The 72,089-nt window shown below is 41.6% G+C and overlaps 1 protein-coding gene across 1 annotated transcript; it reads right to left on the bottom strand.

Annotated features, from left to right (window-relative positions):
• Nucleotides 1-27,362: 27,362 nt before the first annotated feature.
• Nucleotides 27,363-28,445, bottom strand: LOC147883468 (hydrophobic protein RCI2B-like). The gene is made up of 2 exons (XM_087399387.1): nucleotides 28,232-28,445; nucleotides 27,363-27,568 (listed from the first exon to the last, which is right to left on the bottom strand). The coding sequence occupies exons 1-2, from the start codon at nucleotides 28,310-28,312 to the stop codon at nucleotides 27,485-27,487; spliced, it is 165 nt and encodes a 54-aa protein (XP_087255513.1). The 5' UTR covers nucleotides 28,313-28,445; the 3' UTR covers nucleotides 27,363-27,484.
• Nucleotides 28,446-72,089: the final 43,644 nt, after the last annotated feature.

Raw genomic sequence — 72,089 nt, 5'->3', positions numbered from 1 at the left:
ATATACACCTTCTTGCTATTGATATTATCCATTAAAATATTAAAACAAAACAATTAAGCCAACACTTTACACACCCACTTGCATAGAGTAATTTTGATCCTTAGATACATGAGAATTAAAATATCAAACTAAAATAATTAAGCTAAAATATTTCCCATTGAAAGATTAAAATAAAATCACATTGCCACCATTTGGTCATTACAAAAACAAATTATTTGAAAATATATTGAAAAATACCAAAATAAAAATGGAAACATGGACCTCAAAGTGGTCTTGGTGTTAATTATTAAAGTGTTAAACAAACTATAAAAAATATTCATACACATCATAAAAACAAATTGTTTAAAAAATATTCATACACATAGTTGAGAAAGCAAAAAAGACTTCTTTATTTCAAAATAGGATTTACATATAGGAAAGACACTCTAGTTTACATTCTTTCCTTCACATTTCTCAAGCTCCTCTTTCCTTAGACGTTCAACTTCCTCTTTTAATTTTGTGGCACTATAGCCTACATCCAACAAGGCCTGATATATTTTGTCAAATTTCACTTCTTGAGATTGTGTAGTAGTAACCTATGTAGCCATCTCACGAGGTTCACTACTAAGATCTTGACTGACACGCTGCTCTAGACCAGTCTAGGTGCTTCCAAGTATAGGCTCTAGCTACTCTAGACCAGTCTGGTAGCTTTCAAGAATAGGATCATCACTTCCTCATAGTACATCATAGCATGGATGAGTCTATGAGGTGTCAACTGCAATCTCCTCACTAGTTGGTAGTACATCTACTTTGCTTGCTAGTACTGCATCCTTAAGTAGTCCACTTCCCTCTCCCTTCAAAATTACCTCTTTTTGAGGTTTCATGCTTTGTATTTGGACCTCCACTGCTTTCCTTTTCCCTTCCACTGCAACAATTTGTCTTCCTTCCTTGTTGCCTTCTGTTATGACAAATGGAACCTCAATGGTCTTTTGCAATCCCTCATCCATTCTCTTCTTTGTGCGTAGTTCTGGATGTGAACTCTCTGATGTAGAGCTACTAGTTTCAGATTCCATAGATGTAGAGTTACCATCCTCAGTAGTAGAGTCTACGTTTTCTACGACTTCCTCCTCACTTGAGTCATGCTGCACATTTTTTCTTGATTCCACATTTGAGCTCCCTTCCTCTTTATCATAGAATGTGGGCATGCAACTGAAGTAAGTATCAAAGTACTCACTCTGATGGAGGATGTCAATGACAACCACATCAATTCCTTTTTGTAATAGAGTCTCCGTAGCTAACACATTTCATACAATGCTACATTCCAACCTTCCAGCCAATATGCTTCTACCATGCCTTCTATCAGAGAAGGATGCTTTGGATGTCGATAATCAAGAGAAGACGAGGTTATTTTTAATGTTTCTCTCTCTTGGAAAAGATCTGAAGAGTCTTTTGGGAACTTCAAATGATGTACCATCACCCCTATGCATAAATGCAACCATCTAGGTTGCAAGATTTGGATGCCAGTGTCACCGTGATAACTGTGCCCCATCTTGCAATACCATACCATGCAACACATTTCCAATGACACCCATGAATGCAGATTTCAAACTAGCAAACAATGCATCTCATTGTGCATCTGTGATAAACATGACAAATGTTGCTCTTGGTTGTCTTGCCATAGGTCCCTATATCACAGTTCGTATAAGCTGAACAATCCCAAACACTGATAGATCCTGTAGTTCATCAAAGAAAAATACATATGGGTTCTCCCAAGGTTCACTAACCATTGTAGCCATAAATCTTTCACTATCGACTCCCTTGACAATAACTTTTCCTCTGACAAACCAATGTCATAGGAGTGAAAGAGTCGTTAAGGACTTAAAGTTGCATCTTTCTTTTCATGGCATTTGACTTTATATGTGCATACATCATCTCCATGCAAATAGGCATCTTAGCTCGAAGATCCTTTGTTGGTGTTGCATCTTTATCCCATGATTTTATCCATTGTGAGGCTCAGTTATTGTCAACCTTTTTTCCTAGCCCATGTGCTTTTTGCTTGTCCACCTGATACTCTTGATCCACCAACTCTTCATTTGAACTACGCAAAAACATTAATGCTCCGTATGCAGCTTTAGCCTTTACTGCTTGGTTGACTATTTCTTCAAGGCTTCCCTGCTTGTTCTTCTTACCAAAAAAGCATTCTCCATTTAGTAACTTTTGGCAAACCACATTTACTATCTTATCTCAGCAGTGTATCTCAATGGCCTCCACCAAATAATTGACATACTCTTTATAACTTTCTGCTTCTTGTTTAGCTTGTGTTCAAGTGACTCAAAGGATATCATACTAGATTCGAATGCAATATGCATACATCCACAATACATTGAAAGATTGTTTTAAGACAAAATACGATGCACGTGTAATCATTGTATTTATTGACTGCCCTTGTAATATCTATAAGACTTGGTTGAACATCATTTACAACAACTATCAAGCACCTATAAAATTGCACTTGCTTTCCTAAGAACTCCATAGTGGGTGAAGAGGACCCCCAGTGCAAAAGGAGGAGTACTATGGGCGTACAAGTTGGCAGAGTCAAGCAAGCAGCGTGTAATATGAGTGTGTGAAGAGGTCTGCCATTGTGCATCAGATTGGCCTAAAGAGCTGGGAGATGCTTGCTATAGAGAGGCTAATAAGATAGTTGGGCGTTTGGAATTTCCTTGAGCTGCAAAATGTCGTCGTATTTTTGAAAAAGTAAAAATCTTGCAGAAATTTCTTGGACTTGTGGAATTTCTCATGGTGCTCATAATACCTAATTTTGTGTCGACCTGCTTCCATGTTGGTACTTAAATGTTTTAAGTAGCGTGGTGGTTGAAATCTGATGGTTAACAATAACCAGTCTAAAGGGGACTATTTTAGTATAGCAATGTGCAACAAATTTTAGGATAGCACGGTAGTCATGTAGGGATAGCATGGTAGTAGTGCTAGATAAGTGATTGCCACATCATGGTGGTTGGTTGCACATGGATATTAATAGGCACCACCATGGTGGTTTACTTCTATTATTACAAGATTAATGGATTTGTGGATATGTGGATTCGTTATGGGAAACCAACGTGGTAGTTTTTTGGTTAATGATAAATAGTCTAAAGGGTAATGTTTTAGTATAGCACTATGCAACAAATTTTAGGATAGCACAGCAATAGTATAGGGATTGCACGGTAGTAGTACAGGATAAGTGATCGCCAGCGCAGTGGTTGGTTGTACTAGGATATTAACAGTCACCAGTGCGGTGGTTTGCTTCTATTATTACAAGATGAATGGATTTGTGGGATGTGTGGATTTGTAATGGGAAACCAGCGCGGTGGTTGTTGGGATATACTAAAAACAAGCGTGAGATTATCCATTTGGGATTTCCAAAAATAGTTTAATAAAACCAGCATGGTGGTTGTTTGGGATATACTAAAAAGAAGCATAGTCTCAAATGCATTTTCCATTTTCTAGGACAAGTGGAATATTGTTTCCTTACAATGACTTTACATTTTCTTAGTACTATCTCAGTCGTCCTCGTCCACCACTCCAAGACACCCAAGATGTGCTCATGCATGTCTAAATACAATTTGAAGACAATCTTGCCCTTCTTTCATTGTGGCACATGCCATCTGGAACTTAATAGCTCTTACTAGTTGAGAGTACACAAATGTGTGTGGACTCTTATGTAGTAGTTTGTAATTGTAGACTCTCTTGGATGTTTTTTTGTACCATAAAGCTCTGACTACTACATCCCAATTCTCATAGGTTGCTCCCCAATTATCCTTAAATGTTTCCTCAACCCTATGCTTAGGTTTTGTGCACTATAACAGAAAGTATGGGTCATCTTCCTCGTTCTCCCCAGATGTTGCAACAACTGCAAGGTTATCCCCCTCTTCCAGACAGTTAGTGAGGTCATCGAAACTCTCCCCAAAATGTGGTGAATCATTTGTCTCTCCATTGTTTGTCACTCCATCTAAATGTAGAGGGAAAAGTTGAACTCGCTCCCATGTCTTCACAGTTGCAATGTTCTCACAATCGTCATGATCCCCTATGATGCATGTACTACAGAAACAAGAAAGTTTTCTTATTTTAATGAGTTGGTTGTTTGAAAAGCCCCGTACGCTGTGTAGACCACAAACACCTTTAATTTTCTCGTAATCTTGGTGGCTTCTCCTTTGCACTTCATCCACTTTCACTTCATGGAACACTCTGCATACTATAGTAACACTATATTAGAGAATTTGGGAATCTCCCAAGTCCCACTTTCAAATAAGGGGTTAAGATTTGACCATGTGGATAAATCTTAACCACTTATTTGAAAGTGGATCTTGGGATGATTGCCTAATATATTGTTAAGGGAGGAATCCGCTTTCAATTAAGGAGTTAAGATTTGACCATGTGGCCAAATCCTAGCCATGTTGGGAATTCCCAAACTATCTGAAAATTTCCAAATTCTCTAATATAGTGTTTAGTATTCTTAAGGCTTTGTTTACTGTATGTTGAATGTGCATCTGTGTGTAGAGGTTGGTTGTAAGCCATGTTACAACATCATGGGCATCATTGAGTTTTCTTGAGGGCATGCTAATTGGTGTTTAAACAAAGCTTGCTTAATAGCAGCACTGCATCCTTGCCATGGCTAGAACCAAAGAAATTCCACATCATGTCTAGATTGCCGGTCAGAGATTTTAACCTTGAGACGAAGTAGAATCCACGGGCTGATTTAAATTGACAGGTAGTACCATCTGACCACACCCAATGTTGTTTTATATTTTTTGCATGGGGATTTTCCTTTTTCAGCCATTCCCAATGTAGTATAAAAGCATGTTGCACAAATAAGGTGTCATGTTCTCTATCATCTGAAATGTAAAAATGGTATGTGCATTGCATTGACCTGGACTTTTATGAGTCAGCAACAACAAGCAGATTGGCATCAGGTGTGGAAGAATTAACATTTGCTGACCCAACATGCGGGAACAAAAAAATAGTGAGCCCCCTTTTTGCTACTACTAAAAGAAGAAAAAACATAGTCTAATTAAAGTATATAATGAAGCAAAACCACCGCATGGTTTAGGACAGTCATAATTTTGATCACCGGGCTGATTTAGGACATGTTTAGGACAGTCAATGACCCGGCTGGTTTAGGACATGTTTATGACAGTCAACCACTAGGCTGGTTTAGGACACGTTTAGGAAAGTCAACCACTGGGATGGTTTAGGACACATTTAGGACAGTCACAATTTCAACCCCACTGGGATGGTTTAGGACACTATCACAATTTCAACCATCGGGTTGGTTTAGCCTGACGGTCTCAACTTCACATATTAGACAATAACAAGTATATTACTTTTCATTTTTGAATTTAACAATTAGAAAATAACAATATATTTCTTTTCATCTCTGAATTTCACAATTTCAATCACAATTTATGTCAATAACTGCTTGTTGTTTGTCGTGAACCGGCACCGGGTTGGTTTAGGACAATCATATTAAGTCCAAGCCATCCCATTCTAGAAATAGTGGTACATGACCCGAATAGCAAGAAATTAAATTTAACAAAACTAAAGTACTAAGAAAATTAATCATTTCAACCACCGGGCTAGTCAATAACTAATGTTTGTTCAACCACACGGGTTTAGGAAATCAGATAACTGGTGATTGAGCTAAAGCAGCCATGGTTGCATGATGTTCCAACCACCAGGATGTTTAGTAAAATAACAATATATTGCTGTTAATTTTTGCTCAACCACGCCACTAGGCTAGACAACAACTAATGTCTTTTCAACCATGCTGGTTCAGGACAATCACATAACTGATGATTAAGCTGAACCAGCCTACGATTGCATGAGGTTCCAACCATCGGGCTGGTTTAGGACAATCACATTTAGTCCATTCCTGGTTTAAGAAATGAAACAAGTAAACTATCCCAAAGCTTAATTACAAACAACCACCAGGATGGTTTAGGCACCACTGACCTGCATTGTATCTAGCATGTGTATGATGTGCTCCTCAAATAGCTTGCATCCCGTCTGCTTCTTACAAATGTCCTTTCTATTTGGAGAAACTCTCGTATTTTCATGCCAAAACGTCATCAGTGTAGCAATGACTTCCACACTTAGGTTCTCTCTCCTTTTCTTGTGTTTTGTTGAAGCCCACAGACTTCTTGAATCAGGATGATCATTCATTGCTTCTGCTCTACATTCAACCGGCACTGGAGCCACCTTGGTTCTTCTAATTGACAACATCTTTGACATTGTGCGCCCAAGCCATTTCTCCTTTATTTCAAGGGACACCAACATAGCTAATGTCACTCTCTTTGCACCTAGTTGATCTAAGTTGTGCATGGACCTTTCACTTTCTGTAGGCCATTTCTCATGTTAGAGAGCATCACCTCTTGGGTGTGCATCTCCCGAGGTGTTGGTAGGGTTGTTACTCTATGAACTTTAGGGTGTGGCTAAAGCTTGTGAAGACTTGAGACTAGTAATCACTAGAATGGCCTGATGTAGCTGCCTCAAATTCTCCCACCAATCATGACACCACAGCTCGTGTTCTTCAATCTAATGGCAATGATTGAATGTGTGCATCTACAATCGCTTCTTGCTGCTGCTCTACAAGGATTCTTCTTTCTTCTCATTGTTTATCCCTTTGTAGATGTTGCAAAAGTATCTTCCTTTGCCATTTTGATATTGTGCCAGTTCTTTCCTTGACCCGCACTCTGTTCCTTGTGCCTTGACCTAGCTTTTGGCTCTCCTATCTCGTAGCCTCTATTTGCTTCTCTTGCAATCCATGGCAAGCTGCATGTTGCCATTGATGCCATGGCCATAATCAATCCAAAATAGACCCAGAGAACCTAGCTGGTAAGGCGAGCAAAGAATAGAAGACAACCTACCCGAAAGAAGACAATGGCAAACCAAAGTCTGTGCAAGGTCACGTTGAGGTGCGTGTGGATTGTAGGGCATTTGCATGGCGGGGGCAGGTTGCAGGCACTTAATCTTCCAAGATTTGATGAGTGAAAGATGTGAAAATTTGAAATTCATGAGAGTAGCAAAATTTTAGTCATCGGTCTTTGCCTCTATGGCGATACACATCAGTAGAATTGGATATCCCAAACAAGTGTAATGTGGCCTAAAATGCTTCAAAACACAAATAAGCCAAAGGACACACTATTGGGTTTGATGTTGTGTATTATGAAATGCAATCACCTTTGGCATGCTTATGAGCCATATCGCAAGCAAGTGCATGGAAAAAGAAATAATTCAAAATTGTAGATAGTGTTGGATTTATTAAAAAATCTTTCACATGCACAAATTGCACTTTTCCCAACTTCTTCCATTTTAGGGTGAATCTAGATACCAATACTAACAACTATCAATGTTTTAAGACCACCATGAAGTAGTCCCACTAGTTTGGATTCCAAATTTTCAATCCATTTCGGTTTTCAACAAATCAAAAAAAAGTTATGGAGCATGCCCTTGGGTATGCGTCACTTTAGCATAAAATTGGAGGCCCGTTAACCCATCCCTAATGTTCTCATTTAGGTGTGTCCTTGGATTGAGAAGAAACTCATGTAGTGTACTTTTGAATGATTACTTGGTTGCATGTATGTATAAAACAAAATTTTGATGCTTTTGAATAAATTGCTATATCCTATAATCTTCAAGATAAATGCTTCACATGCAACATAGCACTTGTAATGCTTTAACGGTCTTGTTCCATATCCTTATTTCATAATTTTTTGCTCTCATGTTCAAGTTTGGAATATGTACTACAACTTGAAGACAAAGTTTGCCAAATTCCATTGACCAATGCATAAGTTATGGGTCATGCAAGATACCTATATACAAAAAAGTCCCTAAACCTCACCAAAAATGGCTACACGGAAGCAAACAATGACCCCTCTTCAAGAGTGAAATCTTGCATTGGAAATCATTCAAGTGGTTAGATTTAAACACTAACCCTAAACTCTAAAGTGACTAAATTAATATGCTTAGTTAATATTTATTTATTTAAATTAGGATTTAAATATAATATTTATTATAATAAATTAAAATATATTAAAATTAAGATATATTAAGATCCAAAACATATATTATAAATCTTTAAAAACTTTTATATAAATTAATTTAGTATTAAATAGTGATATCTATTTTCAAATATATTAAGATTTCAATATATTAGCATATATTAAGATTTAAAACATTCGCTTGGAAGAAGAAAGAGAGAGTGAGAGAGAGCGCGAGGGGGAGGAGAGCTATATATATATTATATTATATACATATTTAAAATTTATATCTGTATATTTATATTATATATAACAATAATATATATAAACATATACATTATATATATTATATATATATATATATAAGTTATGTGTGTATGTGTGTGTGTGTTTAGATTAAAAAGTCCCATCAATAATTGAGCCATATAATTAATTCCATCAATTGGATAAAAAGTTAAAAAAGAGAAACGTATAAAGAAAAAATGTTTGAGACATCTAAGTTGAAAAATGCAACTAGAGTTTGCAAAAATTTTGATCAAAATTAAGAATTTTTAATAATATTGAGTTTGATAAACATAATATTGAAAAAAGATGTCGAATCCTTAGGCAATCTAGGTTCTGAGGTCCGAGTCCACTTACCTAGCACCATCCAAACAAACTAGGTGTTAGAGCATCATAGTTACGTTTGGGTACATAGGTAATGCCTGTTTTCCCCAGCTTGTTATCGATTTACCTAGGAATATAGGCAACCATCTGGATTCTTAGATAATTTAAAAAACAATTTATCCACAAGTGAAGTTCAAGTCACAAGTGGAGTAAGGAGCGAATGAGTGCATGGGTTAAGAAGGGATTAGGGGAGGTATGGGAAGATTAGTGGGCTTGGTATGTGGGGTGGTTAAAACGAAAATGTAAAGGAAAGATTTCACAAGGATACATAAAAGAATAATTCATAGTTAAGGAAGTATTCATGTGTGTGTGTGTGTGTGTGTGTGTGTTAGATATCAATGCTCCACTCTCGTGTAACTACATGGGAACCAACTAATTGTACTTGTAAGCCCCCCATATGAGGAGAAGACATTTGAGTAGCTCGGTTATTCGGTAGGTCCTGGTTTGAACACCAGATGGGGGCCATGTGTGGCCTGATGGCTGGACAGAGTTGGCGCACTGCCAACTAGGCTACATGCAAGTGCGGGAAGGCATTCCATGACTGACCGCACTGAGGGTAGACGGAGCATTTCCCGAGGTAGCCCACTCTCAGGTTGCGGGGCTCGTTTGGAGCCTCAGATGATCCCGGATGGCTGGGCTGAACGGAAACTATAGGTCAGTTGCTCTATTTTGCGCACCGGTTCTATCGTGTGGTCGGTGGCCTATTTCGAGACCGACCCCCAGTCGACCGTTTTGGGCAGACTGAGTCAGTCACCCAATTGAGCCTAACCGACAACGATTGGTGGCTATATAAGAGTAAGCTCGTGAAGCCCATTTCATCACTGGCTACATCAACCCTGATTCCTTAGCATCCAGCCTCCGTCCTCTACTATTTCCAGCTTGCCATTGAAGCTTCTTTCACAGGAGCGCACAGCTGGGAGGCAGTGCCATCTATTGTATCAGTTCTACAATAATCAAATTTTTGATTCTCCATACTATCTATTTTTCTCTCTTGCATACGAGATCCTGTTATTTGTTGAGTACAGATGTTGTATTGTTTTCTTACATGGTATTAGAGCCTGGACTCTAGCAAGAAGATTTGGTAGTGTGTTTCTATTTGCGAGCAGATTAGGAGAGATGGCCCAGCCCGCAAGACTATGAATCCCACCTTTCGGCGAAAGCGAAAAGTTGGACAGCTCTAACTATCCACTCTGGAAGTTCAAGATGAAGACCATCCTAAGCGCATATGAGCTGTGGGACATTGCTACTGGGGTGGACGTGAGGCCAGTTACGAGACCGGATCCAACCAATGCAGGACATAGTACCAACTACAGATGAGATTCTCACGTGGACAAGAAGAAATGCAGATGTGCTTTGTTCTATTGTCTGTAGTGTAAGTGATTCCATCATGGCATTAATTCAACATGTCACCACAATGGAGGAGGCATGGACGGTCTTGAAAAATCAGTACGAGACCACGAATCAGATGCGGATTCAGAATCTGGAGACTCAACTCGCAAATGAGAAATTGTTTGAGTCTGAAGTGGCAAAGAAGTTCATCACCAGGGTGAAGAATCTGTGCGATCAGATGACTACGATTGGCATCACCATCACCATCACCAACGAGAATCTAGCACAAAGGTGCATACAGATTCTCCCACCAAAGTACGACGGTCTTGTTACGGCGCTGAATACGCAGAACAAAAATCTGCCCCTCAACTTTGAGGATTTCAGTGCAATGCTTCTGGAGGAGGAGATGCGTCAAAAGACGAGGACTAGAGATTATTCGGCTTTCTAGACTAGATCAAAGAAAGGTAAGGGTAAGGACTCTAGTAACCATCTTCTTCTGATGATAAAAAGAGAAAGAAGAAGATCAAGTGCTTCTATTGCAACAAGGTAGGGCACAAGCACAATGAGTGCCGGAAGAAGATTGCAGATGAGAAGAACAAAGTAAAGAAAGAGTCCAGCAACAGCGCGCAGGCCGTACCAATAGAGCTGTTCGTAGCAATTGAGGAGATTTGCATGGAGGTAGTTCATGTACCTACGGATGAACCTTGGATTATTGATAGTGGTGCATCGCGCCACATGACCAATTAGAAGGATTGGTATACCTCTCTACAACTGGTAGGGAATGACATCTTGGTAGTAGTCGACAATGATGCAAAATGTCCAGCAAAAGGAAAAGGTACGATTGCTCTCAAGTCAGATGGAGTTGTAAAACAGTTGTCCGATGTTCTTTATGTGCCAGATATCAAGAGGAACTTGTTGTCCGTTTCTGCGATCACGGATTGGGACCTCAAAGTTCAATTAAAATGGTGCATAGATTCCGGATCTTCAAGGGAAGGTCATTGGTAAAGGTACACGGTGCAACAACATCTACAAACTCTCAGCTTTCAGTGCTCGAGCCGATGTGAAGAACACTAAGCTGTGGCATGAGAGGTTTGGTCATCTAAACCTTAGTTCTTTGAAGGAGATGCATAAAGGTGGAATGATTGCAGACCTACCAGAAATTTCAGATCTGCCCGATGTATGTGAAGCTTGCATGATGGGCAAGCAGCATCGGCATCCCTTTCCTAAAGAGGCCAGTAGGGCAAAGGCTCCTCTAGAGCTCGTTCACACGGACCTCTATGGAAAGATGGAGACAGAAGCTTTGGGTGGTTCCTACTACTTCATGATGCTGATCGACGACTACAGTAGAAGGATATGGATATACTTCTTGAAGACTAAAGACAAGGCTTTTAGTAAGTTCAAGGAATGGCATGTAATGGTCGAGAAAGAAATGGGGAGCAAGGTGAAGAAATTAAGACCAGACAGAGGTCGAGAGTACACATCAACGGAATTCGAAAGTTACTGCAAAAGTCACGGGATCAAGAGGCAGAAACCCCCGCCACATACATCACAGCAAAATGGAGTAGCAGAACGCAAGATGCGCGTCATTTGCAAAATGATGATGAAAGCGAAATATTTGCCAAAGACTTTCTGGGCTAAAGCATGTAACATGGCAGTTTACATTCTGAATCGTAGCTACACGAAGGCTGTGAATGGGATGACTCCATTGTAGGCCTTTTCAGGTAAGAAACCTTCAACTGCACATTTCAGAGTTTTTGGATGTGACTGTTTTGTGCATATCCCTGATGCTAACAGGACCAAATGGGAACCAAAGAGCCGGAAGTGTATTTTCTTGGGCTATAGTGAAGAGGGAAGGGTTACCGTCTCTATAACCCCTTTACCAAGAAGGTAATAGTAAGTTGTAATGTGGTCTTCTCAAAACAGCCGCATCAATTGGAGGAGGATGCTTCCTTCCCAGACAACCAGGACTAGGATATCCATCCAGTACCACCACCAATAGTAGACCAAACTCCCCCAATGGTGCTTGGGAGGATTCAAGATAAAGAAGTTGAAGAAGAGCCTGCAAAACCACAACGGCAATAGCTATTCCCAAAGTGGGTAAAGCAACTTTTGGATGGCAGAGAACCTCTAGCCATTGAGGAGGAACCATCCGAACACTGCCGGTCCAAGAGATTAGAGGAGCAAAGAAGGGCGCAGGAACACTTGGTCAACTACACTTTGATGATAGAGGTGATCCGTGCTGATGAACCCAAGTGTCTTGAAGAGGTATAGGGTGATGATAGGTGGATGGAGGCTATGCAGTTGGAGTATGGCTCCATAATGAAGAACAACACTTGGGACCTTGTGGATCGTCCACCAAAATGCAAGGTAATTGGCACCAAGTGGGTGTACAAGACCAAGTACAAGTCCGACGGCACGTTGGATAAGTACAAGGCTCAGCTCATGGCAAAAGGATTCGCACAGGTACATGGTTTTGATTATCAAGATACTTTTGCTCCCACAGATCGACTAACCACAATTTGCAGTGTTTTGGCTTTAGCTGCCCAGGGAAGTTGGCCCGTGTTTCAGATGGATGTGAAATCTGCCTTTTTGCATGGAGATCCCAAGGAGGAGGTATACGTGGAACAACCACCAGGTTTTGTGATCCCTGGTTCAGAAGGTAAAGTTTGTAAACTAAAGAAGACACTTTACAGGCTAAAACAGGCCCCACGAGCGTGGTACCAGCAAATTGATGCCTACTTTCTGCAAAATGGGTTCCGGAGGAGCCCATTCGATGCAAATTTGTATATCTTCAGAGAAGGAGGTAGGTGTATGGTCGTGGTCCTTTATGTGGATGACCTTGCATAACAGGGATCCATGAAGAGAAGATCTCACAGACAAAACATTTGCTAGAAAGAGAGTTTGAAATGACAGACCTCGGACTGATGCATTTCTGCTTGGGGATTGAAGTTTGGCAAGAGCCAAAACAGATCTTTATTTCACAGCTGAAGTATATTGGAGAGATACTGAAGGCATTTGGCATGGCTGAGTTCAAGACAGTTGGTACCCCTATGGAGGTTGACATGAAGCTCTCAAACGAGGATTCATCACCATTGGTGGACGAAGTGAAGTACAGAAGGCTTGTGGGCAGTTTGATTTACTTGTGAAACACGCGGGGACATCAGCTTTGCGACTGGTGTACTAAGCAGGTTTTCCAATAAGCCCCGGGAGAACCATTGGAGGGCAGGGATGTGGGTGTTGAAATACATCAAAGTTACACTTGATTATGGCATCACTTGGATTTGGAGCTGTGTCATGGGTCAGCAAGAAGCAACCTACAGTTGCTCTTTCTTCTATTGAGGCCGATTACAAATCTGCATGCTTTGCTTCTTGCGAGGTAGTGTGGTTGAGCAGGATTTTGGGGGACATGGGTGCAGTGCAGAACAAGCCTATGTAGTTATCATGTGACAATCAGAGTTGCATGGCAATTGCAAAGAACCCTGTGTTCCACGCTCGCACAAAACACATTGAGATTCAATATCACTTTGTACGCGAGCTCATCATGGATGGAGAGGTCGACTTGGTGTACTGTCCGACTATAGAGAATGCTATGAACATCTTCACAAAGGCTCTTGGAAGAGACTTGCTGGAGAGGTATCTTCATCGACTTGGCATTGGACCGAAAAAGTAAATTCACTTGCGGGTGGACATTGAGGGGAGGTGTTAGATATCAATGCTCCACTCTCGTGTAACTACGCAGGAACTAGCTAACTCTACTTGTAAGCCCCCCATATGAGGAGAAGGCATTTGAGTAGATCGGTTATCTAGTAGGTCCTGGTTGAACACCAGATGGGGTCCATGTGTGGCCTGATGGTTGGACGGAGTTGGCACACTGCCAACTAGGCTACATGCAAGTGCGGGAAGGCATCCCATGACTGACCGCACTGAGGGTAGATGGAGCATTTCCTGGGGTAGCCCACTCTCAGGTTGCAGGGCCCGTTTGGAGCCTCAAATGATCCTGGATGGCTCTGGGCCGAATGGAGGCCGTAGGTTAGTTGCTCTATTTTGTGCACCGGTTCTATCGTGTGGTCGGTGGCCTATTTCGAGACCGACCCCTAGTCGAACGACCGTTTTGGGCAGACTGAGTCGGCACCCAATTAAGCCTAACCGACTACGACTGGTGGCTATATAAGAGCAAGCCCGTGAAGCCCATTTCATCACTAGCTATAGCAAACCTGATTCCTTGGCATTCACCCTCCGTCCTCTACTGTTTCTAGCTTGCCATTGAAGCTTCTTTCATAGGAGTGCACGGCTGGGAGGTAGCGCCATCTATTGTATCAGTTCTATAGTAATCAAAATTTTGATTCTCCATACTATTTGTTTTTCTCTCTTACGTATGAGATCCTGTTATCTGTTGAGCACAGACATTGTATTGTTTTCTTACTCTGTGTGTGTGTGTTCATGTGTAAAGAAATAAGTGTCTATGTGTGTGAGATACATTTACTAATAAAGTTTATTTGGATATCTTGGAGAGGATGGTAGATTGGAGAGCATTCATAGAGCCACATTTGAAACAAGGAGATGAAGCACTTGACAAAATATGAAGAGGGGAGAGGAGAAGAGTGGAGATGAGGAGAGAGGGCATAGCTAGAGAGCACACCACAAATGACTAACTGTACACTAGATTTAGTTGACAAAATAGAATATATACAATCCCATTTAGGGTTAGGGTGAGGGGATCTAACCCTTTCCTTTATAGCACTCTATAAGGTTAGTGCTATGCACATATGATCACGTGATGGTGCTATGCACACATGATGACATGATGTTGAGCGTGAACTCTCAACACCTTCCCTTAAGATCAATATCATGAAGTAGGCCTTCCCTCAAGATGATGATTCTGTGCACTTTGTATACCCATTTGTTTGTTATGGCCTTCTTTCTTGGTGGAAGGTCACATAATTCCCAAGTATTATTCTTATACAAAGCATCCATTTCTTCATTCATAGCAATTTGCCATTCTCCCTTGTCTACTGTGTCTTCAAAGTACACTGGCTCTTTTGTAGCCATGATGGTAGTCATAAGAGCATAGTTGGTGGTTTCCACCTGAATTGCTTTGCCTTTCTGAGCATATGTCAATCTGGCTGGAGGTCTGCTTTCCCTAGTAGTTTGTCTGAGTTGTTGTGGCTCTGCTTGGGGTGTTGCTGGCAATTCTTGCTCTTCTTCATCAACCTATTCTATAGATGACTGTGAATCGATGCTTCTATCACTTGTGTAGGTGAGGTTTTCCATTCTAATTCCTCATCAAATATTACATCTCTGGAGATAATGACTTTGCGGTTGATGGGATCATACAATTTGTATGCTTTGCTTTCTTCGCTATAGCCAACCATGATGCATTTGCATGCCTTTGCATCCAATTTTCTGCAATGATCATCATGTATGTGGGCATATGCTATGCATCCAAATATGCGGAGATGCCCAATGTGTGGCTTGTGTCCAATGAATGCTTCATAAGGAGTCATACCCTATATCGGTTTGGTAGGAAGCCGATTAAGCAAGTAGTTTGCTATAGCTATTGCTTCTGCCTAATACTGATTTGGAAGATGCTTTTCACTAAGCATTGCTCTAGCACTGTCTGCTAAAGGCCCATTCTTCCTTTCAGCTCTTGCATTCTGCTGAGGAGTATTTGCACATGTGAATTGTCTTCGAATGCCGTGATTTTTGCAAAAGTTCATGAATGCTGAAGACATGTATTCACCTCCTTTATCTGATCTCATGACCTTGATCTTTTTGCCTGTCTGGTTTTCTACCATGGCTTTGAATTCTTGAAATCTGGAAAACACTTTAGATTCCTCTTTCAGAAAGTAGACCCAACAATATCTGCTGTAGTCATCGATGAAAGTCAAGTAGTAAAGTGAACCATTGATGCTGCGGGTCTGGGCATAACCCCATACATTTGTATGTATCAAATCAAGAATACCTCGTGCACGAGAGGTACTTCTGACAAAATTGGTTCGCTTTTGTTTGTTGAAGTAGCATGCTTCGCAAACTTTTCCAAGAAACTGTAGCTTCGGAATCCCAATTGCCATATTCTGATTCCTGAGATCTAACAAGTACTTGAAGTTGACATGACCATATCTCTTGTGCCATTTTGCAAATAGTGGCATCTGTTGTGGTTGAGCTGACATGGCATGCTTATCTGGTATTGTAGCTAGCATTCTGTACAAGCGTCCTTCCTTGACACCTTTTGCTACTAGCTGACATCTTTTGGATTTGTCTCTGATAGTGCATTCATCACCATCAAAGGTGACTTTGTAATTGTGTTCCATCATTTGACCTACTGACAGAAGGTTCCTGCTGAGCTTCAGAACATAGAGCACATCTTTCACTAATCCTTTTGTACTAGTGAAATTGTTCATAGCGATAACACCTGTCCCTTCGGTGTATTGTTTGGTGTGTAGATGACATTTTTCTGTCCTTCTAGTGGCTTCATTTCTATGAACCATTGTTGATGATTTGTCATGTGAGATGATGCACCGCGGTCAATGTACCAAGGATCCTATTCCACTTGGTCGACTTGATAGCTAAAATCCTCTTTGGGATTGAAATCAGTGTCTAGGTACACTGTCTAGGTACACTGTATCAATTTGATGCATTTCCTCACTTGTAAGAAACATATTTCCATGTTCATTTGCAAAATGATTGTGACTGGAATGTCCACCACAATGATTTCCTCTGCCTCAAGAATTCCCTCGATTACTACTTAATTGACCGCCTTGGTCGTACTGCTTCTTGCGGCAATCTCTTTTATAGTGTCCAAACATGTGACAGTAGTTTCACTAAATGTTTGACACATTGGTGGATGCATTCCCTCGTCCCTTGAATCTTCCTCGATTGGAATGATTTCCTCTTTGCTGATTTTGATGTTGCTGAGGATGATGCTAATGCTGATGTTGATGTTGATGATGACTTTGATTTTGTTGCTGATGATGACCACTTTTCTGATATGATCTACCTTTGCCTTTGCCTCTACCTCTGCTTCTGTCTGAAGTTGTAAATGCTTGATCATTAGAATGATCTTTACGTGCTTGAATGGCTTGAGTCCTGAGTTCTTCACCAAGTAGAACTGACTGAAGTCCTTCCAGTGTTGGAATTTGCCGTTGGATGGCAATCCTCTAGACTAGATTCTCGTATCCCTCTTCTAGTCCATTCAGAATGACTTGAACCATTTCTATGGGGTCCATAGTCTCTCCTGCTGCTGCAAGTTGATTGTTGTGATCTTTTATGTGGAGTACATAAGCATGACCCGTTCATTGCTCTTGCGAAAACTCTGGTTCATTTGGTTTCTCAGGGTGAGAATCCTAGATGTGTTCTTGGACTCGTAGAGAGCTGCGAACATATCCCATGCTTCTTTCGATGTCTTGACTGTGTTGAGCTATCCTAGCATGACATCTTGCACATTCTGCTTGATCAGGTGATAGGCATACTTGTCTTTCTTATCCCATTCTGCTTGAGCTCGTGCAATGGTAGGATTTGCTACTAGTGCAGAAACTGTTTGTGTAGTTGTAGATGCCATTGTAGATCCTGTTGCTAGGTAACTTGCACCAAAATGTGTGCATGATGTGACAAGCGCATAGAGCACAAAAAAACGAGTGACTTTTCTTTTTGGAGCGCCCTCAAATTCTTCCTGGATCAAGAGATATGACGATCTAGGTGGAGGGGCAAAAGGAGTGCAAATGTGCTCAATGATGATGTGTCACTATGAGTCACATGCAGTGATGATGTGGCACTGTGCCTAGCAAGAGGTGTGCCTATGAAGCCTTGTGCTAAGGTGGCAGGAGTGGTCACATGAAGTGACTGTGGAGCACTTTGTGTGCTTGCAGAGGTCAGTGCTGATTGGACAGCTGAGGTGGCACAGATGATGATGTCAGCAAGGTGATGTGGCAATGATGACGTGACACTGATGATGTGGTTGATGATGTGTCATTGATGATGTGGTTGATGATGTGGCTAGATGATGTGTCACTGATGACATGGCATTGTAAATGTGTTAGTGATAACATGTTAGATAAGGATGATGTGGCACTTGTTGATGTGGCAGTGGATAAGCTACCACATGGCAGTCTCTTAATCACACCTTGATTAGGGAACGATGGTTAAACCTTACCTGGGTTGGCTTGACCAACCTTATCCAACCCTTTTGAGGTGAGGTTGTGGTGAGGATGAGGAAGCTGCCATGTGTCGCTTCGTGGGTAGTTGAAATCTTGTACATTCTGACAGAATCTAAGAAGATTCTGTCTCCTTGGTTGGAGCTTGTTGGAGAGCGCGGCTATGGCTAGAGGAGCGTGAGCAGCTAGCAAAAGGTCATCGTGCGGGCAAAGTCGAGCGCTGAGTTGAGTTAAGCCTTTGGTTGAAGTCGCCCGTCCGGTATTGCTGTCCGTGAGCTCCGTGAGCTTTAGTCTGATGCTGCAGGTCACGTTGGCTGCTATGTAGTTGCTACTTGGAGATGTTGCTTCATTGGGAGGAGCCCGTGGTGGTTGTCATGTGCTATGCAGACGAGGCTACTCTGTGCCTCCCCTACGACCAACATGTTCATGCTACCAATAAGCTCGCCAGCAAACACCAGTGCCTCCACCTACTCCTCCAAACTCTCGCAATGTGATTACATTTGCCCAACACCCTCGCTTCTAGCCATCAAAGGTTCGCAATTTCCCGGCATTGAGTCGACCGTGAGAGCCTTGAGCTCTACGTTGTCGTTGGCCCTGTCTGAGAAGGAGCTGTAGGAGAGTGCAGCATTAGAGGAGCCAGACGCGATTGGTTTTCATTAGAGAAGTCGGCATACAAAGTAACTTTGGAGCTGGGTTATGAGGCCGTCGCGATTTGAGCCACTGTTGTAGCTGGTTGTGTCGTGGTTGTGTCGATGAAGATGGCCTTGCAGCTTGGGCTTAGAGCCTTAGAGTTGCTATATCTTGAGCATATGGGAGCCGTTGCTTTCCTGTCGTTGCAGGAGGTGCTTTGAGCAGTCGGGCTCTAGATCGAAGTATGATGAAGTAGCTTAGAGTTGTTGGAGTCGCATGCGAGCTGTAGAAGTACCTGGTCACTTGTAGAGAACCACAGGACGTTTTAAGGTATCTCTCAATCTTCCTTACAAACTCACAAAACCGTACATGACCTTACAAACTCAGAAAGACGTTGAAAATCACTCAAAGAATGGACAGCGTCACTCAAGAGAGGATATCTTGAGCTGCAAGAAGCGGAATCTTGAGCTTTCCCTCTCAAATCGTAGATGATGAGCTCTACGTGAAGAGCTGAAGAAACCATGAAGATGACTCAATGAGAGGGCTTGTGCCTTGATGGAATTCTCTCTCTAAGGAAGATGAACGGAAATCTTCTTCCAATAGATGAAATTTTCTCTCAACGGAAGAGAATGAAACACTCAATCTCTCTCAATCTTTCGATCTCTCTCGCACTCTCAAGGATCGCAATGCCTCAACGGAAGGCAAGGGAGCTCTGATACCATGACAAAATATGAAGAGGGGAGAGGAGAAGAGCGGAGATGAGGAGAGAGGGCACAGCTAGAGAGCACACCACAAATGACTAACTGTACCCTAGATTTAGTTGAAAAAATAGAATATATACAAACCCATTTAGGGTTAGGGTTAGGGGATCTAACCCTTTCCTTTATAGCACTCTATAAGGTTAGTGCTATGCACATATGATCACGTGATGGTGCTATGCACACATGATCACATGATGTTGAGCGTGAACTCTCAACACGGGGGGGATGTTTAGGTGATAGGGTAGGACATAGGTGACACATAGGTCTGCATGGGAGAGGCAAAGGTAGGAAGTCATGTAGAGAATTGCTTGAACAATGTCCATTTCATCCTTTATGCAATAATGTGTTTGAATGGTGAAAGCTCTCCACAAATTCTAGGTTGTGCATTCTAGAATTTGCATAGCTTTTCTTCATGACTTGAGGACATAAAAAATAGTGGTTTCATGTCTAAAATTTTAAGGTAATATGTCGCATTTGTTTTACAGTGTATATTTGTTAGTTTTGGGTATATAAAGGGGAAAAGAGGCACCTTCACTTCACTGTTGTTCTAGAAAATATCATTGTGTTTTGCTTGCATCATACAAAGGTCATTTAACAATGGAAAAGAGGAAAAATTTTAGAGATCATCACAATTAGAAGAGAGGGTGCATAAAAGGAGAAAATACTATGATGGGAAGCAACCTATGCAATTTTTTAAAAAATGGTCTCTTAATCTAATGTGCTTTGTTAAATCTACTAATGTAATGGTTGTTGAATTGTTGTAGGAGGCATTTGATATTGATGAGCTACGTGCTCAGCAAGCCAATGTTAATAGCACATTTGGTTGAAATCACATTGGTGCACTATACTAATCAAGCAGGAGGACATGTAGTGGTCTTCCACGTCCAATTTTCACAAATGCCTACTTAACTACTAAAGTGCATCAAAATATTGACAGCTTGATCGTCATGATCCATCACATGGCTTCCCTTAATGCAATTGTATCCAATTGGCAATGATGGAATAAACTCGGTGGTTGGCTACCAAGAGGAGAGCCTTAATGGTATTTGTAATAGGAGCTTACTCGGGGGTTTTAGAAGCCTCTTATTTTTATGTATTAGAGGTAACAAAGAGGAGATACAGGCTATAAAGAGTATTTGTAATATTTGAATAAAGAGATTATATACAAACATATATTTTCCATCACATTCTCATCCTTGCAAGATACCATGTTATAAGTAATTTTTTTGATTCACCTATGGTTAACTTTTGAATATGCTGTTAATGCAGTATAAGGTAGTATCACTTTGAATTGTAGAGTATTGAATACACCACCTCCAAAATGTTTTTATAGATAGGTGAATATTTTATATGCAAACTTGTCCCTTTTCCTTCATTTGTATGCAAATTAGTTACAAAATTATGACCCCCTTAAGTTGTGACTGATTTTCAAGGGTATTCTATATTGAATTTTAACATACACAAAAAAATGTTCTAGGAAAATATCATAGAGCTACTTGTGCTCTCGATTTGAAATTAAAAAGCTGTGCAATCGAAGTTACAGTGCAAAAGTTATAGCCATTTTATTATTCTCTTTAATATTCCATGCAATTACTTCTATCAATATTATGTATTTATTTTAAATTCTCTTTTCGGAAATATTAAGAATATTCCAAGTCAATAAAATACTTTGGACTAAGTTTTGTCATTTTAATGACCATTTTTGGCAAATCTAGAAGGAATTTAGTTGCCGTGTAGAAGCCCAACTTCATTGGCATGGTGTCCAAAAATGGCAAAACCCTCCAAGGAATGAATTTGGCCATTTGGAGGGTGTCAAAATGGCCAAAACTGTGCCATGGATGGTTTTGACATTTTTGGACACCCCATGACATGCCGATCTACTTTGCCTTCTACATTGCATCCATTCCTTCTAGATTTGCTAGAAATGTTCATTAAAATGGCCAAAGTTATCAACTACCTTTAGCTACTTCTGTAAAATCTATATGTCTTCATACAAGGTTATGTAGAGGAAGATAAAGATTTTAATTAAGAAATACATTAACATAGCCAACCTACAAGAGCAACATAAACTTAGAAAATAAGATTTTTACAAGGTCATGTACTAGTGGAAGACCAAAATTGTTGAACTCCCCTTTAAATTATATATTTCCACATGCAAATTATGAAATGCATCAAAAAATTTCAAGGTGATATAGGGATATTAAATCCAAAATTACATTAACATAGCGAACCTACAAGGTGCCTCCAAAGCCAATATAAACAAAGGAAATGAAAGTTGTCAAGGTGATGTACGACAAGATCAAAATGTTTTGGATTAAATTAAAAATTATTTTGACAAAGAAAACCTACAACAAATATGGGTTTTAAAGGGGTAGATGAAAGAATTTGACAATTTTGGTCATTTTTAGTGACCATTTCTGGCAAATCTACAAAGAATTCGACCATGGTGCTGAAGAAAAAGTTGATCGGGTTGTCATGGGGTGTCAAAAAATGCCTAAATCCACCATGGCACGAATTTGGTCATTTGGAGGGTGTCCAAATGGACAAATTCACGCCATGACGAATTTTGGCATTTTTGGACACCCCATAACATGCTGGTCAACTTTTCCTTTAGCCTCATGGTCAAATTCACATGGTGAAGGGTTTTGGTTCTTTTTCTCATGACATCTTGATCAATTTTGAATTCTACACCATGGTCAAATCCTTTCTAATAGTTGTAAAAAATGGTCACTAGAATGGCCAAACTTGACAAACATTTTCTTGACCTATAATTCACATCAAAATGTCCTAAATTGAACTTAAAATAGTAGATGTAACATCATGGAATATGATATAATTGTGTGGAAGATGATATAAAAATACATGCAATATAAAAAACAACAAATAATTAAAATAGCCATAATTGTTGCACTAGGCATATAAAAGATAATTGAGAAAATTATAGAAATACTTGTATTTCAAATTGTATTACAATGAGGCTTCATAGCCTCTCTCATCTTTCTAACTCTTATACATCAAGAATAGGGGTCTTTGAATCCTCAAGTAAGTCCTTAGAAACAGGGCTTAAGTCTCTGCTCCGCTATATTGAATCTCACATCCAACTTGTAATATATCGCAATCTCATGTACAACACATTGGAATGGATCATGTAGGCTTCCTTGGGTCAATAGTGTGACTTCTCCATGCTTCCTTATTACAAATGGAGATATTCCCATTTCTTTACAATAATGGTCCATGCACATATACACACATGAAGAAACATCATTTTAGAAACATAAATTTAAATAAAGATTCTTTTGCCCCCGTAAGTTTCATGTCCTTTGCGTCTAAAAGTATCTTCTCACATTGTTTAATGCATCATGTGAATTCTTCTTCTCCCCTCAATTTCTATGCATGAGCAAATTGCATTATAGAGAAAGGTATTGGTAGTGGAATATTTTATACTTTCCATAATAGCAAACTCAAAAATTTCAAAAGCAAATGCCTGAGCTTCATGACTTACATCAACAACATCATTAACTCTAGGAATCTCCTTTGCATCACCATGCCTTTCAAGTCGTGCATCACCTCTCCAACAACTTTGCACATCCATGAATTTGCATGACTTTGTGTCTTTGGGTATGAAGAGCCATCAATATCATCCATGCCCAATGTTCTCATCTCATCCTCCATGAAGTTCCTAAAACGAGACCACAAGTAAACCTTAGCATAAACAATGCAGCACTGTGGATAATCCAAAGCAAGAAATTATTAAAACACTAGGAAACAACTTTGTAGCTCAGATTTTGCTCTTTAAATTGGTTCAATGTACTTTTTTTGCAAAGAAAGACCATGGAGCACATACTGAGCCATCTCGTCATCCAATAGTTGGATTGAAGAGATACAAAGACAAAAAGTTCCCCCCTCAATGAGATCTTAAGCCCTAGTGTGAACACCATCTGCAAGGAAACTTATATACTACCAATAGTAATCCAAAAACATCCCACAAAGACCATGAGGAATTCAAGCCATACTTTTAATGGAAAAAGTAGCTAGTCTAATAGCAAAGTGAAGTTGGCTCCAAATTACTATGGAATAGAAAAATATCATGGACATTCTTAGTATTTCATCAAATTTTTCAATGTAAATCATCTCCATAGAGATGCAAATAGAAGCTAATGAGGCTCAACCCCTAAAGCATGTGATTTATGAGGGAATGGAGCACGGAGAGATGGTAACCACTGTAGAGGAGTGAGAGATTATGTTTGTGTCTTCTTTAGGGAGGAAACATAGTGGCATACAATGAAAAGTTGGCTTCTAATTAAGCCACATGTAATCCTTGGATTTCTTATGATCCAAGGGTTTTGATGAAAAATGTTTTGGTGTCTAAAAATATACCTTTAGTAAATCTTTCCAATTACTATCTCTAAATGCTATGCAATTCAGTGTCCTTAATGCCTATGAACAACATACCAAGCTCTCCTCTTCTGCCCACACACTCATCTCATTAGCATGCTCCAAAGAGAGTACAAATCCTTTCTACATTGTGCATTATAGACAGTGCCTATGAAGTCAGCGATTGACAGTGATGAGACTTTTCATCTTGTCACATAAATATCTTTTCTCAATAATAACTTTAGGATTACTAGGATTGATGGTTGGATTTGGAGGGATTTGACATGAATAAATTGATTCTTAACATCAATAAAATAGTTTGTCTGAAAAGTTTATGTTACAAAGTTGTATAGTCAATAAAAGAGTTTGGTATTGTATTGATATGTAATAGCTTGGAACTCTATGAACAAGATTATAAATAAATCCATTTAAGTTACAAATAATATATACTATCTAGCCTTAGAAAAATGTCTACATAATTTTTTGCCATGGTCAATGTAATTCATGGCTTTGGGACTTAGGGGTTTACCTCACAAAATGTTAATGTACCACATGCATGCAAAAGGAGGGATTTTTAAATTCAACTCCACAATAGGAGGGATTTTTAAATTTAACTCCGCAAAAAAAATTAATAGAATTACAATAATAGGAGGGGCTTTTAAATTCAACTTTAGGAAAAAATCCTTTGGTTCATAAGTAATGAGTAACCTGACCCGTCTACTACGACTCGGGCTAGAGACTCGTTCCGTTGGGTCTCAAAGTTGTGATCATAGATTCCTTTAATAAAATTTAAGGTTTCATTTATAAATCTCAAGCTTTGAGGAATTTCACTTTGTTCTCTCTCTCTCTCTCTATATATTTTTGTCCATGTAAATATATATAAACAAATAGATTCTCTCTCTCTCTCTCTCTCTCTCTCTCTCTCTCTCTCTCCCACCCCCTTCTGTGTGCGTCTTGGCATTGTTGCTATGAAGTAAAAAACTCTCTCTCTCTCTCTCTCTCTCTCTCTCTCTCTCCCACCCCCTTTTGTGTGTGTGTGTGTGTCTCGCTCTCTGTCTCTCTGTCTTTACGTCTCTCTCTGCGTAGTCTCATGCACCACGATGGTAGTACATGCAGTCAAAATGGTATATCTCGTGGATGGTTGAGGGACTATGAAGTGTTGTATTGTTTTGCCTTCCCCCTCTAGTTGTTTGGGCGGTTCTTCTTGAATCAATGTGGCTTTGTGCAACTCTGCTTATGAGACTATGAAACACTTGCCCTATTTGGTATAAAGTTGTAGTTAGCTGCTTATTAGCAGGCCTAAGTTTAAACTTCGAGAGGGTCAAGGTGGGGCTAGCTTGAGCATGGCAAGGAGCTACCATGAATTTAGGAAAGAATCAAAGTAGGCATGAAGGCCAAAAGGATCACACACACACACACACACACACACACACACATGAATACTTCCCTAACTATGAATTATTCTTTTATGTACCTCCCATGAAATCTTTCCTTTACATTTTCTTTTTAACCACCCCACATACCAAGCCCACTAATCGTCCCATACCTCCACTAATCGCTTCTTATCCCATGCAAGAGATAACAAGCGGAGGAAAATATTTTTTCAACTTAGATGTCTCAAACATTTTTTCAACTTAGATGTCTCAAACATTTTTTCCTTATATGTTTCTCTTTTTGAACTTTTAATCCAATTGATGGAATTAATTGTATGGCTCAATTATTGATGGGACTTTTTAATCCACACACACACACACACACACACAAAAATCCATAATAGGAGGAGTTTTTTAATTCAACTCCATGCAAAAAATTAATAGAATTACAATAATAATAGGAGGGGCTTGGTTCATAATAAAGTAAAGAGGGGTGGTTTTATTGGTGGAAATTGTTTAGGTGATGCATTTTCTAAATACCCCTTGAACGCATGTGATAAATAGGCTTTCTTAGTAGTGCACCTCCAAAGCATTGGGATTGCATCAGATGTGTTTATCACTTTGAATATTCAAAGTTGTCAAGAAATTAAATGAACTTACTATCTCTTTAAAAAATATGATTAAATCGAAACCTAGATTCTTGATTTCTATGTGTAAGCTATATGTTTTCTAATTGTAAGCGAGATTTAAGAGTATGGATCTTTTTTCACAAAACATAGCCTTAAAACTTTGTAATTTAAAGGAAATACTTCAAAACGTGATTCATAAAAGCTTGGATTATAATTCTATCTTCATATAATTGCTATAGAAATAGACTATTAACAATGTAATATTGAGAAGTGTAATTGAGATGCCTTATTGCCCACTAAAATTGGGTATTTTATGCCATACCAAAATTATGTCTAAGGTGCTAAGATTAAAGTACAAATTTATATATGGCCAAAGATTGATTCTCTTTGTTGTGTTGCTTAATATTCTAGTAACTTTGACCTATATACTTATATTCCATAGTTGTATGTAAATTCCCCTAAGTGGCCTTTGCCACCTCAGCAATGTTTCCATGAAGACATTGAGAGTTTTCACACAATATTGGTTTCCATGTATTTAAATTATTATTAATAGCTCCTAGTATAATTGAGATGATATTGTGATAATGGGAAACTTATATTTTTCCTTTATAAAGACACATCACCATAAATTTGGCATTGCTGGTGTGCTTTTGTAATCTTGATTGAAGGCAATTAAGACCACATAGTTTCCTTTCTAGGGACACCATCACTAGTGACTATACTTTGGCATTCCTTTGTGTGCTTTTATAGTTTTAATTAGAATATATGTCTATTTTAAACATTACTAATTAAACATTTAATTAGTAATGTGGCAAAATGATTCACGTCCGTTTTAAACATTGGAGCCACTTCCTAGAGTATACATCCACTTTTGTGTTACTTCATGATTTTAATTTTTTAAAGAAAGACAATGAATGTGAACTATACGTAACATTCCTTGGTGCACTTTAGCAAGAAAGAATCCAAACGTACAAAAAAAAGAGAATTATAAATTTTTGGACTGCTCTCAATGGGTAGGCCTTATTGGAGTGCCCTCAATGGTTAGGCCTTAGTAATCGTTTGTGCTCCAAAGAGAAAAATCAACTATTTAGTTATTTTTATATTCACCTTTTTTTGGCATCCATTGGAGGATGTGAGAATCCCATGAAATTCTCCACCTTTTTCTCTCTCTCTCCCTCTCCTCTTCTTATTCATCCCTTCAATCCTTCACTTTTTTCTCCCCCCCCCCTCTCTCTCTCTCTCTCTCCTTCTTCTTCTCCCTCTCTCTCTCTCTCTCTCTCCCTCTCTCAGCTTGCAATTCGCCCCCTTTTCTGCTCAACATCTAGGGCAAGCCACATGAATGAAATTCATCTTGTTTACATTGAAACCAAGGAAATGAGAAAGAGAACCATCGTGTGGAAGTAGTGTAGAAAAATTTGCTGGAGGTTTGACTCAGAGGTAATGAAAAATCTTGAAACTTTAAATTGAAATACAAAGAGACTATGAGGTACAATAATGATCAAATAAAGTAATTGTCACGGTAAAGGAAGCCCGCTCACGACGTCCTGTGGGCACTGTATACTATTTCAAGAGAATATATAGAGCATACAAAATCCCAGGAATGTATCCAAAGAACGTGAGAAGTAGACATATCCAAAACTCCACCTGCAGAACAAAGAAATAAAACAAAAATCTGTCAAAACTTGGGAAGCAGGAAAAGCCCTGCGATCCAACATGACAAAATTAAGCCATTTAACGTCTACTCGGGCATTCAGATCTAACGTGAAAGCAGATATGAGAAGACAAACATGCAAGACGATATTTAAAAACTACACGGAACTTTGAGCCCTTCCTCTAAATTGATCTGGTTCACCCGAACAATTACAGGGCTAGAAACAACCTGATGTCACAATACCTACTCTTGTGTGGTCGCTTTCTAGGAACCTTTGTTTCCACCGTAATGCAAACATACAATTTTAATCAGGAAGCAGAAAATTCTCTCGAAGGGAGAAAGTACTTTTCGAATACTATGGCCGCCCACACCTTTACCATTTCCACTACCATGATATCATCGTTTGTGCTAAGCTGGTGCCGCGCAGCTCTCTCCTAGGGAGGCATGCTCAACTGATCTTCCACGGGGTTGTATTGAATACTTACGATCGTCGAGAATGCTCAATCGACGTCCACGGAAAGGCCTGGAGAAGATCTTACAGCTTGATCTGGAGAGATGGCCTCGATCCGAGATCTTAACAGCTTGACCCGGAGAGATGGACTTGATCCCACTAACCCACAACGTAAATACAGAGCTGAGAGGGGAAGGGTTCTTACACGGCATTCATATCTGAGGAAGACGCCCAATGGAGGCAGTAAGATCGCTAGCAATACCTCACAAAAGGTGGCGGCCGCCATGGCAATGGCTGGAAGTGGAGATAACTCTCAGCGGATATGGAAGAAGAAGGAGGCGAAGGAAGTGGGCAAAAAGTCTTGTATCTTGAAACGTACGAGTAAGCAAGCGGGTGTAGTCTACTCACGTGCAATTCCTTGACGAGCGGCAAGTAGCAGAATTCAATCCCAAAAAGGAAAATGGAATAGAGGGGGAGAACAAAAAGACTTTGCTGCGAGATATTTCTAAGAGATGATAGCTTCCACTTGTTGAAAAAAGCTGGGCTACTGTGGGGAAACCACCTCCACACAAAGGGTACACGTGGTGGCATGCCAAGTGGAGGCAAACCGTGAAGTGGTTTGGAAGGGTTTCAGTTAGTGGGGCTCACAAGTGAAAGCTGTAATTCTGGAGTTTTGCCATGTAGCATGCAATCGAGAGGTGGTAGTGATGGGTGGGGCCACGAACAACAGGTAGGGGCTTGGTCGAGGAAGGGGACATGGAGACAAAAGTTGGATACAATTCATTATAGCACAGGGGAGACAAGAAATGGATAATAGATACTAAATGCAAAGCTATAAAGTTGTCTGTTGGTAGAAGAGAGTGCTCAATGGTGGACACCTTGCATCGAGAGGCAAAGAGGATTCATAATAAGAGTGATGGTAAATGATAGAGAGGTAGAAAAAGTATGATAGAGAAAAAGCTACAAGGTGGGTGGAGAATCTTGTTCCATTACTCAACCTATGTGAGGTGTCCCAATCCACAATTTGGCTTATAAGGAAATATCTATGCAAGCACAGGTTGCATGAGAAAGGACCCTTGTAGGTGGAGCTTGATGCAAGCTTAGGAATTTTTACTACATAGGTGGAATCTTTTGGTACATACATATGGCATTTTCCCTCCAAGAAAAATCATTTGGGTACTCTCTCTCTCTCTCTATATATATATGTGTGTGTGTGTGTGTGTGAAACACACATGCACACATGCACACACACACACATGCACACTCGTGCACACATATGCACGTACATCCGTTTTTTACTTTATAGCTACTTGCATCCAAATGCTCCCTCATCTCGTGACAAGGGCATGCTCGATGGTAATCTTGTTCTTTTCTTTTCTTCAGTTCATCATGTGGCTAGGAAGCTCTTCAGCCTCACCTGATCTTCGAGATGCCATCTTTTGAGAGTTATATAACATTTTGGGGCACCCTCCCACTCCTGCAGAGTTATACACATACATGACGGGTACTACAAACACCCCCCAGGAGTCGGCAGTACAGACTCCAAACCACCCCAATCCCACACCCGCTGAGATTACCCTAGTAGAGTCTAGATAGCCCAGCTGGCTACAGAGTCAAGCCCCTTCTCCCCCCCTATGGTCAAGAGGTCCTTCTACCTCGCAGAGCCGCCGACGTACTACCCTGCCATCAAGAGTCGCTTCTCCCAGCTACAAGTGGCTAGCATACTCCCGTGCAATCGAGAGTCGCTTCTCCAGCTATACGAGTGGCCAGCACACTAGCTTGACATGACAGGGTAGTATGCGTAGTAGTAGGGAGAGCGGTGGGGGATGCATGGCAGCTTGCTTTGGGGGGGGTAGTGGTGGGGATGGGGATGATTTAGATGATGCCGACATGCCAGAGGGTAATGGTACGATTTACTATGACATCACTCAGATAGGAGGCATCTTGATGGATGCACAGGGGAAGGATATCATGGTGGCCTTCATGCGCTCTATAATTGCTAACAACTACAAAGATTGCTTTATTCACTACAAAGGCCATCCAAAAAAGTTGGCTAATGAGACCCTCACTGCTGTTCTCTCTAGGTATCCCAATCCCCCCAATGTTCAGTTCATAGATAAATGGGCCAAGTCAAAGATTGTTACGATACTTAGCAATAAAAGATCTTTGCTTAAGAGGCACACACTAGCTGAGATTGCCAGGCTCAAGGGAGGTCAACCACCAAGGGGCCAGCCCCACACCGCTCACAAGCATGAGTGGAAGAAAGAAATGAAGGCAGCGAGGGTGGTGGACCCCAATCTGCAGCACGTAGAGGCAAGGAGGATCCAAATGGAGCAATATGGAAGCGTGCATTTTGGAGCAAGGGGTGTTGAATGATGGGAGGCCCAATTTGTAAGTATCGATCTCAAATTATATTGTTTATGTAGTTTATTAGGAAGTTGTTTCTTTGTACTAACCCCTTCGCAAATTATGTCATCTTGCAGCTTGATATCGTGCGCACGTACCGAACTCCTATCGAGATAGCCTACCACCGCCACCATCGCAGAGGAGATACATGGAGGCACTTCTATGATGACGGCTTGATAACTGAGGAGTAGTATATCTAGGCTACTGGAGTGCCCCCCTTGGTATTTGAAAGTAATTAAATAATGTCAATATTGTAAGTAAAGATTTGATTTTTCGTACATTGATACATGTTGTCCCTCGTTTACAGGACCTTGCGGCCTGACCAGGAGGAAGAAGGGAGCGAAGAAGGGAGTGAGGACGCAGCGAACTTAGATTAGTCATAGAAGTAGTGCTAGCTACTCTTTTTTGTGCTTGAAGCCACACATACATCAACCTTGTACAGCCTTTTGCCTATCTCGACACAGAGTTGTCACCATCATTTTACAGGCTTGCTCCTTGGCACTATTATCCAAAAAAGAAATCAAGACTAGAGGCTAGAGGCTAAGCATGGCGACGCTCGAGGGCCATAGAGGAAAGGAGAACATGAGGGCAAAGCATTATCATGGGAGGGGAAAAGGAATTAGAAGGGGAGGGAATGAAGAGGGAGACTATGACACAAGGGGAAAGGGAGAGGGGGAAGAGAAGCGTGTACATGATGGGAGGAGGAATGCAAAGATGGAGACATTAAGGGAAGAGGACCATGCTTTATTTTGAAAGGAAGAGAAGGGAGAACTCAAAGTACTAGCTAGGTGGCTTTACAAGAATGAGCGTGTCTCATCAAGGAATAGCCCCCTCCTTTTATAGCCAAGAGAGGGGGTCTCTCCCAATAAATGCATCCTCCCACATGTATGGTGTGTGTGGAAAAGTCTCCCATGTGGGCTAGGTTACGCACTCTCAATTGTGTGTGACAACCCTTTGCCTCATTTTTCCACATAAATCAAACCCCATATCTCAAGTCTATGATACTCCCTTGGTCTCTCCCAATTTTATAATATGTTCAAACCTCTAGGAGGACAAGTGGAGGGTTGGCACAAGGAATCTTGCCACCTCATCCTACTTTCCCCATTATTTAACTTGCATCCTTGGACTATCTATACCTCCCCCACATGGGCCTATCCTATATGGAGGAAATAACCCAATATAATATCCATCTCCACCTATTTTATATTACTTCCCCCATGGACTTCGAGCCATATCTCACTAAATGCAGCCTAGGTGGAGAGGTGGCACATGGAGGAGCCATGCCACCTTACATTTTATAATATTACTACCATGGATTATGTACAACACACCTTATGGGTCCTCTTACGTGGAAGGGTGGCACATGGTCATGCCCTGCCACCTCAACCCTAGGCCCTATGCACACCATATTTTATTATACTATTGCCACACATACAAACACACACTCATATTTATGACTTTTTCCTTGGACAAATTTATCCATAACATTTCCCCCCCCCAGGTAGGGAATGCATAGCATTTCCATGCCTAGGTCCATCATGCACAAAGAAGGGCTTGACGTGACGCTTGTTGATCACCTTCTTGCCATATGGTTCATGCAGCTCCTGAACTTGTACAGACCCATTGCTACGTTCCTTGATGACTTTCTATCTCGGGGGGGTCACTCATCATATGTAACCCTATCACGTGAGTTCAACAGAAGGATTTTTTTTATTTCTAAAATTTACAGAAATAAATATACATAAGGGACTATTTAAAATAGGTTTGGAAAAAATTTACAGATTTGTATAGAAAAGGGGTACATTTTATTAATGAAAATTTTTACAGATAAGGGACTTTAAATATAGGCCTTGAACGCACGTGATATAGAGGGTTTATACATAGTGACCCCCCTGAGCTTTCTATGGACCAGTCCACAGTGGCATAAACTTCTTATCCATTTGGTGGTCCAATCTATTATCAAAGCATAGCACAACATCCCCCTCAGCAAAATGTCTTTCCCATCCCTTGTGAATCTTAGCATCCAAGCGAGCCTTTTGTCGATTCTTTTGGATCTCTGTTTGATGTAGGGCAAGGCGTCAGGTTTCATCTAGCTTCTCAAGTTGCACCAATCAGGCCTCTACATGTTCATCTTCTGTCATCCTCTGTTCTTGTGCCAATCTCAAAGCTGGGATCTCTATCTCTAGTGGTAAAATAGCCTTAGTACCATATACCAACTCAAAAGGAGTATGACCTGTAGATGTTTTATGCGTGATGTTGTAAGCCCATATGGCTTCTGTGACCTTCTGATCCCACTGGCTCCTATTCCTTGTGCCCATTTTTCCCATGGTTTTACAAAGGAGGCCATTGGTCTATACTCCGTTTGACCCATGGATGCTGGATAATAGATGCTAGAAGTGTGATGATCAATACCCATGTGATCCATCAATAACTCCATTGCTTCATTTAAGAACGAACTCTCATGGTCAGAGACCATTTCCATGGGTGTCCCGAACCTTGTGCAGGTACATTCAAATATGAAATTTGAAACTGCCTTACCATTTGCAATGGGGAGGGCGATAGCTTCAGCCCACTTAGTGACATATTGATTGGCTAGTAAAAGATACTTCTTTTTGCAGGCACTCATGGGCAAGGGCCCGACAAAATCTATTCCCCACTTCTAAAACGGATGGATGGACATCACTGGGTGATGTTGCCCATAATGCAAATCCTTCCTACCAAAGAATTGGCATGGTCCATAGGTTTTCCAATACAAAGTGACATCCTTGAACAAGGTCGGCCAATAGTATCCAACATGTAAAATCTTCTTAGCTGTATAGTCATTGGCATAGAGGCCTCCACAAAATCCATTATGATAATGCTTCAATACCTTAGGCACTTCATCTGCATCAATGGCTCGTCTTAGTACCCCATCCATGCCTTGACGGTACAACACTCCATCAAGGAGGGTGTAGCACCTACTATCTCTGTGGATCTTCTTTCTCTCATAGTTAGTACTTTCTGGAGGAAAGGAGAAAGCAGCCAGAAACCTGAAGATACCACCATACCATGGATCCCCAACTTCTATGGCCGCTACAAGGGTTACCTCAAGGCACTCCTCTAAATCAATCAAAGCATTCTTCAAGTTGGAACAACCCCCTTTTACAAATTTAAAAGAAAAATCATATTCTTGTAGAACTGCCAACCATTTGGCCAACCGGCCCATGGGATTTGGTGATTGAAGAACCTGCTTTGCAAGACCAGTGCTAGTGAGTATAATGAAGGACTTTGCAGCTACATAATGCTTAAATTTCTCAATGCAAAACACCAAAGACAAGGCATGCTTGTCAGCCTCCAAATAGCATCGCTCAGTGTCGAGTGATTGTCGAGAAGTAAATCGAACGGGATACATGAACCGATCCTCCCCTTGCTAGAGAAGAATACCTGCTAGAGTGTGCTCACCAAACCCAGGATTGATATAGAAATTCTTTGACCAATCTGGAAAATCGGGTGAAGATACATCCACAAAGCACACATAAGCAGGGTAGGGTGTGACTGGTGTATTGTGAAATACCACACAGGAAGAATCTTTCGCATAGAATAGCACATAGACAATCTTAAAAGGACCAACCCTCATGATATCACATCCATCTTTACAAGCGAGGGTTACAGACACGGCGCTACATGAGATTGTTCATCAAGGCAAACAAGAATGCCATGACAAATGTCAACAATTGGAGAGCTTGCACATCACCTTCAGCTTCTTCCAGTTCTTGTAGTCACCATGCTATTTCTTCAAGGGGTGTGTGGTTTGGCATCCTTCTTTTGAGAATGTCCTTGAGGACCTTTCTATGACCTTTCGAAGTCGGTAAACTCGTATCAAATACGCCCAACACTTAGTTTCATGATGATAACAACCTTTGCATTCCTTACAAATGATCACCCTCCTTCGTGGCTTGTGGCTTTGTTGGGGTGGTGCTTCCACTCGCGTCATGCGTGATTGAAGTACAAGCTTCACATGCCAAGAAATCAGCAACTGGATTTCGAGCTCAAGGGATATGCTGAATTTTTACCTCTTCAAATTGGTTGCAAAGTTCCAATGCTTGTTGATGTCATGAACCAAGCCTTTGCTCTGCACCTTCCACCTTCCACTAACTTGTTCACACACTAGTTGAGAATCTCCTTGCACTTCAAGTTGCTTGACATGATGTTCTTGTGCCTTTTGTAGCCCAAAAATGAGCACTAAGTACTTAGCTTGATTGCAAGTACTTGCAGGTGCAGACTTGCTGTAACAATACTCCTCACCACTCGGTGAAGTGAGCTTCACACCCACGCCAGCAGCCTTGGTTGAAGGTTTGTAAGCTCCATCAAATGGAAGGATCCAAGATGACATCACACCAAGACTAAATTTGGACATCCCAAGTTTCTCGGTAGTCCAAGATGGGTAGAAGGAGAGGGTGGGGAGAATTCAACACTTGAGCCAAATGTTCAGCACCAATAAACTTGCAATCCTTTGTTGATAGTTTATCTTTAGACCAAAAAGAATTACAACTTGAAGCTCAAAATGAGGCACAAGAGGTTGACTAGGTACAAATGGATTCCTTGGTTGAAACATTACCAACCATAGCTTAGGCCTAGAAACCTTTGTAGTGATATTGAGAATAAACCATTCAGGATGAGCTTATCCATAGGAATTAACAAGCAGATGCGCCAAATCTCCCCCCAAGCTTGGGGAGCATCCCACCCTTCAATGAAGGAAACCGTTTTAATTACCTCTGAAGCAGCAAGTAGTTCGATCACCACACAATGAGTAGAATTAAAATCAAAGTTCTCCCAACATATCAGTAGTTCTTCACCATGAATCATCCACAGTGTATCATCCCACCTGTCATCTCCTTGAACAATGCACTAGACAATCAGCCGTTGAAGGTCAACATGAAGATCAAGGAAGAGATCTCGTGCATTGGTAGCTGTAAGGCATGGAGGACCAGGCACCAAATCCTTGAACGCATCGAGAAGTGACATAAATATCCACCCTCCTCGTGTGGCGTGCATCCATGAAATGGACTTAGAAAAGTTTCGAATCGGCGATCTAGCAGGAGATGTGAATAGAGCACATGAAATGAAGTACTTTTGCTTTTTACAGCAAGAGTAAACTCCCCACGGTTAGAGAGTTACAGTTCCCCAGATTTCAATATATCATTAGGAAAAAAGGGAGCTCATTTTGGGGCCTTTTAGAAGAGAGAGAAAATAGGCTCTCAACCAATCAAGAGTGGGCCAACGTAACTTTGAAAATTCAAACAAAGAAGATGAAAATAAGAAAAAGAAATAGTACTATATGTTCGTAGAAGCATGTCACATTAATGAGGTGATCTGATTTGAATCTTTGAAAAATTTATTTTCTGTGCAGAATTTGGTGATTCTCACACTGCATTTCAAAAGTGCCAAATCGCATTTTGCTATAAATCTCACTTTTCGGCCTTTTTTGGCCGTTTCCGGGCCTCCGGATGTCCGATTCCAGCGTTTCCAGTGCCGTTCTTAGGGTTTTGGGCCGTTCCGGACGCGTCTGCGGTGTCAGAATCTCTGAATTCTGCACAGAAAAGTGTTGCTCTTATATGAACATTGAATGTAAAGCATGTGAAAGAATATATTTATTCCTTTTCACACTGACATTTCTCATGCAAGTATCCATATTTTCTTGCTTTTGTAGAGAGAGAAAAGAGAAAATAGTGAATTTCTTACAGGGCCCCAAAATGAGCTCCCTTTTTTCCTAATGAAACAAAAATCATTACATTTTCATCACTTCCAACTTGTTGGCCCAATGATAAGTCTCCCTTTTGTGAAGGGGGAGGTCTTGGGTTCAAATCCTACTCTTTAATAAAAAGAGAGGAGAGGAGAGGAGAAGGAGAAGAGAAAGAGGAGAAGAAGAAGAAGAGAAGAGAGAGGGGGGGCACGGGATCTGCTGTTACAGTTTTGCAGAAACTCAGAAAAACTATCTGCGACCAGAAGACATAGTAGCCCAAAAAACTATCGCGTTGGTGAACACAGTAGACGCTTGAAGTGAGAAAACTATCCGCGACCAGAAAACATAGGAGCCCAGAAAACTATCGCGTGGGTGAACACAGTAGATGCGCGAATCGAATGTGCACGCGGGAACTTTCTCATGGGTAGACACTTTTGCCGTGGTACACAGGTAAGCCTCTTGCATAGAGTACCAGACTGCCTCCATCATGGATTTATCTGCATCACACAATTGATTATACTCCAGTCATGACTCTGGACGAGATGCATGAGTGGAAAGAGAACCTTGTTCGACCATTCATTGCCACAGGGTATGTACCAGTCTATGATGTAGACTCAAGCCTCATTGGCCTTGACAAATTAGATGCAGACGCTAATACTTCATATGTTAGCATGGATCAGCATGTAGTTTCTCATCATGCACATTCCTCAGTAAGCCCTCAGCATGAGGCACACTTCTCGGTAGGCCCTTAGCACAAGGCATATTTCATGGTAAGTCCTTAGTACGAGGTGGTCTCATCTACATCAGCACAGTTTGATTCTAGTAATGTATAGCCATCACATTCATGCATGAATCCGACTCCATCTTTTGCCACAGATGCTACAGATACTTAGCAGGAGTTCACCATTGATCATGTAGTTCTTCAGCCAGGTAAATCCTCAGTACAAGGCACTCACATCTTCTACTGCATGTAGAGATACATGCCATAGCACATTCACCTCTTTAAGTGATTCCATCCCAGCATTTATCACTTGTGCTTTCACCTCTGACGAGGAGCTTATCACATCCTCGGGGGGGTCACTCATCATATGTAACCCTATCACGTGAGTTCAACAGAAGGATTTTTTTTATTTCTAAAATTTACAGAAATAAATATACATAAGGGACTATTTAAAATAGTTTTGGAAAAAATTTACAGATTTGTATAGAAAAGGGGTACATTTTATTAAAGAAATTTTTTATAGATAAGGGACTTTAAATATAGACCTTGAACGCACGTGATATAGAGGGTTTATACATAGTGACCCCCCCGAGATCACATCTATGGGCTCAATTCCCTTCAGCAGTTCAAATCGTCACATCAATTTACATGACATTTTAGCATCGGCTCAGTCATGCGGCATTGCAACTTGACACATAGGTTGAACAGGTTCTTATACCTTGTCAGTTTTACTGGCCTCTTCTTCACAAGAGCAGTGTATCATTCATGCACCTTTGGCCCCACATTTTCATCCCCCAGATCACTCTATCTACACTGAATATGCGATCTTCTTTGATCACACATCATTCAACAAAGATTATAGTTCACTACATCATACCTTCACCATTGATGTGACTTCTTTAGGAATGGTGACACCCTCGTATGTCACAACCTACCGGGTCATATCGCCATAGCTACATCGACTAGCCTCACATTTGGATGCCTCTTCCTTAGAGTAGATGCACAGTCCATCGTGACTCATGACATGTTCATCTTTGACATGTTTAGTACGTAGCCATACACATTGTTATTCACGCAGTCATCTTTTGATCGACCAGTCTTTGATCCATGAGGACTTGAATTTTTGCATATCTCCTTCCTCTTCCTTTCGACCTGTCTTCTGGGTTTCATTCCAAAAGGCGAAGGATGACCCACAACCTAAGAGGGGACATCCACATTATGTACAGGATCGTAAGTTTTACTCATTGTACATGCTTCCACTACATAGTCACTTTGCTCACATATGCACATACTACTATGATTTCTTTTCAGTTTTGGATGCTATCATATGTACCAAATGAAATCCACAAATATGTCTTCTACATGTACCCTCTACTTACCCAGTGCAATTTAAGAGGGGGTGTTAAAGATAGTGTAAATTGCACTATCTACATAGGGCATAGGGGCAAACCCTAACCCTAACCCTAAGGGGTTCACAGGTATATCTTCATGTTCATTGTCAATACAATTAGTGTACACATAGCTATATCATGTGCACTCCTCTATCTCTCTCTCTCTCTCACTTCCACTATTAGACAGTAAACTCTTTCTCCTTCATAACTCAAGATTCTCCCATCTATATTCTCTTGCATGCTAGCAACAATATTACGAGCAACATGACAAGTCTCAGATTCTCTGCCCCCTTTGCCCTACATTCGAGTGGTAACATCATGATGATTGTCACTAATATCATCAATTTGTGTTATTGCATCACTTATCCCATCAATCTTTGCGTGTATTTTTCTTTGTGGTCCCATCTTATTATTCTCAACACAAGACAAGTCTTCTATATCAATAAGCATGTTTGAGTCACTTGCAACACAGGATAAGTCTTCTATACCAGTGAGCCTGTTCGAGTCACTTGCAACACAGGACAAGTCTTCTATACTAGTGAGCCTATTCAAGTCACTTGCAACACAAGACAAGTCTTCTATACTAGTGAGTATATTTGAGTGACTTGCAACACAAGACAAGTATTCTATACCATCACTTGCAACACAAGACAAGTCTTCTATACCAGTGAGCCTATTCGAGTCACTTGCAACACAAGAAACCTTTTCTGCATCAACATCTGTTACTATAATGTCCTCAATACTTGTGAGCATGCCACTATGATACTCTTGATCACTACTATAGCTTCTTATCAATTTGGATCCCATTTGTGTTATAGTCCTTTTCTTCTAATAATATTCTATTATGTATTCCATGACATTGAAAGAAATTGTCTTGGGTAAACTTGATTTCAAGAAAGCTAACCCCCATTTACAAGTGCTATGAACTTGTAGATGAGATGTAGTATTATGGATGTCTAGATATGAAGTACTATCCATTGCATTTTGAATGACACCTACATTAGTCAACTTAATTATCTCCACTATATAGAGAAAACTTTGATCATAGCCCTAAAAGTTGCCAATTGCTAAAACTTCTCTAGAGCAAGATAACATCTCTACTTTTTTCCCCTCAAAATAAGTTTTCTTGATATCTTGAAAGTATGTCTTTAGAACAATTTCGTCTTGGTCCCACAGCGTTCTGTGTGCTTGCATATCAAATATCTCACATTGTAAGGTATCTCCCAATGTTTCAAAGTCTCCATGTGGATATTTTAAATGTACTTCAGGATATACAATGTTGGTGATTATCACTATACATCTTCTCTCACCACAACATTGGAAATGACACACCTTCATAGGATCAAGACTATGAATACATCCAAAAGCCACCACTTTATTCTTCTTATATAACACCACATCCATATCCTCTGTTAGGGTGAATACCTATTTTATGTACAAAAATAGATTAGCAACTTAAGAAAAGACACAATAAATAATCATTGAGCTTATTATTACTTAATAACTTAAAAACAGCACAGAAGGCATTAAGCCTAAACCCTACATCCTAAACTTTAAACAATTAATACCAAAACATCTTAACCACTGTAAATCCTAAACTTTAAACATTTAATCCCTAAACCATAAACTCTAAATCCTAAACTCCTAAACACTAAATCCTAAACCATAAACCCTAAACCCTAAACTCTAAATCCTAAACCCTAAATCCTAAATCCTAAATCCTCAACCCTAAATCCTAAATCCTAAACCCTAAACCCTAACCCTAAAATACAACCAAAATTTAATGAATTTTTTTGATTTGTGCAACAAGTTGGATATATCCCCCATCCTGTTGCTGAAGCAAGAGGTTGGGAAATATATCCAACCTCTTCCACAAGTCAAGAAATTTCTTGATTTGTGCAACAGGTTGGATATATCCCCCAACTTGTTGCTTGTCACCCCAACTTGTTGCTTGTCACCCCAACCTATTGCTGGAGCAACAGATTGGGGGATATATCCAACCTGTTGCTTGTCACCCCAACCTATTGCTCAAAGATATATCCAACCTGTTGCACAAATCAAGAAAATTCCTTGATTTTTGCAATAGGTTGGGTGCACCATTGGGGGATATATCAAACCTATTGCACAAATTTAAAAAAATCATTAAATTTTGGTTGTATTTTAGGGTTTAGGGTTTAGTATCTAGGGTTAAGGATTTAGGGCTTAGGTTTTAGGATTTAGTGTTTAGGGTTTCAGGTTTATGATTATGATTTTAGGTTAAGGGTTTAGGGCTAAGGGTTTAGGATTTAGGGTTTAGGGTTTAGGATCTAGGGCCTAGGGTTAAGGATTTAGGATTTAGCATTTATGGTTTAGGGTTTATGATTATTATTTTAGGGTTTAGGATTCAGGGTTTAGGGTTTAGAGTTTAGGATTTAGGGTTTAGGGTTTAGGGTCTAGGGTTTAGTATATAACGTCATGAGCTTCTGTTTGGTGTAGTGCAAGGCGTCAGGTTTCATTTAGCTTCTCAAGTTGCACCAATCTGGCCTCTACATGTTCATCTTCTGTCATCCTCTGTTCTTGTGCCAATCTCAAGGCCGGAATCTCTATCTCTAGTGGTAAAACTACCTTAGTTCCATACACCAACTCAAAAGGAATGTGACCTGTAGACGTTTTATGAGTGATGTTGTAACCCCACACGGCTTCAGTGACCTTTTGATCCCACTGGCTCCTATTTCCTATGGCCATTTTTCCCATGGTTTTACAAAGGAGGCCATTGGTCCACTCTGTTTGACCCATGGATACTGGATAATAGATGCTAGAAGTGCGATGATCAATACCCATGCAATCCATCAGTAACTCCACTGCTTCATTTAAGAATGGACTCCCATGGTCAGAGACAATTTCCATGGGTGTCCCAAACCTTGTGCAGATACGTTCAAATATGATATTTGAAACTACCTTACCATTTGCAGTGGGGAGGGCGATAGCTTCAGCCCACTTAGTGACATATTGAGTGGCTACCAAAAGATACTTCTTTTTGCAGGCAGTCATGGGCAAGGGCCTGACAAAATCTATTCCCCACTTTTGAAACGGATGGATGGACATCAATGGGTGATGTTTCCCAGGACGCAAATCCTTCCTACCAAAGAATTAACATGGTTCACAGGTTTTGCAATACAAAGTGACATCCTTGAACAAGGTCGGCTAGTAGTATCCAGCATGTAGAATCTTCTTAGCTGTATAGTCATTGGCATAGTGGCCTCCACAAAATCCATCATGATAATGCTTCAATACCTTAGGTACTTCATCTGCATCAATGGCCCGTCTTAGTATCCCATCCATGCCTTGGCGGTACAACACCCCATCAAGGAGGGTGTAGTGCCTACTATCTCTGCGGATCTTCTTTCTCTCATAGCTAGTACTTTCTGAAGGAAAGGAGAAAGCAGTCAAAAACCTGTAGATATCACCATGCCATGGATCCCCAACTTCTATGGCTGCTACAAGGGTTACATCAAGGCACTCCTCTAAATCAATCAAAGCATTCTTCAAGTTGGAACAACCCCCTTTTACAATTTTGAAAGAAAAATCATATTCGTGTAGAACTGCCAACCATTTGGCCAACCGGCCGATGGGATTTGGTGATTAAAGAACCTGCTTTGCAAGACCAATGCTAGTGAGTATAATGAAGGACTTTCCAGCCACATAATGCTTAAATTTCTCAATGCAGAACACCAAAGACAAGGCATGCTTGTCAGCCTTTGAATAGCGTCGCTTAGTGTCGAGCAATTGTCGAGAAGTGAATCAAATGGGATACATGAACCGATCCTCCCCTTATTGGAGAAGAATACCTGCTAGAGTGTGCTCACCAAACCCAGGATTGATATAGAAAGTCTTTGACCAATTTGGATTGCGTAGAATGGGTTTTGAAGCCAGAGCATTCTTGATTTGTGCAAAGCCATGATCACAATCCTCATCCCAAGAGAAATCAACCCCATCTTTTAATAGCATAGTCATGGGTCGTGTCAAAGTAGCATATTGATCAATGAAGCGATGATAGTATCCTGCTAGATTAACAAATGAGCATATCTGACATTTGATTGTTGGCGGGGAGAGTTTGAGGATGGCTTCTACCTTCTCGGGTCAGGCTTGACACCCTCGGATGAGACAATATGTCCCAGTAACCTCCCTTGAGTGGCTCCAATGGTGCATTTCTCCGGGTTGAGACTACCATTCGCATCATTGACCCTTTGAAAGGCCAACCTAACCTTCATGACGTGCTCCTTATGTGATGAGAATATACAAAAATCATCTAAAAACACCTCCAAGAAATCCCCCAAATAAGGAGAAAAAATGATCTGCATAAATCTTTGAAAGGTAGCAGGGGCATTGGTGAGGCCAAATGGCATTACTTTAAATGCAAATGTCCCCCAGGGTGTGGCAAATGTGGTTTTAAGCACATCTTCTTCGGTAATTCTGATTTGATAAAACCCAGAGTAACGATCACAGAAAGTATACATCTCATGACCACTTACCTTCTCAAGAATGAGGTCATGAAAGGGAAGAGGATGATGATCCCTCTTGGTGGCCGCATTGTGTTTCTTATAGTCGATGCAGACCTGCCACTTGTTGTTTTTCTTTGGGGTGACGACCACTGGTGAAACCCATTCAGTATTGTAAACTGGAACAATTAACCCAACTTCTACAAGCTTCTACAACTTCGAGCACAAAGCATCGGTCTTTGGGGGCCCTAATCATCGATACTTCTGAGCCACAAGCTTTGCATCAAAAGCTTCAGCTCTATCTTGTGCTCTATGGCAGTCACATGGCGAAGGTGGTAGTAGCTAGTTGCAAAGAGGTCAGGGAAATGTTTGAACATTTCTAGGAACTCGTCTTTCTCACTTGGAGTGAGGTTTGGGGAAAGCATTGATTCAAGCTGTTGAGGACTAGCTGTTACCTTTTCTGCAGGTGGCGGGGTCGGAGACACCCCCATCATGTAAACTTCCTCCTCTGAGAATTCCTCCTCCCTGTCTGATTCTTCCATTGATTCATACACTGAGGATGAGAGAGTATCACTGTCTTGCTCCTCTTCTTCTTCTGGTTCCGTGGCACTGGGTTGCACTGGGATCTTCTCCTTAGAAGCACCAAAAAACATGTGTCCTGTCTTCCAATACCTGATTGCATCACTCTTTCTCAACCATGGTCTCCCGAGTATGGCTGGGTAACTCCGACCTATATCTTCAATGTCCACTACATAGAAATTGATGGTGGTGGTCAACCTATTGACAGTGATGGGCAAATCCTCAACGACTCCCAGGGTGGTGAGTCGCCGACTATCTGCTACCTTGATTCGAGTGGAGGAATGCCTTGTACATTTCAAATTCAATTTCTTCATGATTCAGGGCACCATGATATTACATGCAGCTCCCCCATCAATACACACATTTTTGACACCATGATATTACATGCAGCTCCCCCATCAATACACACATTTTTGACAGGGCAATGACCTATGATGACATCGACTATATGTGGGTGCCGATCAATTTCTTCAAAGATAGAAGATACCTCTCTTACCTTTCCCTTTTTCTTGTTCCTCCTTGTTGAGAGCCCTTGCTGCAGCTCACGTCTCACCTTAGGGCTTAATGCTATTAGTTGAGGGAGAGTGATGCTCAGAGAACGATGAGCAAATTCCTGAACGACAATAGTCTTCTTACCCCGTGCCGATGGGAAAATTCAAGGGTGGCCACTTACTCCTGCGGAATCTTTTAGTCTTCTCTATTGGTGGGTCTGCCATCTCAGTATCTGAGGGCTTTGAGAATGACACCTTCTTCCTAGGGCGGCTCGGTTTGGAGAGGGGTCCGAGGTGGTATAACTTCTTTTCCCAAGGTCAAGGATCTCTACATCAGAATCCTCAATGCTTGATTCACTTAGAAGATTCACCCTTGGAATATTGGGACATTCCATGCGTAATGACCCTTCTAGTGGCACTCGTAGCATACAACACTAGCACGGTCTCTTGGAGGGCGGTTGGCTTGATATTTGATGCCCACCATCTCAAGTCGAAGATCATTTAGCGCCTTGGCTAGGTCATTGTGACTCTAGGTTCTGTTGCAGGGGGGGCCTCTTTAGCTGGAGAGGCCAAGGGAGTAGAAAGGAGGGGGGCTCGTGGGCGAGGCTGGGGAAATCTTCAAGGCAGAGGGTGAGAATATACACCTTGTTGAGAGTAAGCATCTAAGGGCAGACCATACATTTGAGGTGGAGGTGGTGGATACATCCCTGATGAGGGGTGGGGTATACACTTGAGTTTCACACCCATGCCAACAGCCTTGGTCGAAGGTTTGTAAGCTCCATCAAATTCAAGGATCCAAGTGTCATCACACCAAGACTAAAATTCAGACATCCCAAGTTTCTCGGTAGTCCAAGATAGGTAGAAGGAGAGGGTGGGGAGAATTCAACACTTGAGCCAAACGTTCAGCACCAAATAAACTTGCAATTCTTTGTTGATAGTTTATCTTTGGACCAAAAAGAATTACAACTTGAAGCTCGAAATGAGGCACAAAAGGTTGATTGGGTACAAATGGATTCCTTGGTCGAAACATTACCAACCATAGCCGAGGCCTAGAAACCTTTGTAGTGAGATTGAAAATAAACCATTCAGGATGAGCTTATCCACAGGAATTAACAAGCAGATGTGCCAAATCTCCCCCCAAGCTTAGGGAGCATCCCACCCTTCAATGAAGGACACCGTTTTAACTACCTCTGAAGCAGCAAGTAGTTCGATCACCGCACAATGAGTAGAATTAAAATCAAAGTTCTCCCAGCGTATCAGTAGTTCTTCACCATGAATCATCCACGGTGTATCATCTCACCTGTCATCTCCTTGAACAATGCACTGGCCAATCAGCCATTAAAGGTCGACATGAAGATCAAGGAAGAGATCTCATGCATTGGTAGCCGTAAGGCATGGAGGACTAGGCACCAAATCCTTAAATGCGTCGAGAAGTGACATAAATATCCACCCTCCTCGTGTGGCGTGCATCCATGAAATGGACTTGGAAAAGTTTTGAATCAGCGATCTAGCAGGTGATGTGAATAGAGCACATGAAATGAAATACTTTTGCTTTTTACAACAAGAGTAAACTCCCCACGATTAGAGAGTTACAGTTCCCGAGATTTCAATATATAAACAAAAATCATTACATTTTGTCACTTCCAACTTGTTGGCCTAATGATAAGTCTCGCTTTTGTGAAGGGGGAGGTCTTGGGTTCAAATCCCACTCTTTAATAAAAAGAGAGGAGAGGAGAGGAGAAGGAGAAGAGAAAGAGAAGAAGAGGAGAGAGGAGAGGGGGGCATGGGATCTGCAGTTACAGTTTTGCAGAAACTCAGTTAAACTGTCTGCGACTAGAAGACGTAGCAGCCCATAAAACTATTGCGCGAGTGAACTTAGTAGACGCACGAAGCGAATGCGTGCGCAGGAACTCATAAGGAGCACAGATGGTACACTTCTGTAGATGCGACTGGTACGAGTAGAAGATTCACTAGCCAGAATACACATAGAAACCGTTAGCAAAAAGCAGGTAGACTAAAAGTGTAGAAGCAGGGAGGTTTTGTAGTCGTAGAGATAGGAAAGACACACAGTTTAGAGGTGCAAAAGAAGAGAACTGTGCACGGAAGAGGCCGCAATGCCGCACCCAGTCGTAGGAGTAACAAATTTTATACCACTAGTCGTGGAGATTTTCATCCCAGTAGCCACACCATTTCTATTAGCCGGAAAAGAAATCACGACCAGAGGCTAGAGGCTAAGCATGGCGACACTCGAGGGCCATAGAGGAAAGGAGAACATGAGGGTGAAACGTTATCATGGGAGGGGAAAAGGAATTAGAAGAGAGGGAATGAAGAGGGAGACTATGACACAAGGGGAAAGGGAGAGGAGGAAGAGAAGCGGGTACATGATGGGAGGAGGAATGTAAAGATGGAGACATCAAGGGAAGAGGACCATGCTTTATTTTGAAAGGAAGGGAAGGGAGAAATCAAGGTGCTAGCTAGGTGGCTTTACAAGAATGAGCATGTCTCATCAAGAAATAGCCCCCTCCTTTTATAGCCAAGAGAGGGGGTCTCTCCCAATAAATGCATCCTCCCACATGCATGGTGTGTGTGGAAAAGTCTCCCATGTGGGCTAGGCGGTTACGCACTCTCAATTGTGTGCGACAGCCCTTTGCCCCATTTTTCCACATAAATCAAGCCCCATATCTCAAGTCTATGATACTCCCTTGGTCTCTCCCAATTTTATAATATGTTCAAACCTCTAAGAGGACAAGTGGAGGGTTGGCACAAGGAATCTTGCCACCTTATCCTACTTTTCCCATTATTTAACTTGCATCCTTGGACTATCTATACCTCCCCCACATGGACCTATCCTATATGGAGGGAATAAGCCAATATAATATCCATCTCCGCCTATTTTATATTACTTCTCCCATGGACTTTGAGCCATATCTCACTAAATGTAGCCTAGGTGGAGGGGTCACATGGAGGAGCCATGCCACCTTACATTTTATAATATTACTACCATGGATTATGTACAACACACCTTATGGGTCCTCTTACGTGGAAGGGTGGTGCATGGTCATGCCCTGCCACCTCAACCCTGGGCACTATGTACACCATATTTGATTATACTATTGCCACACATACAAACACACCCACATATTAATGCCTTTTTCCTTAGACAAATTTATCCATAACAACACATGGAAGAAAAGCACACAAATTTGTCCATAACAACACATGGAAGAAAAGACGGAAAAATTTAATATTTTCTTATTTTTTAATTAATTCAATTCTTTGATTGACTACCTTTTTAATTTTAAAGGTTATTAGTATATAATATATATAATTTTAAATGTTATTAATATATAACATTAATAATTTATATATTTATTTAAATTTATAAAATAATTACATTATATTTATATTAACTTTTAGGTTAATAATCTATATTTTTATTAAAACTAAAATTTAATATCTATTTAATAGTAGGAATAATATTGTAGAGATTTTTCATATTAAGAACTACCTTATAAATACATTCACTAATTCTTCATTGTTTGAAGAATAAGTATTATATAAAGTACATATGCTAGAAGACCTCCCTTTTAAAATAAATTGTTATATTTTTTAAATTAATGTATATATATATTATTTATATTAATTTATAGATTCACAATAATATTTTAAACAAAATTATATTTTAACATTAGTTAATATAATTTGGATTTCTCATATTAATAAAGTGTCGTGAGAAGAGTTTTTGGAGAGATTTATGATTAAATTTTGTTTTGAAGTTGTTGCATACACAATAGGTAGGGAGGTTTGAGTGGTTTTGAGGTTGAGAGAGAAATTTGTAATAGATTGTTTTCTAATTTATTCAAAAAAAGAATTTATTGCATGCCCAATAGGTTGGGAGAGTTTGAGTTTGAGAGAAATTTGTGACAATAGGTTGTGAGAGTTTGAGGTAAAGAGGGAAATTTCTGGGAAAAAAGATTTAATGTAAAAGATGGTTTTTTGAAGTTGTTGCACATACACAACAGGTTTTTGAGAAAAGCATCGGATTTGAAAAAAAAAATAAAATTTACAAAAACTTGATTCTTAGAAGTTATTGCGTACGCAATAGGTTGGAAATGAACTCACCTCTTGCAACATTTTGAAAATTTTGAGAATCCTACAATAGGTTGATGAGAGGAGAGAAGCATGGAGTGTGAAAGAATGAACTTTGAATGAAAGAGAGAATGAAGAACGTTCTACTTATAGTGAACCTAAAAGAACTTTAAAAACCTAAAAAACTAAAAAAAGCTGACTTGACCTAAAAGCTACCCATCTCCTATAAAACTCTACTTCTCCTCATTCTCTCTCACAACTTTCCTTGAGCTCCTCCACAACCTCCCCACCCAGGTACTCCCTGCCTCCCTCCCTTCCTGTCTCCTCCCTCCCCTCCCTTCCGCTCTCCTCCCGCTTCCCATCCCCTCTCCTCCCTCCCCTCCCTTCCCCTCTCCTCCCGTTTCCCATCCTCTCTCCTGCTGCTTCCTCTCTCCCCTCCCCCTCTTTTTCCACTTCCCCCCTCCCCTCCCCCCCCCTCCCTCCTCCCGCTTCCCCCTTTCCCTCCCTTCCACTCTCCTCCCTTCCTCCCTCCCCTCCCTTCCCCTCTCCTCCCCCTCCCTTACCCTCTCCTCGCGCTTCCCCCCTCCCCTCCCTTCCCCTCTCCTCCCTTCCTCCCTCCCCTCCTTGCCCCTCTCCTCTCGCTTCCCCCTCCCCTCTTCTCCCACTTCCCCCCTCCGATGACGAATCCTCTTCTTCCCTCCCCTTCCCCTTTGGTACATCTTTTTTTTTTTTGGGAGTGGGGAGGCGGGGAGCAGAGAGGCGCTTTGTCTTTTTTTTTTGAGAGAGCGGGGAGCGGGTAGGCAGAGGAGAGGTAGAAGGGGAGGCGGAGGAGAGGAGGGAGGCGAGAGGCACAGTAGAGGTGAGAGGCAAGGAGGCGGAGGAGAGGAGGGGGGGATTACCCCCCCTGAACTTGTTGCACGCGCAACAGGTTCAAGGGGTATTAATCCCCTCCCCTAAGCCACCAAAGGTGGGGCCTGTTGCATGCGCAACGAGCCCCCCCTTTGGGGGCTTAGGGGAGGGGATTAACCCTCCCTTAAGTGGGGGCCCTTTGTGAGAGTGCTCTCAATGGAAGCAAGAACGGAAGAAGGAGAGAGAGAGAGACAGAGAGCCACACAAGTTTGGTGGGTGCAAAACCGCCGCCCTAATCTTCTTTTTCATTCATTTATATATGTGTTTGAGTATTGTACATAACCGGGGTTAAGGCACAGTGACCTTTAACCCCCACAACCTCCCACTTAAAGGACAATGTGCCTTTAAGAGAGAACAACTAGTGAGCATACTATCCAATGCCCATCAATGCACGACAATACTCAAACCGCTGACTAGGTAGACTCTTCGTCAGCATATCTGCAGGGTTATCATCTGTATGAACCTTGACAAGCTCTATGTGCTTGTCCTCAAGTACCTCCCTGATGAAATGGTACCTGACCTCAATGTGTTTGGTCTTTGCATGAAAGACCGGATTCCGTGCTAGCTGAATAGCACTCATGGAATCACTATGCAATGTCGGTACACCTGTATGAATCCCCAAATCTCCCACTAGCCGATCAAGCCATATAGCCTCCTTGCAACCCTCTGTGGTTGCAACATACTCAGCCTCTGTGGTAGACAAAGCCACGCACTTCTGTGCACGAGACATCCACGACATTGCACCACCTACAAAGGTGAACACATAACCAGAAGTGGATCTCCTACTATCCACATGCCCTGCATAGTCTGAATCTGTGTACCCAAGTACACGCATGTCTCCTTTACCAAAGCAAATGCGCATCTCCTTGGTACCCTTCATGTACCTCATGATGCACTTAACTGCCTCCCAATGCCTCTTTCCTGGATTAGCCATATACCGGCTAACAACTCCCACTACAAATGCAATGTCTGGTCTAGTAGCTATCATAGCATACATAAGACTCCCAACCGCTGATGCATAAGGAACCTTAGCCATCATGGCCCTCTCCTCTTCTGATTTGGGACTATCTGTATGACTCAGTTTCACATATGGAGGCAATGGAGTACTCACTGCCTTCCCCCCCTCCATATTGAAACGCTGCAATACTTTTGTAACATACTCTTTTTGTGAAAGCCAAAGGAGTTTCCTACTCCGATCACACGTGATACGCATACCAAGAATATGACCTGCAAATCCCAAATCCTTCATATCAAAGGCCTCATGCAACTTGGCCTTTAATGCATCTAGCTCATAAGTATTCTTGCTGGCCAAGAGCATATCATCCACATATAGTGCCAGGATTATCAGGCTATTATCCTTAGCCCTTTTAGTGTAGAGGCAGTGATCAATTTCACTCCTTCTAAAACCCTGGGACCGAATGAAAGCATCAAACTTCTGATACCATTCTCTAGGTGCTTGCTTAAGACCATAGAGACTCTTCTTCAGCTTGCAAACGAAATTCTCTTTGCCCTTTTCTTCAAAGCCTTCCGGCTGCACCATGTAAATTTCCTCATGCAAATCCCCATGCAAGAAAGCTGTCTTGACATCCATTTGCATAAGCTCCATATCCTCTACTGCCACTAGTCCAAGCATGCATTTAAGTGTGGTCATCTTCACAACCGGAGAGAATATCTCATCAAAGTCCGCACCCTTCTCTTGCTTGAACCCTTTAGCGACCAAACGGGCCTTGTACCTAGGCACATCATCACCTGTGACCTTCATTTTGTAGACCCATTTACATGGCAATGCTTTCTTTCCATGTGGCAAAGAAACCAAGTCCCAAGTCTTATTCTTCATAAGTGAACTCATCTCTGATTGCATAGCATACTCCCACTTGCGTTGATCCTCACGCATCATAGCCTCTCTGTAGCAAGAAGGCTCCCCGCAATCAGTAAGCATCACATAGTCTACCCCTGGAACAAACCTATCAGGCGGTCTAGACACTCTAGATGATCTTCTCAAGGGCATTTCAGCTTGCTGTCCCACCTGCATATCAGCCACATTTGGCTCATCATTTCCACCAATAGATGATCCATCATCTACCCTTGATTGTATACCTGTGGGAGTACTTGGTGGCACCATTTCTTGCACATTTGGTGCATGGACAACTTGCTGTCTATCAACATATGCAGGTGGATTCACATCCTGGAAAGTGATTCTCCTCATTTCCACATCCCTCATGGGTGCCTTATGCATCTTCTTCTCATTGAAGACCACATCATGGCTGCGTATGATCTTCTTTGCTTCTGGATCTCAGAGACGATAGCCCATCTCTCCTCTTTCACCATAACCCAGAAAGATGCATTTCCTAGACTTAGGATCTAGCTTCTTTCGAAGCTCTTTTGGCACATGTGCATATGCCTCACACCCAAATATACGCAAATGAGAGTAAGAGGGCTTCTTGCCACTCCATGCCTCTTTAGGAATACCACCATCCAAACTCTTACTAGGTGATCTATTGATCACATGCACTGCAGTCTTCATTGCCTAAACCACCAGAAAGACTTGCATTGGAAAGCATGCATTGCAACCTTTCTTGAATGGTACGGTTCATCTTTTCTGCAACTGGATTTTGCTCTGGAGTACGAGGGGATGTGAGCTCCCTCTTAATCCCACGTGTATCACAGAAATGCTGAAAGTCATAAGAGAGATACTCTCCACCATTGTCAGTCCGTAGGCATTTAAGCATTCTACCTGACTGATTCTCAACCAAGGCCAGCCATTTCTGAAATACCTGGAACACATCACTCTTCCGAGCTATAGCATAAGCCCACACTTTCCTAGTTGCATCATCAATGAATGTCACATAGTATTCAGCCCCGCCTAATGACCGTGTAGGCATGGGACCACATACGTCTGAATGCACCAAATCAAGCATTTCAAACTCTTTCTTTCCCCTTCTTTTATGGGCTGATTTAGTCTGCTTCCCATAGAGACAGTGCTCACAAAATTCAAAATCAGAGAAACTCAAATGCGGTACATAACCCAAACGGCATAAGAGTTTCATTCCATTCAGGCTCATGTGCCCCAACCTGCAATGCCACAAAGAAGTGCTTGGCTGCTCGGTTATTGCAAAAACATGATCAAATACCCCTGATACATGTAAGGGATACAAAGTCCCACACTTGGCACCCCTGGCCAAAAGCATAGAGCCCTTTTGATTTTTCCAACTTTGAAAGCCAAAAGTGGTGTGAAAACCAGCATCATCTAGCTGACCCACTGAAATAAGACTCTTGGTCAGCTTAGGCACATGTCTCACATGTTTCAAAACAAATGCAGACCCATTTGTAAAAGAAAACTTTATGTCACCTGCTCCCACTATGTCACATGCATAGTCATTTCCAAGATGCACACAACCTGTCTTTCCACTGTCATAAGTGGAGAACCATTCCCTATGGGGAGTAACATGGAATGAAGCACCAGAATCCAAAATCCAATCCTGAGAATAAGCATCATCTGAAGTGGTAAGCAACTCTGTAGATAAGCTAGACATGAAGAGAACGTCATTGTCACTATCATGTGTGACTGCATTGATCTCCTCGATCTTCACTTTTCCTTTGTCCTCCCTTGGACTCTCTTCCTTTTGATTTGCACCCCAATTTGCATTCTTTTTCTTATCCTTTTGCTCTCTTTTCAGCTTGTAGCAATCCTTTTTCATATGGCCCTTCTTGCCACAGTGGTAACACTCAATGTTTCGTGCCCTGGATTTGCTACGAGACTTCCCTCTTTCTTGGGACTTCCCCCTGAACTGTGATCCTGCTTGTTGCCATCCATAGACTTCCGTCTAATCTCCTCGGCCAACAAGCTACTCACAACATCATCAAATTTTAGTACTCCACCAGGTGCAGAGTTACTGACAGCTGTACGGAAGGTATCCCATGAGGATGGCAATGAACATAAGAGAAATATTGCCTTAGTCTCCACATCAAAATTCATTTTCTGAGCCTGAAGCTGGCTGAAAATAATATTGAATTCATTCAAGTGAGAGGCAATGGAGACCCCTTCCTTCATCTGCAGCTCAAACAACCTCTTCATGAGGTAAACTTTATTAGAGGCAGTTTTCTTCTCATAAGTGGCACACAGTTTCTTCCACAAATCTTCCGTAGTCTGCTCATTTGCTACTGTGAAATAAACTGACTCTGCAAGATGAAGTCTAATAGTAGACTTTGCTAATGCATCCAACTCATTCCAATCATCCTCAGACATATCCGCAGGCTTAGCTTCAATACCTGCCAAGGGTTTAATCTGCTTCTTTTGAATAAGCACATCCCTTATTTGTTCTTTCCACAAAGAAAAGTTTGTCCCATCAAACTTTTTAATGCTGAAAAACTCCTTTTCAGACATGGAAGAGGATGCCATGATGCGAATAAAGCAAAATCCCAAATGCTAGTGCCTGCAAGAGAGAATCACATCAAATACCAGGTGCACCCAAATGTGTATGCCACAATAGAGTGAAATGTCACCAAAACTCAAAGCTCAAAGCATCAAAAGATGCATCTGACTCATGTGCCTATACTATGCATCCATATGAGCAAATCTGGCCCAAAAGAAAATGCCAATAAGTGCCAAATGACTCAAGCATAAACACCGTCCACTGGTATATGCATCAATTATATCTCATCCAAGAGAGCATAGCACTATCAGTGCATCACCAACAATGTGTCAAAGCTGTCCCTCAGCATAAAATAGCATCCATGTGCAAAGCGTCCATAAAAAATAGCATCCCACAAGGCAATTTGGGCCTATCAGCGCATCCAACAAGGACCGCAATGCATCCAAATGGCCTATAAATCATCCACTGCAACCGAATGCATACCACGAATGAGCGCACATTGCTCAAACTACACTGCTCAAACTGCAACCAGAGTGATCTGCATAAGGTATGCTCAAGAAATCATAGTCCCACGGTAATGAGCGCTACTGAAAATAGAACCTGAGATGCTTCAAAACATGGGCGCCATTGCATAATCGGACTCAACAAGAAAATCTGCAAATATCTCTCTTCTGCCAGAACTCCGAAATCCCAACCGATGAGTAAGAAATGGGAGTCAACACTTATCCACTGCCATGTGGCATAAATCTAAGGTTTCAAAACCTTAGTATGAAAAAATGCATAACAGAGAGACGGAATTGAATACACAGAGATTTATAACTCTGAAAATCCTTCACCGAATCACGCAAGAACTGATAGGTAGGGGTTTTTGGGCGTCCGGAACGCAATGGGACAGACGGTTTTGGAAACCGTGGTCTCAATCACTGGGTCCAACACACGGACTGAAAAACGTTTTTTGAAACAGAGCTATCTGTAAACTCCATCGGAGTGTGAATGATGAGCAACATAGAAGTTTTAGGACCTCCTGAGTCCACCGGAACTGACAGATCTGCAAATGGTTGCTCCAAACTTGAGTTCCAACACCTAGGCAAAAAACGCAGGAACTGACACAGTGAGTCAGAAATCCACTGAAATGATCCCAGATTCAAGAATGAAGGTGTTTCCAAGCTTCTGAAGTAATGTGGACACCAAAAGCAAGCAATAGTTGCCTCTACAAGTCAATATGGAGTCTCTGTCATCGAACGGAACAGGGAAAAGCTCAAAAAACGACTTTTTCTTTGAAAGCTCTTAACAGGCTCTCAAAACCACTTCGCAAAGCCAAAGTGACTTTTCCAAAGGTTCCTCCAAGGTCTCTGCACACTCGGATGCAAGTAAAGTCACCCACAAAGCTTCCCACAGAGCTTCTCCTTCCTCCCACAGAGCTGCTGAGCTTCCAGCATTCACGCACGCTCAGCTAGATCACTCGGGCTCTGATACCAGTTGAGAGTGCTCTCAACGGAAGCAAGAACGGAAGAAGGAGAGAGAGTGAGACAGAGAGCCACACAAGTTTGGTGGGTGCAGAACTGCCCTAATCTTCCTTTTCATTCATTTATATATGTGTTTGAGTATTGTACATAACCGGGGTTAAGGCACAGTGACCTTTAACCCCCACACTTTGGGGCTCCCAAAAGAAAAAAAAAAGAGGACGAGAAAAAAGACGAAAATTTTAAAATAAATTTAATTTAATTAACAAAATAAATAAAATTTCATTCTTTAAAGAAAAATTAAATTAAATTTTAAATTCATAGATAAATAAAAAAATAAATTTAAACAAATGAAATAAAAATTTTAAAAATCAAATAAAATTAAAAAAAATAAATTAAATTCTTTTATCTATGTTTATAAAATATTTTGAGTTAAAATATTTATGTAAAAAAATATGAGATAAAAAAATAGTATCCAGAAATATAAAAATATATTTAAACTTTTGAAATTTTAATTAATTTTTAATTTTTAATATTTAAATATTTAAATAGTAATTTTTTTAATATTTTGGGTTTGAAAATCATTGTAATTCTCATTTTTTGTTTTTGATTGCTTTGCAAAAAACTAAGACTTCAAGTTTTGGTTCCAAGTTGTCTTTCAAATATCTTGAACATGCTTGGTATTTTATGAAGCGCAAATCAAAGTATTTTTTGGTGATCACTGCCAAGAATATGTCAAGCATGAAATATTCTCCAGAGGTAGTAAGAAATGGTGGCATGGTCTCAACCATCAACATTAAAGAAAACAATTTAATAGAAGTTGTTTGCAAAGGGAAGAATGACAATGTGGTCTACAAGTTACGAGATATGCACAAGCACTTCTTGAAGCCCTTACCAGATTCAATTGAGGGATCCCAAGAATTACTTAGTGCCTTGGAAGCATTGAAGAAAATGTGGGATGCATTTCCAAGTGGTGGTGTTGTACCTTCAGTAGTAGTAAGTACTCCATGTATAACATGTAGCCCTCAAGTTGTACCGCCAATATCTGTGGTAATAACTATGGTATCTCCAGCAAGAGTAACTACAATATATGTGGCGGTAACTACAATATCTCCAACTGTACCTACACCATCAACTGCTACAAGTACAGGAACAATTTATTTAAAACCAAGCAAAAAATTAGATAGTGATGATCAGGAGGATCCACAAGAAGAAGATACAAGTCTCGTAGACTTTTCAATAAGTGTGGCAAACTTACATCCTCAAGAGGATGAGGGGTACATTTGGAGATTTTCACAATTCAGCGTGGTCACAATGCTTATTGATCCAGTTTCGTTGTTCACAAATCAAAGAAAGCTAGATAACACATTTGCATGCAAATTGTATGAAGATACAAGAAAAACAAGAACTCCAGTTGCTACTAATATCACCCTTTGTCCTATGGCATTTAAGAGACTTTTTAAGAAGATGATACTACATTGCCTGATGTCACATTTCAAAAGCGTGTGGACTTTCTTGATGCTTTTGAGAACTTTAGAAGGAGTGACTTTGTTCGTGGAGAGGCTTTGTACCAAAGCCAATATGGGACTGACATCGAGAAGAGATACATGCTAGCAAAGAATAGATTCTTGGAAAGATGCAAGTTTGAGCCCATTGATGGGCAACACTTTTGTGAAGCTTGCAGGATTGCCCTTGATGAGAGAAGAAAAGGAAACTTGCCACAGATCGAGTGGATGGAAAAGTTTCAACGAGTCATTTGTCATGTATGCATATTTAATGATGACTCAAAGTACATTCTAGAATCAGAAAGGCTGAATTCCCCATTTAGGTTGAAAAAATGCTCTTCTCTTTCTAAGATCCTGATAAAGGCAAGGAAGTGGATGGAAAAGTTTCAACGGGTCATTTGTCATGTATGCATATTTAACAAGGACTTGAAGCACATTCTAGAATTAGAAAGACTAAATTATGCTCCATTTAGGTTGAAAAAATGCTCTTCTCTTTTTAAGGTCCTGATAAAGGCAAGAGAGTTATCGGCGGGCTATGGAAAGCCACAAATAGTGAAGGGAAGGAGACCTACATTTGAGTACATGGCAAAGAGGACTCGGTTCTATAGATGCTTGAAAGGTGTTGTAAGCAATACGTGAGGCATACCAAGGCATAAGATTGAATGAGGCAAAGGATTTGAACATCACCGTTGCAAGATACATGGATGTTACTTGCATTGTCTTCTGCGAGGACTCAGTGTTTCAAAGCATGGTGGATGTTTGCCAAGCATATGAAATAGGAAAGATATCCTTTGAGGCACCAGAGCACACTGCAACTCACAGGAAAGAAATAATGAAACCGATGCCTATTTTTTGGTGGAGAGCATTAAGGTTTGTTCTAGATGCAATAATAGAAGAAGTATGTGCCAAGAAGATCCTAAGCAGTGATGACTTCTTTGGAAAGAAGAGCAAGCATAGCAACTTGGATGAAGTGGTCACCCGAATGATTCAAAGTGAGGCTGCTCTCTCGGCACTATTGTTTTTGTTTAAATCTGATGATGATGAGTTAGCTGGCAAGTCAATTGATGTGGATAAGGTGAAAACACTTAACTCCTTGATAAGACATGGGCTAGAAAGTGGTTGGCCTCAATGGATGCAAATGCCACACCAACAAAGGATCTAAGAGCTAAAATGCCAAAGGTTGTTGAGACAGAATATATGGACCTTAAGAAAAAGGCCTTGCAGTCCACTGCCCAAGGAAGAGCAATTGGTGGTTTAGATGATAGTTCTCCATTCAGCTTCTCCTATGATATCTTGCTATCAGATAATGATACAAATTTTGCACACATCAATGGCATTGATACAGAGCATTTCATAACAATGAGTGGTCATGCTTGGGAGAAGCCATGTGTATTTTTCATAGATGAATTGCAAGACCTTGCAATGTCATGGATAGTTGAACTTGTGCGGTTTATATAGAAGGTCCTATGGCATATAAGAAAAGATCAACATTGGTCTTGTTCATGACATAATCACAAAGGGATGGCTTGTATGCGAGTTTGACATGTGCATTTGGGTATTTACTTTCAAAAGTATACCACGGTATAGTCCTATGCAATCATATGACTATCTTGGAAGGCACTGCCATTCAAGTCTTGCAGCCTTTCTTGATGTGCTTCTTATCCAGGGGTAGTGGCAATCTAATCAAAATTCCTTTAAGGACTCTCGAGCTTCATTACTTTGAGGACAATAAGGTTAAGCTTGATGCAGCAATGGTGGATTATAGAAAGTCAATGGATCCTGATGTGATACTAGAGATGACCAAGAATTTATTGAATGATGGGTGGGAAGTAGCCTTGTATCGAATGGGTTTTGTTGCTAAGAAATTGCTACGCCAAGGTAGAAATGTAAATGTCATTGATACCGCCCATCAGATTGAGTTCTTTGACACATATTACAATTGCACTACCTTCTTTGAAGAGGAAATGCCAAAGAAGAGGGTAGTGAGGAAAATGTCGAAGACGAGGGTAGTGAGTCTGAGGGTGATGATTCTAGCTCAGGTGATGATGATGATGAAAGCTCTGCATTTGATGACTTATGCCGAGAAGAAATCTGCACAAAGAATAAGGGTGATCAATTGTCAACTAGAGTCAAGGAGATTCCACTCATCATACAGGAATGCCCGCAGCAGAAAGAAGTAGTAGTACAGCACGTCATAGGAAAAGGTAAGGCTAAAGAGGCAGAAGCACTTCCCTTGAAATTAAAAGTGAGGAAGGAACCATTGATCTTGGGTGAAGGACATGCAAGTGGGTCAAGCAAGGAAGCCTTACCCAAAGAAGATATGGACGAGGCAAAGCATGACTAGGAGGAGTTACCATGAGGCATAGATAGTTCTTCAACCATGACCTTACAAAATCGAGAGCAGCCTACTAGTCAGGAACCTAGTAGCCAAGACCCTACTCACCAAGAACTTGGTCATGAGACTCTAGAGCAGCCTACTAGTCAAGTGCTTGGAACTAAAGAGCAAACTACTAAGCAGGATGATACTAGCCATGACCTTGCTACTGAGACTCCAGTCTTAAAGCAACCTATTAGTCAGGACCCTGATAGTCAGGGGTGCATTGAGGACATTGGTACTGAGGAACATGATGGCTGACGACTTTGTAATCACAAGTTTTGAACTTCTATGTAAAGCGAATATCTAATAAAAAGTTAACTACTCTTTTGATTTCTTTACTCTTATTATTGTTTATAAAGATTGTTTATGAGGTCCATTTTATACTTGATGGTGTATTTTAAACTTTATGTCAATGTATTTTTATAGTTAAGGGTGTTTTTTAATAGCAAGTGAGGTGTATATATACACCACTTATACATAAAAGGATTTATGTACACTACCTTTCTAAGGGGTTTATGTACACCACCTTTCATAAAGTTGTGTGCATAACACTTATACATAAAGGTGTTTATTTACACCACCTTTCTAAGAGAATTGGGGGTGGTAGCAAGCTAAGGGTGTCCACTTTTTGTTCACTCCCCAATCCTAAGGAGGTGGAAAAACAAGCTTTTTAGCACACAAAAATGCAAATCTCACCTACTTCCCTATGGATCTAGTCTTTGAAGTCTTTTGACACAACATCACACTTGCTATTGTGCACACAATCGTATAGTCTGATCGAAAATTTGATGCACACACACAAAATTTCTTTGTGTCACACGGCATGGTTCCAGGGTGGTCACACGTTTGTCACGAACAAAGAGTGTCATATTAAATTCTAAATTTCTCACTCATTTTAGATTAAATGTTATTGAAACTTTGTAAGTGGTCTCTTTGCATTATGTAGAGCTTAACTTGATTTATTGGTAATTTCTTGAATGATTTATCTAATTATAAATAATTATTTATAATAAATAAAGTCATAAAATACATGCATTTTAGTAGCACACCACATTTTTTTAGTATTTTGAATAATTAAGCAAATCCAATTCGATGGAAGGTTAGTAGGCACATAAGGGTGTGTGGTTGAATCATCAAATCCCAAATCCAACGGTTAGATTTAGGAAGATTGAAGTTTAATTTTTACTTTTACTCCTTAGAGGATCAACAAAGAATATTAAAAATAAATCTAGTAATTCTCAAACATAACCAAACATTTCAAAAATGTCAATATTTTTAGTCCTCTGCATGATGAATAAGAGGAAAAAATTTTGGTTAAATTTGAGTAAGGGAAACGTACGATATGGCCTCCAACAGTTAAATCTCCCTTTTGTGGGGGAAAAAGGGTCACCCAAGCCTAATACCAAGACAAGGTAGGCTTGGTATTAGGCTTGGTGAGGTAGGCTAGGAGCATCACCGATCCTAGTGGCAAGCCTTTGGAGTTTGCGTGCTGCCCATGTGGAAGGCTGAGTCATCAAAACCATGCCACGTTGTTAGACCACGTGGTGCCATCTCATCAAGCAGATGTGACATCACTCCTTGCCATGTCACCTTACATTGCCACACGTGCTGCCACATGTGCCACCTCATCATTCCACATCATCAGCCATGTGATCACACAATGCCACCTTGGCATACCTCCTCAACCTTGCCACGTCACCAATCCCTCCACCTCAATTTGCCATGTCAATCTACCACCTCATGAATGCCAACTCATCATGCCACATCACCTTTCAATGTCATCGAAGAGGCCCAGTACCACATCATGACCATGCAGGAAGAGACTATATTACCACATCATGACCATGCATGGTGCCACATCAGCCAGATGTATACACATGACGATGTGCGATGCATACAATACCTCGATCGAGGTACATATGCTGGGTGAGGCATACAGTACCTCGTTCGAGGTATGTGACCGAGGACACCTAGGGATACCTCGATCGAGGTTCATACATACATGCGCAATGCACTAAATACCTCGATCGAGGTATAAGGTCTGATCGGGGCTCTGGGCATAGCAGACCTCTCCACCAAAACTAAGCCAATTAGTATCAATCTTAGCACCTCTCCACCAATAATAATGAAGAGCAATCTAAGAGCAATCTAGTGGATGAGTTGAGGCTCTCTATAAGACACCACGTTTTGGTTCATTTCACCCATTCTTAGCCATTCTTGCCTCCTCATCACTTTGTCACACCTTCCATCCTACTTTCATTGAGAATGGGTTCTCAAAGCCGTAGAGCTAGTAGACGTGAAAGATGTAGGAACCCCCCCCCAAATCTCATTGACGAGGAGCGCAAGCGGAAGGCTCGTGAGCGCAAGAGAGCCTCTAGAGCTCGAGCTCGCGCTGCCACCACTGATCCACCTCCAGCTCTACCTCTACATCCCACCTCCACCCCCACCCCCACCTCCATTGTCCCCCCATGCTCATCCGCTCCCCTACCTCTAGCCTCCGCCCTTCCCCTAGCCACCTACATTTTGGCCTCCACCTCTACCTCTTCCCCCTCCACCCTCCCCCCTCCCCCTCCCCCTCCCCCTCCCCCTCCCCCCGCTCCGCTTGGCGCCTCCCTTCCCCCGTCCACCCTACCATCTCCCATTGATCCCCTTGCCCCACCTTGCAGCAGCAGTGTTGCTTCACGACGTGACTTGCCGAAGTCCACTATCCGTCGTCGTACTAGCAAGATTGTGCAGTCCTTTTTTTGTGACCTCATGCCAGCTTCGCAGTCTTCTCTTCTTATGTCCCTGATTGATCACCCTGACTTGGTAGAGTGTAGGAGGCTTGCTGGTCTTGGTGCATGTAGAGATAGGATTATATCTAGCGAGGTCCTTAGCAGTGTTCGACGTTCCTATGCTTCTATTAAGCATAGGAACTCCAATGATGCCTTGGCAGCACGTCGTGCTATTGTGGCTGCCATTAGTAGACCTCATATGATAGGCCATGTGCGTACCGCTTCACGTCTTCTTCAGATTGCACCGTGCACATTGCGAGCAGGCATCATTAGGAGGCAGAGTCTAGAGGATAGTGAGACTGATGCTCTTTGGGCTTCAAGTGGTCGTGCACCTCACAGCGATCGATTGTTGGATGATTCCACTAGGTCCTTCATACAACAGTTTTGGGAGGAGCATTGCAAAGCATCCCCGGTGTTCAAGAAGGCATTGCGGAAGAGGGTGTCACGCGGTGTGTACATTGAGCATGGTGCATGTTTTTTGGAGTGTACCCAGACTGAGTTGTACACTCAGTTTGTAGAGGCACACCCGGAGTTCAAGATTGGGCAGAGGTCATTTGAGCGATGCAGGCCATGTTTGTGCGATGCTCTCAGGAGCGTGACACATGCTGTTGTCGCTACCATGTGGATTTTGGATTGATGTATGACGTATTTCGTTCCCTTGATGGTCATAGGGGAGTGGTTCCTACTAGCCCTCGTGACTTCATTCATTCCATATTGTGTACACGAGATGGTGATGCTTTATTCCACTCCCTTGATTGTGTGGAAGGCACGTGTACTTTGTGTGGTGACTTTGCTAGAGTGCCACGAGTTGCACTAGATACTTGTGATGTGTAGATGGTTCGTTGGCAGCAGTATGAGTACTGTACCTTGACATTAGATGGTGGTGCACAGTCAAGGAGGTTGCAGCTTGTGGGGAAGGAGACACCACGTGTTGTATTCATTGACTGTTTTCGAGGGAAGCTGTACCGCTACATACGCCACTCGCACATTGTGAAATGGGAGGATCGTCAGTTTCGTGCATGTTTGAGGACATTTCCTATAGGGGTGGTTGTCTCAGTGGTGGACTTTGCGGAGAATTACACCTTTGCACCACAGCATGAGATCTAATCGGAGTATTATTTCTCCGAACAGGTGACGTGTGATTGAGTATTGATTTTTTCCCCGCCTCATTATATTGAATTATTTCAATAGTCATATTTTTTTTTCAATGCCATATTGCAGGTTGCTATATTTGTGCACATTAGCTATCGTCATGCACAGGCTCATGTGGATGGCATTGATAGCACCATGGACTCACGCATCATTGTGCGAGAGTATCACTTCTACATTAGTGATGATCGATCACATGATGCCCATTTTGTGTAGCATTGCTTCACTTTGCATGATAGTTTCTTGAGGGATCATGGTGTCACATGGCAGCGGCGCTGGATCTGGTCAGACGGTTGCGGTGGTCAGTTCAAATCCGCTAGACAGTTTTATTGGTTCTACAGATGGCACCGTGAGACAGGCATTCCGATCACATGGAGCTACTTCGAGACAGGGCATGGTAAGGGAGAGCACGATGGTGCAGGTGCTTGTGTGAAGCGTGCTTTGCGTCGATACCAGTTGCGTCACAATGCCGATCGCTTCAAGGATGCACATGATGTGGTGCGGTGGTGCAGCCTTTATCCACTAGTGCTACATCCTCATTTTAGTCGCGTGACGATAGGGTGGTGAGCCGGTATTTTTGGTGCGTGGTGTTGAGAGTTGTGGTGCCATGAGCACTTGTAGAGCAAAGGTATGAGCAAAGGGTAAGCTGCCACATGGCATGGAGGAGATATCCCACATGTGAGCAAGCAAATGGATGTAAGTACCCTCACCTATAAAAGGGAGGTTCATTTGAAGTAATATCAATCAAGCACTTTGCACTATCTCAAGATTCTCTTTATGAGTCCAAGCTAATCTATCTTGGAACCTAATTGACTTGAGATACATGTCATGAGCACTCTCTTCATCATGTTTCCACATAGGTTGCATCCACCTTAGAGTGCTCCACAGATCCTGAGGCACACATGTTTTGTCATGGTATCAGAGCATAGGTTTAGCTGTCCTAGTTTAGCTCATTAGTAGTTCACTAGGATTGCTTCCATTCCTAGATTAGTTTTAGTTTTAGAAGGAGAGTTCTTATGAAATTTCCGTCTTCCCATTCTGAAAGAGAGCCATTCCTTCATAATCTTCTGTGAGAGAGAAAGAGAGAGTTCTTTGTGTGTTTTTCATTGAGAGAGAGATTTTGCTCTCATATCCTCTTCTAAGAGAGAGGTATTCAGCCTGAGAGAAAGATATGGACTCTACAACTCAAGCTAGCCTTGCATAGACAAAGCCTCAACAACGAGCAGCGATGACCTCTGAAGTGAAGCCTCACCCACACTCCACGGTAGACTTCATAAAGCTCCCTTGACTCGGCTAGACTGCTCACCAGCCAGCCTCCAAACAGTGCGGGCTGCCACAAAGTCTTCCAAGCTCTTGCACACCGATCAAACGACACCTTCCAGTGCAAGCTCTCAGCGCGATTCGATTGCAATGACTCTAAGCCTTCATCGTGCCAACGCGTGACTCAGCCAGCAGCAGCGCTAGTAGGACTTCAGGCACAACGACGCCTTTGCTCCAGACGCTGCAAATCGGAGAAGATAGAACGTCGTCCGGCTCTCAGCCACAATGGCCAAGCTCATCCAAGGCGCATGCAGAACTGCTAGAGACGGCTCCTCATAGTGGCGGCTCTTCACTAGCACTCAGGCTCGACAGACCACTCGATAGCCTACTCCATACGGCCTACGACACAGCAATCAACTATTGATGACAACGACCATGCTCCAAGAGCCACAGCCTCCTTCAAACTCCTACAGCAGCAACCAGGCTCTCACAGTAGCAACAAGTGACCTCCTAACGGATCACAAGATGTGCCAAAGCTCCTAGGCCAGCCACGAGCTCACGGAGCGCTTTCGTCTCCGCAACAACGCATCTACAGCTCCATGACCGTCGACCCAGCAAGCCTTGCCTAGCTATACAGCTGCGGGAAATCAAAAAACCGAGCTACGCAGCAAATCTCCACATCGTAGCTCGTCTCTTCTCCAATCAGCAGGCCGCATCGTCGTCGCAGCCGGTCGACAGAAGCTCTGTCGTCGCCATTGTTTCTTCTCTAAGGTTCACAAAAGAGACACGTGGCAGATAGCATCTAACCAAGGTTAGGTAAGTTTAACCCGTGATTCAGAGGCTAGGTCACCTTCTGGCCACGTGGCAGATAAGGTGGTCAAAGCTAACTGTGGTTAGTTTCAAGTGCCTGGGTTAGTTCAACCATGGTAAGATGTGTGTAAACCTTGGGTTCACCAAGTGGGTTTAAAGGATGCCACATGGCACAGTGCCACCTAGGCACAGAGGCCCTTGTTAAGCATAGTATGGAATTCAGCATGTGAATCCCTGTGTCACATCATCAAAGGCTCTCTTCTTCATAGAATCTTTGACAAGCCATAACTTGCAATCCAGGAAGAATTTGGACATGCTCCAAAAAGGAAAAGTAATCGTCTTTCCAAGCTCTACGCGCCTGTCAGTCAAAATCATTGTATGCAATTAGACACTGCCAATATTGAAAGAATTCAATTGGTAAGACCTTTGCAACCATTGGAAAAAGCAAAAGCATGAATGCAAACATCGATGTAAAAAGCAAGCCAAAAGCACAAGTGCATGAGATGACCATAGCAGAAAGCATGGCATCCTCACATAAAGCATCAAGGCATATGGTAGAAAAAAGCATCATGCAGGTAGCTACACCAAGCAAAGAAGCAAACGTGTCGTCATCAAGCCATGAGCCAAAAGGTGACATCAATGGAATGTATTGAAAAGCAAAAACCTTGCCAACCTTGCCTATTATGTTTTGTAATCAAACCTAACCACCTGAGAGTAGCTATGAAAGCACCCAGGGGAGGTATTGACATGTAAACCACACTTGACCACCTTAAGTAGCATGCATGCACTAAGGGGAGGTGATGGAATGTAACTCACATTTGACCACCTTGCAGTAGCCAAAAAGGATCATGGCACCAAGGGGAGGTGTTGAGAGTTGTGGTGCCATGAGCACTTGTAGAGCAAAGGTATGAGCAAAGGGTAAGCTGCCACATGGCATGGAGGAGATATCCCACATGTGAGCAAGCAAATGGATGTAAGTACCCTCACCTATAAAAGGGAGGTTCATTTGAAGTAATATCAATCAAGCACTTTGCACTATCTCAAGATTCTCTTTATGAGTCCAAGCTAATCTATCTTGGAACCTAATTGACTTGAGATACATGTCATGAGCACTCTCTTCATCATGTTTCCACATAGGTTCCATCCACCTTAGAGTGCTCCACAGATCCTGAGGCACACATGTTTTGTCACGTGGATATTGGGAGTCTTGATCGGTCAAGGCCTTTTGATTGTCGTTCTGTGCCTGGCACTCTTGATTTCCATTCCATCAGGAGCGTAGGTGAGTCTCACCCCGCGATCTTTTCTCGACGGTTTGCATGTTTTTGCTCTGCATGCATTGATGATGATTGGGGAGGGTGCTCCATGATACCATGGGCCGATCCATGGGTACGGCGAGTGCTTTCTCCCTTCCAACCTTGGGAGGAGATACATGATGATCAGGATGCGGGATTCAGTTCCTCTAGAGATTATGACCAGCTTACAGATATTTTGCGTATTGGTGATATCTTCGCGGTTATTGCTTCGGAGGGCAATGAGGAGGGTGTGGATTATTACTTGTTGCGATGCTCTATGCTGAAGAGTGTGCTGAATGAGGATACAGTGGATGGGCATGGGATGCACTTCAATGCTCATAGCATGATCGTAGGTGGCCACTATTTTCAGCAGATACAGAGGCGTGGTCGCTATATTGAGTTCCAGGAGTACATGGCGGATCAGGAGGCATACATGTATTCTCATCTTGTTGTTGGGATCAAGATTACTTTGAGTCGTGTTCGCACTCGCAAGGCGACGTCCACTCCACGATGGCGCCTTGCAGTGGCGGATCACGAGAGCATACTTGCAACTATTGGCATGAGAGCTGATCCTGAGGAGTAGCACATTACATATCATATTTTTTGGGATCATCAGTTGATCAGATTGATTTTTATTGGGTATCACTAGTTGATTACACTTTTTTGTATTCGATATGTATAGGCTCACTGTGTGACCGTACCATTGTAATTTTCATGGACTCATATTTTGTATTTCACTATGATGGCTGTATACACGTTCATACACATCATTGTATTAGATTCTATTTTTAACATGATGTCCGATGTCTTCTCAATGGGATTTGTTGTGTTTGTAATACAAAAAATTGTTTATTAGTAGTAATGTTGGATTTTGTTTTGTGCATTAGGACATTTTAAAAACGTGACTAAGAAAATTCGCGCACGTACTAACGAAATACGCGTGTGGACTTGCTTGTTGGGGATGAAACTTCGCACGACTCTTAGGCCACCTTAGACATACATCCACGTGAGATTTGGTCTGAATTGATTTGGTGTGCACCACGTGGAAGGTACAATGCGTACATTTTTACAATCCCTACTAGCACTCGTGACTACGTATGAGCTATGGTGCATGTACTAACGAAATGCGCGTGTGGACTTATCTGTTGGGAATGAAACTTCGCACGACTCTTAGGCCACCCTAGACATACATCCATGCAAGATTTGGTCTCCAACTTATTTGGTATGCACCACGTGGAAGGTATAATGTGTACATTTTTACAATCCCTACTAGCACGACTACGTGTGAGAAATGGCGCACGTACTAACCAAATATGCATGTGGACTTATCTGTTGGAGATTAAACTTTGCATGGCTCTTAGGCTACCGTAGACGTATATCCACGCAAGATTTGGTGCCCAACTGATTTGGTATGCGCCACATGGAAGGACAGCTGTGTACATTTTTACAATCCCTACTAGCATGACTACGTATGAGCTATGGCGCATGTACTAACAAAATACGCATGTGGATTTATCTGTTGGGAATGAAACTTCGCACGACTCTTAGGCCACCCTAGACATACATCCACGCAAGATTTGGTCTCCAACTTATTTGGTATGCGCCACATGGAAGGTATAATGCGTACGTTTTTACAATCCCTACTAGCACGACTACGTGTGAGAAATGGCGCATGTACTAACCAAATATGCATGTGGACTTATCTGTTGGAGATTAAACTTTGCACGGCTCTCAGGCTACCGTAGACGTACATCCACGCAAGATTTGGTGCCCAACTGATTTGGTATGCGCCACGTGGAAGGTACAATGCGTACATTTTTACAATCCCTACTAGCACGACTACGTATGAGCTATGGCGCATGTACTAACGAAATACGCATGTGGACTTATCTGTTGGAAATGAAACTTTGCACGACTCTTAGGCTACCGTAGACGTACATCCACGCAAGATTTGGTGCCCAACTGATTTGGTATGCGCCACATGGAAGGACAGTTTACAATCCCTACTAGCACTCGTGACTACGTATGAAAAATGGCGCACGTACTAATGAAATATGCACGTGGACTTATCTGTTGGGGATGAAACTTCACACGCCTCTTAGGCTACCCTAGACGTACATCCATGCAAGATTTGGTCTCCAACTGATTTGGTATGCACCACATGGAAGGACAAATGCATACATTTTTACAATTTCTATTAGCACGACTAAACCCTAAACCCTAAACCCTAAACCCTGGACCCTAAATCCTAAACCCTGTTGGGCACAAAACTTCACACGCCTCTTAGGCTACCCTAGACGTACATCCATGCAAGATTTGGTCTCCAACTGATTTTGTTTGCGCCACGTAGAAGCAATCCCTACTAGCACGGCTAAACCCTAAACCCTAAACCCTAAACCCTGGACCCTAAATCCTAAACCCTGTTGGGGACGAAACTTCACACGCCTCTTAGGCTACCCTAGACGTACATCCATGCAAGAGTTGGTCTCCAACTGATTTGGTTTGCGCCACGTAGAAGCAATCCCTACTAGCACGACTAAACCCTAAACCCTAAACCCTAAACCCTGGACCCTAAATCCTAAACCCTGTTGGGGACGAAACTTCACACGCCTCTTAGGCTACCCTAGATGTACATCCACGCAAGATTTGGTCTCCAACTGATTTGGTTTGCGCCACGTAGAAGCAATCCCTACTAGCACGACTAAACCCTAAACCCTAAACCCTAAACCCTGGACCCTAAATCCTAAACCCTGTTGGGGACAAAACTTCACACGCCTCTTAGGCTACCCTAGACATACATGAATGCAATATTTGGTCTCCAAATGATTTGGTTTGCGCCACGTAGAAGCAATCCCTACTAGCACGACTAAACCCTAAACCCTAAACCCTAAACCCTGGACCCTAAATCCTAAACCCTGTTGGGGACGAAACTTCACACACCTCTTAGGCTACCCTAGATGTACATCCACGCAAGATTTGGTCTCCAACTGATTTGGTTTGCACCACGTAGAAGCAATCCCTACTAGCACGACTAAACCCTAAACCCTAAACCCTAAACCCTGGACCCTAAATCCTAAACCCTGTTGGGGACGAAACTTCACATGCCTCTTAGGCTACCCTAGACGTACATCCACGCAAGATTTGGTCTCCAACTGATTTGGTTTGCGCCACGTAGAAGCAATCCCTACTAGCACGACTACACGTTAGCGTACCACCAAAGTCAAAAGAAAATAGTAAAATTAAATTGTGGCCTAACATGTCACACCTTCCTTGTACTCCCATACATGAGTAGAGTTTAAAAGGGAGAAGTGGGATTGTTAATATGTGTATATTTTTTTGGTGCATAGCCACAACAACCCTTTCTTTTTACATAAACCAAATACCAACACTTTTCCTTATACCAACCACCAATCCTTTCTCTTGTACATAAACCACTAAATGCAAAAGAAAATAGTGAAATAAAATGGTGGGCTAGCATGCCACACCTTCCTTGTATTCCCGTATACATGCATTAATTGCCAATTGTGTTGATTTCTCTTCTTTATGTTCATTATCTTTTATACATGCATAATAATTAGATTGGTGCATTGGCAAATGTCATTAAGGAAATTGAAATAGTCCTTAGAAACTTGGAAGGCATATGCGATTGTGATTTGGAAGGCACATGTGATTGTGGTTCGAATATGACAAATAATTAGGTCTTGTTTTCTTTGATCACCAATTAGCACAAGTATTGTTAACAATAAGAGACAAATTAAACACTGAGTCATAATAAATAACAGCAAAATCATGCAAAGGACAAGTCTAACTCCATTTTTGAAAAAAATCCCCAAAAAATTTATATTTTTTAAAAATTGTAGGGACAAAATATACGCTTCATGTCAATAATATTAAAAAACTAGAATTGTGAAAAAAGAATGCATAAAATATTACTTATATTTTATTGCAGAACCTAAAAATGTCTAGTATTATCATTTGCAAAAAGTATTCTCTCCTTTAATTTAAAAACATGACAAATTGCAAAGGAGAAGAAACTGCTTCATTCAACTAAGAGAGTTGCTAGAGCTTTTTCTTTGAAATACCAATCGTTTTCTATGCAAGTGCCCATATCAAATCCATATACAAGAATTTCTACACCCTACAAACTAAGCATGTCCACACATTGGTGATTTCTCGAATTTTTTCCTTTTGTCATGTTGTTTAAGTATCTCTAGATCACACATTCCCTCAAGTTCATTGGTGTTGAAAGAATTTTTTATCAATTGATTTACACATAGGTAACAACATTGCCCTCGGAGTCATGGATAAGTTTTATACCAATATACATTTCTAGAATACTTTTTGTAAATAGCATAAATTGAAAGTTGGTAAAATTGATGTTACTTTAATATCTAATTTCATTTGATGAAACAATTTTACATTGGGCTATGGCATTGTCTAAAAAAAGTAATTTTCTTTTTATACAAATTAGTTTATCAAATGGTTGAATTTCAACATATTTTGATATTAAGATCGGAAGGCTAGATTTGGAAGCATGAATATGACAATAGTTGTCTTTTTGAAAAATTGATGAAAATTTGGATTTTGAAACACACTTTATTGACAAACATGAATAGAATAAAATTTTTGTTTAAAAAATGAAAAACTTTTATCAGCAAAATAAAATTTTCATCCAAAAAAAGATGAATTTTGATATGTTTAATGTTTAATGTTTACAATTACTTCACATGGCATTCTTTTTTTAATACCTTATGTATTAAACAAACTATAAACTGAGATAAACAAAGTGTGAAGAACATCATGAAAGTACGAAAATGCTCATACATCATAAAAGTGGGAACAATATCATGAAAGTACCAAAATGAATCTGTACATCATCATCATCATGCTGCAAAAGTGCATCCCTATACAAGAAACGTGTGAAGCCTAAACAATCAATCTGAATCCGAATCGGATAACTCTACATATGATCCTCTAGTGGAACGCTGACGTGGCTCCTGTATGACTCGCTGCCCAACCGTCCACTGTGTGCCCTCAGGCAAAGCCGGCTCAGATGGGCCAGCCTCATCATCTGCATGAGATGGGCCAGCCTCATCCTGATGAAGAGGAGGGCATGCTGCACGCGCCACTGCTGCCATCTCTGCCTCCCTCGCCTCCTCTATGTACGCGCGTCTCAGCTCCCATAGCCGTGCATCTGCGAATACTCGTGCCTCAAATCTAGCACGAGTAATCGTCTCTACATGTGAAAGACGCTGGTCTCGGCCCCGCCCTAGCTGCTGCTCCACCCACTGCTGCAATGATGTCTGCAGCTCTGCCTCTCGCTCAATCCGGCGTGCCTCCTCTGCTCGTGCCTCGTCACCTGGCATGAAATCACCGTACGAAAAGCGTCGTGGAATGCATGATGCAACCACCGATGTATTCGCACCCTCCTGCATCAGCAATGCTCTCTGTGCCTCCTCCCTGTAGTGCTCTGTCAAGACTACACGGGCGAATGGATCAAAAGCCTGACGATGACCAGGATATAGATCATCCATGCCCAGTCCTCTGTATGTCGCCACATCAATGTCAGCAAAGCACACAGGGCACACTGAACATGCCACCATGTGGCGGGTCATGCAATGGAGATGTGCGATGTGGCCGCACCCTAGTCCAAACCACCCTACGGTGTCAAAGTCCTCGTGGCAGAGGACACAAGTGGCAGTAGGAAGCCTCGCTACGACTGCTGCGTCTATAGGTGTCCTAGTCGGCACATCTACAGGAGGAGCAGGGTATAGGGCCACACTGGGGTCGATCCTATGGCGCGACGGATCACGACTAATATGCCTCAACTGCAAAATATAGTGCTCTGCGCGATGGTATGCTATGCGTGTCCGAATCCTCTGCTCCTCCAAATCTGTCTGCAACAGTCGTACGTGAGACTCCATCTCCTAACGCAATAGATGTGCCTGCAATGCAAACATGTCGCGTACATGGTGAGGATTAACCAAAAAACTTCAGTTCAAAACACGCTACAAAAAAATAAACTAACATAATCAAAATAACTAACCTCGTCCCTAGACTTGGCCAACACAACCTCCAACTCTGCAATCCGTCTGGCCTCTAACTCGTGCTAAGGCGCCATAGATGTGGGAGGTGGTGTAGATGTGGGATGCTCCATCGATGATCGAGGTGGGGGAGGTGGAATCACAATAGATCTCGATAGGGCAGAGACCATGTGCTGCAAGGATGATGCCACTAAATGAACATCCCCCCTAATCTGTCCTCCCACTGCTCG

Source organism: Dipteris shenzhenensis, chromosome 28 (genome assembly GCF_047967505.1).
Source record: "Dipteris shenzhenensis isolate YYH24624 ecotype China chromosome 28, Dip_SZ_1.0, whole genome shotgun sequence".
Lineage (NCBI taxonomy): Eukaryota > Viridiplantae > Streptophyta > Polypodiopsida > Gleicheniales > Dipteridaceae > Dipteris > Dipteris shenzhenensis.
This window is presented reverse-complemented; position numbering and strand designations above follow the sequence as displayed.

Bases quoted from the DNA above. Each gene is read 5' to 3' on its own strand.
- LOC147883468 (XM_087399387.1), bottom strand. From the start codon at position 28,312: ATGGCGGCCGCCACCTTTTGTGAGGTATTGCTAGCGATCTTACTGCCT. The intron at 27,569-28,231 runs GTAAGAACCCTT...TTTGTTCTGCAG, and splicing joins TCCTCAGATATGAATGCCGT to GTGGAGTTTTGGATATGTCT.